Source organism: Oreochromis niloticus, linkage group LG3 (assembly GCF_001858045.2).
Source record: "Oreochromis niloticus isolate F11D_XX linkage group LG3, O_niloticus_UMD_NMBU, whole genome shotgun sequence".
NCBI lineage: Eukaryota > Metazoa > Chordata > Actinopteri > Cichliformes > Cichlidae > Oreochromis > Oreochromis niloticus.
This window is the reverse complement of record NC_031967.2, coordinates 62,491,677-62,563,765: the sequence shown is the minus strand read 5'-3', so window position 1 is coordinate 62,563,765 and position 72,089 is coordinate 62,491,677. Positions and strand designations below refer to the sequence as shown.

The window sequence follows — 72,089 nt, the reverse complement described above, 5'->3', positions numbered from 1 at the left end:
GCTGCGTTCAACAAAAACTACGGCTACCCAGCCCTCCTCTCTGTCAAAATCAAACCAGTGAAAGACAGACTGACAACGCCCTCTTAATGTCCCACGTGACTCTCGTTACACATCACCATAGCCAAACAAATGAAAACCCAGTGATCATTAAAATTCAATACATTTAATTATGGCTCCTACAAGGAGAAATGAGCAAAAGATACAGGTAAGCAGATGTGTCATTGGATAATGGCAGGTCATGTATCCTAAAACATGAAGCATCAGAATACTTTCTTAATCCCTAAGGAAATTATGTGGGTTACAGTTCCTCCAAGAAGAAATGGTAAAAATAGTAACAGTAAGAGACTAAAGTCCAAACAATATATACAATAATAGAATATTAATTAGTCATTGTCAATTGTTGATTTGTCCTGTTCCCATTATATGACGAATTATGATGTCTGTTTGGTAGCCGTTTGCATACTATGTATACTCTCTCTCTCTTCATATATAGGGTCATATACAGTTAAGCCCATAATTATTCATACCCCTGCCGAATTTTGACTTAAAGTTACTTTTGTTCAACAAGCAAGTTCTTTTTTGAGCAGAAATGACACAGGTGTCTCCCCAAAGATAATAAGACGATGTACAAGAGGCATCATTGTGGAAAAAAATATTTCTCAGGTTTTATTTATATTTTAGCAAAAAGTATCATGTTGGACTTCAACAGGAAGTTGTGTCTGCAGCAGAGTCTAATCCTGGCTTTGTAGATACATACAGATATATGAAGCTGAATGATGTCAACTTCTTCATGCTCTGCTTCTCTTCAGGTTTTCTGTGTCAATAAAGGTTTTCATGTAAACCTCCTGAATGTTCTTTCATTTCACTGTTTTTAATGTGCACAAGTGAACGTGTTTCCATCGTCCTCAGTCTCAGATCTCAGATGTAACAATGATTTCAAATCATTTATATATTTACGGGAACTCTGGGCCTCATTTCTGTGTGTAAAACACTGAAAACTAAAGAGACAAATTCAAAGAGCACAGTGTAGAACAGCTGACTGCAGACTGATGTACACCACTGTAACATATGAACATCTGCAGCTGCTTCTAGGATCCATGACATGCTGGTCAGTCACAGGAGCACGTTCAGTGAGAGACTGAGATTACCGAAAAGCACCACTGAACGACACAGGAAATCATTCCTGCCTGTGGTCATCTGCCTGTACAACTCATCCACTTAACACACTGTTTACTGCAACAGCTACACCCTTCTTGCACATGTTCTTTTTCAGCTATTTATTAATAAGTGACTTTTATGTATATATATGCCTGTATATATTGTGCTATTCTTAGTTAGTGTATTGTCTGTCTTTGTTAATGTTTGTTTATAATGGAGCACTGTAAAGAAAAATCATTTCCCCTAAGGATCAATAAAGTATTCTGATTCTGATTGAATGTAGAGAGCCTTCAGCTGTAGTACAACCGTCAGCAGAGATCATTCAAACTGGAGCACAAGTTTAACACAGCCGCTCCACCCAAAGACACCTTCCTAAAATTCAACATGGCTGCTGCGTGTAAACAGGAAGTGTTGGCTCCAACTTTACTGAATAAGAGGAAGTGGAGTGAGGTCATCCATCTTTGATTCCTGGTTCACACTGAAACACGAGGAGTCGGAGGGCTTTTCTTCTTCTCTGATGTGTTTGTGTCTCCTCGTCTGAAGAGGAGATAAAGTGGAGGAAGCACAGGTGTGTCCTGAGCAGGAGAGTTTTACCTTCAGCTTTAATAGAAGGCAACAGCTGGAGGATGAACAAGTCTTCCTTTTTATTACAAGTTTATTAAACAAAGATTTCTTCTTTTCTTTAATGAAACTTTGATATTAGTAAATGACACATGAAACATCAGTCAGTAGTTACAGGCATGTAAACACTCACAATGGTCTTTATTTACTGGTCTTGCCTTTTGCATTTATGTTGCAGCTTTAAGAGGAAGTGTGGACTTTCAAAATGTTTAGAAAAGGACCCTTTGCCTGGTTACATTCATGTTTTTAAATTGTTTTATCTCCTTACACACACACAAAGGTATCTTCCTACCAACATCCATTCCCACCCCCATGCACACATATGCAAATACTCAACACTCACCCAACATGGAGACAGACATAAATAGACACTGTACACACAATCACACTCCCCAAGCGTACTCTATACCCCAGGTCCAGGTACCCTTGCCCCTAGAGGGGCAAACTGCACCCAGACCCAGGAGGTGTCACCCTTACCCCTGGGGTGGAGACAAGCAGACCACCCCTGACTCTGCAGTAGCAGGGAGGCCCCATATTTCCAGAGCCAAGTCGGACGGCCAACTCCTCCTCCTCCCTGAGGACTGTCCTCTGGATGCCGTGTAGCGTGCCCTGCCCAGCCCCAAGGACCTATATGTATGTGTTATGAGGAACACATACAGGAACCTGGCAGCAGCGGAGCAGTCCATGCTCATCGCCCAGGTTACTGTTAAATGTGCGTTTATGCCCATGTGGCGTGTACTGAATTTTTTGTTTTTGTTCTGGTCTACAGTTGCTTTCAGCTTCTGTATTTTACTCTTTAAAACCTTCAAAGTGAGCAGTTAAATTGCATTGCTTCAGAGCTTGATTTGAAGACCCACCAGGTGTGATGTTTCCTTGGCGGCTGCTTATCGGGGCCTGGAGCCTGGGGCTCGCTCGGGCCACTTCGGGGTGGGGTGCCCTCGGCCTCACGGCCCCCGGGCTTGGCCACTCAGGCACAGCTGGCTGCCGGCGGAGCTCACGGGCACGTCACTGCAACCCCCCGGCTTCTGCTGCGTGGCTGCTGAGTGACCCCTCATCTGGGACTCTCCTCAGCTCTTTCTGGGATAGTGGCGCAGCTGCCCCTCTGTTGGTCTTCCTTGGTCTCTTGTGTTCTGGGGGCCTCTGGATGTCTGGAGTCTTGATCTCCTCCATACCTGCTTCATGCCCTGGAGGTCGGGGCAGTGGCCCCCCACACCCTCTAGCAGATCATTACATGAAGGAACCTTTTAAAAACAAGCGCGTTCATGCTCACAGGTGTACACACGGGTGATCACACACACAAACTACACCCTTTTTGGCTCCTACCTCAAAGCACACTGTGCGCTGTCGATCTCACGTGCTGCACCATAATGTTTAATATTTAGTATTTACTGTCATATTCCCATATATCATTGTGATCTTGTTTATTACTCTCGTTTTCTTCTGCTTGCTTTCTTTTTTTTTTCTCAACAGGTGATCCAGGTGATCGATATATGTATTTTTTGTCTGCTTATTCTGTTGGTTTTTGTTTTTTGCCCTTTTTCCCCGTCCCTCTTCTCAGGTTTTTTTCTTTCCCTCTTTCTTTCTCCCCTTTCTTTCCCCCAGTCAAGTCTGTCCCGTATTCAGCAAGTGAAAATAAAATAAACAATAAAAGGTGAATCAAATGGACCATTACGGCAAGGCTGGGATGGTCCATTTGGTAAAGTAAATCCGTTGGGCATCTTTCTTCGCCTTTAGACAATAATTATGATGGCAAAAGAACCAAACGGGACAGGTTAAAAAAAAAAAAAGAAAAAAAAAAGAGAGTGTGAGTCCTGTTTTACTTACTGTCCCTCCCTCTGAAAAATATTCACAGTTTCTTAGCCAGTAGTTTGAGACATAAGCAGAGAGGTGATGAATTACAAACTCATGAACATGTGACTCAGACTGAACTGAACCAGCTCAGAGCTCATCCTGTTCAACCTCTGAGTGAAGCCTGAAGCAGACACAAGTCACATTTATTAAACACATTAATTACATTTATTAAAAATGGTTATATAAAAAACCATTATATGTTGTTATTTTGATTGTTGGAGTTCACGTTATGAGTTGGAGACATTACTACTGGGGCATCAAACCTCAGAGGATTAAAATGGGCTGTCATCTACTGGTGAAACTGGATGTTACATCAGATCAGCAGATAAACATCCAGCAGGTCAGCAGTGAAACACTTCCAGGACTGTTGGAAACAAACGACTCAGAGACTGAAGATGTTACAGTTCAGATCTCTTACAAGCATTTCAATCATACACTTACCTGGATGACTGAGCATCCATCAAGATACATCCCATAATGTTACCTTCAAAAGCAAGTTAAATAGTTGGATGATCTGTTGCCGTGTCTATGAATGAGTTCAGAATGAATAATCAATATAATGACTGAAAGTAGCATTATTTAATTAAGAATGTGGAAAATCACACTGCCACGCAACATACAGAAGAAGTAAACTGGTCAGAGAGCTGCTTTTATATTAAAGGGTTTTTTTTGATACAAACCCTCCCTTTATTAAGCAAACTCAGCTCAGTGTGTCACATTAATATTGCAGCTGCCATCCTGTTTACATCATGTTTAGAGTGATATGAATCATGTCAAACTCTACAATTCATGTCAATAAATATGTTATTTATAAATTCACTAACACTTTTAAATGTGCTAACAGAAAGCACACAAATGAAATGCCTGTCAAATTATTCGTCCATCCTCTTCTGTTTATCCTTATCAAGGTTTGTGGTGGGATACACCCTGGAGAGGTTACCAGACTGTCACAGGACTAACAAGGCTACAGACAGACAACCGTTCACACTCACATTCACACGCATAAGCAACTTAGAATCACCATTTAACTAACCCTCGGTCCTCTTGCTTCTCATCTTTCTCACGCTGTAAGGGATCTCGGAGTGTTTTTAGATGGCTCCTTTAAATTAGACAAGCAAGTGTCCACAGTTGTGAAAACAAGTTTTTATCATTAGGTGAAATTGCTAAAGTGAAGCTTTATCTTCCTCCACGAGACCTACAAACACTTATTCATGCCTTCATCACCTCTAGACTGGACCACTGAAATTCCGTCTATGTGGGTCTCCAACACTCATCTCTTCATCGTTTGCAGTTAGTCCAAAATGCCGCTGCACATCTTTTAACAGGTGTTAGAATGTATGAACACATCACTCCAGTTTTAGCAAATTTACACTGGCTCCCTGTAAAATATTGTATCAATTTTAAGATTCTTTTACTTACTTTTAAAGTTTTAAATAATACGGCACCTAGTTATTTAAACCAACTCCTCAACATGTATGACCCAAAAGAGCACTGAGATCTTCAAGCCAGATGCTCTTAGTACATCCAAGGTCTGGATTGAAGCGTAGAGGAGATCGGGCCTTCACAGTAGCAGCACCCAGACTCTGGAATAATCTGCCAAAGGAGATTCATACTTCAGAGTCTATTCAGTCTTTTAAATCGCGTCTTAAAACTCACTTTTTTACTTTGGCTTTTAATTCGAGTTCAGTATGAGTACCATCAGGCCTGTTTTATGCCTTTATTGTTAATTCACTGTCTTCTTATTTATCTATATTTGTTTCTAATTTATCTTGTTTCTATATTGTTTTCTCTTGTTTTTAACTGTTTGTGAAGCACTTTGGTCAACTCTGCTGTTTTTAAACGTGCTATGCAAAAAACAAATTTGAATTGAAAAAAAAGGAATAACCCCATTAACTGCATGTGTTTAGACTGTATGAGGAAAATGGAGAGCACGTCAGATATTTGGAGAACTCCATACAGAAAGGATGCACCACTGAAATATTTTATAAAAATAGCTCAGGAACATTTTCATATCCTGCAGTTTTAGCAACTGACGGTGGCTCTATTGTACATGCCTGCAGGTCCTATACTGACGCTTATTACGTTTTATTTATTTTTTGTTGGTTGAGTATGTGTTCGTCATTATTACCTGTTTGATTCATGAGGACTGCTTTTATTTCTCTGATTTAACACATACATTTACTCTCACAAGCCTTATCTATGTTTATTGTATGTGTTGTAGTATATAACAATACAGAGATTATTTTTATTAAAAGTGTGAGTTTTTGCTTTTATTTGTTAGATCAGGTTTACATCTAAAGGTACACACAGACTGGACATCTGTCTCTACACGCTTACCTGTGTCAGTGAAACAAGTTCACTTCCTGTTACTTTGCATATGTTCCCTTTGTCATCTTAAAGCTGATAAATAGAGAGCAGGGGAAAAGTGGCTGCTATGGTCACAGCTGTTGTCACACAGGTGTGTCATATACAAGAGCTGACTGGGGAACACAGGTTGTTGTTTGTTCAGTTACTGCTGGGTACAGAGGTCCCTTTTCATTTTTGAGTCATTACATTTTATTTTTAACATCGAACTTTATTTGATTTGATGATGTTTATGTTTTTTGTTTTTTTTTATGTGGAATAACATTTGTTCACCTGCTAACACAGTTCTGCATTTTTTGCTGGATAATTTTCCATCCTGAGGATCAATATAGTGTTTGAGGAGATCCTTCAGAACAACAGTAAGTGTTTAAATGACGTCTTTCAGTCTTTTAGTCAGTCTGACAGGTTGACTGAAGTCTGTGAGCATCAGTGGATTAATGGACTGATAATGTTAATGCATCTGAAGCAGGATTAAAGCTACACCTTGCAGGTTACTGGTAACAGATTTTTATACAATGACATCATTTTGAAGTCTTTTGGCTGATGATGGTCTTTAGTATGTAGCTGATGATTGATGATGAGATCAGTTATGTTTGTAGTGTTCTGTGGAGATCATTCAAGAACTGAAATAAAAGGAGACACAATAAAAACAAAAGTATTTCAGGATTTCATTTATTTGACAGAATTAGCTGATTATGAGGGCGGCAGAGACCTGCTTCTTTGCATTTGTAATATTTGTTTGTCAAATATGTGTGTACAAAGACAACAGGAATGTGGTTGCTAAGGTGTTGCCGTGGGATCTGTTCATGACAGCTGACAAGGAAATACAGACCAGTGTTGTCTGTGGCTGTTTGGTTGATTTTTATTATTTTGCGGCACTTTTTTTTTTCATTTTTGAAATATTTTTTAAAAATAAATGAGAAATTACTTGTGTAAAAAATTTGTTTTTTACTTGTATGTGTAGTTTTTTTCCCCAACCTGGTGATCAGGATGAGTGTTTGAGAGTTTCAGAGATCCCTTCAGAACAACGGTGTTTAAATTGGCTTATTTGACTCTTTTATATAAAGTTCTCCAGAACAGCATGGGTTTTATAGAGGCTACAGCTAAATGCTGCCTCCTCCATAGTACAATATGGGCAGTATGTAGTTGGTGAGATAGGTAATGTTTGTTCTGTGTGAAACACTCAGACCTGCTTTAATCCATCTCTTTTCTTATGACGAACTTTATAATCGTCCTAAAGCTCAACCCACCAAACGTCACTCTCACGTGACTTCAGGAGTTTGATTGGGCAGCTGAAGGACAGATCTGTCGATCAGTGACTTTCAGCATTATTTAAACCTTAAATTTAATCTCATATAGTCCAGTTTTTAACTTGCATGCTCTTTAGTCTGTTCTATTCAGTCTGCTTTAGACAAACTATATAATAATAACTGTAAGTATCAGAACCAAACTCGAGAACACGGAAATGGCTCCCGGAGCACATGTGTCGCTCTGCCTGACTTTGCTGTTTGTTGGTGTCCTCGCGTTTCTCTCTGCAGGTAAGATTTAGAGAACAACACTGCTCTAACAGGGACAAAGATTTTAAATGTGTACCATGCTGTAGTTTAAAGAGTTGGTAAACCGCCACAACGTTTTATACATGACATTATTCTGCTGACTAGTGCCACGTGTACAACATGGCGGCACAGTAAACGCAGCATAGCAGACTCCATGTTTCTTTGAATGAGGATTACTTAATTGTATCTGTTTGGTTATTATCATTATATGCAAGTTCTAATTTATCTTTGTAATTTCAAAATTATTTGAATATTTGAATATTGTTCATTTCCGATTATGTATTGTATTTTGTAATGTACAGACCCGTAGCTGAAAACAATTACATTGCAATAACTTCTTTTTATAAAAGTATTTATCTCTATAAAGAATAGAATAGAATAGAACAGAATGCCTTTATTGTCACTATACAGTTGTACAATGACATACAGAGCATGTCCTACTAAGTGTAAACATGCTGGGGGGTACAGTTTCTGCATATAAATATATATATATATATATATATATATATATATATATATATATATATATATATATATATATATATATATGAAATGTACAATATACAAGCGGTATTTTTAAGGAAAAAAAGTAATAGGTAATAAATAGTGTATATATAATGTGTATATAATGTATATACAGTTGAGTTATTGCACATGGAATTGGTATAAATAGTGGTGGTCCATAGAGGAAGTGGGAAGTGGGGGGCTGTGTTATCGGTGCATGTGTGAGTTCAGGGTGGTTATCGCTTTGGGGAAGAAACTGTTTTTTTGAGTCTGTGGGGTTTTGTGTTGATGCACCTGTAGCGCTTCCCTGAAGGAAGCAGGCTGAACATGTTGAAACCAGGGTGGGAGCTGTCCTTGATAATGTTTGCTGCTCTGCTGAGGCAGCAGGAGGAATAAATGTCCATCAGGGAGGGGAGAGGGCAGCCGATGATCTTTTGTGCTGTCTTGACCACACTCTGAAGCCTCCCTCTATCTGCCTTGGTGCAGCTGCCGTACTATACCGTGATGCAGTAGGTTAGCAGACTCTCAATGGACGAGCGGTAGAAGGTCAGCAGCAGGTTGGAGTTCAGCTTGTACTTCCTGAGGACTCTCAGGAAGTGCAGCCGCTGTTGGGCCTTCTTGACGACCGCTGAGGTGTTTTCTGTCCAGGAGATGTCAGCAGAGATGAGGACACCAAGGAACCGGAAGGTGTGGACCCTCTCCACACACTCCCTGTTGATGTAGAAGGGGGCCAAGTCAGTGCTGTGTCTCCTGAAGTCAACAATGAGCTCTTTGGTTTTCTTAGTGTTCAGTGCCAGGTTGTTTTCTGAACACCATGCTGCCAACTTCAGGACTTCCTCTCTGTAGTCTGCCTCGTTTCCCTTCCAGATGAGTCCGACTACCGTGGTGTCATCAGCAAACTATATGATTCACGTGAAGGCTTTTGGAGTTGCTTACTTTATCAGTATTATCATTATTTTATTATTTACACAAATTCAATATTTAAGATTTTGCACAAACATCAGATTTGGGGGAAATTAACATTATTTCTGAGTTAAAAAAATGATTTTTAAGGTCTGTATTAAATTTATACAAACCAAATCCACAGCCAAGTTTCATGATGTATTAAATACATTTTTAACATCTCTGGTGTTTCCATGGCAGCGTGGCAAATTTCAGTTTGTTACCATGAAACATGAATTTATTGTAGTCATCCAGTCTGCCTCCAGCTTTATGTGGATGATGAGAGCGGGCTTGGCTATGACATCTCATCATGACAGGAAGTTGTTGTAACTCAAATGCACATTGTTCAGTCTTCCTTAAACTTCACATTCTAGAAAGGAGTCCTGGTCTGGAGACATCTGCACACGAATATACACTCATAATCACAGTGCCACTAAGTAGCAACAGGAAACCACTGTAATAGACCTTTTGTGTTATCCATGCCATTGTTATTCAATTACTTTATTTATTTTAGACATGGTATACAAGAACACTGTGTGAAATTACCGGCTTTTCTCTAACATCATAATTTGTAATACATTTATAATAATTATTAATTATTTTGGACTCCTCCTCTCCTAGTACACCAGAAGCTCCTGTCTGTCCTTCAGCATCACAGCACATATGCCAAACTGCAATAATCTGCTGACGTTCATGTATTTTGCAAACACTTAAAACCCGCTGGGCATAATGTCCTATTATCACTCAGAATAAAATACAAAGTTTATCAGCTTATTAACGCTGACTCTCTGAGGACTAAAGCAGCAGTTTTCAGTTGTCCTGCACTAAAAGATATTTTTGTAAAAACACAGTGTAAATAAAACCTGTATGAAGCTTTAGACAGAAAAAAACTGATCAGTGACAAAAACACTTATGCTGATGGAATATTACTGTTATGGTTTGGATGCTGGAGATATAAAACTCTTCTACAATAATCCCCCTTCTTTTTTAAGATTCAGCAGAGTTTCACTCTCCTCACTCTGATTGGCTGCTGTAGAAGTGAACTGTTGTACTTTTACCTTTAACCTCTCTGCTCTATGTTGTTTCCTCTTTCAGACCAGAAAAACATCACAGCTGAGTTTGGACAGGACGTCACTCTGACATGTCGAGCTCTAAACAACAACATTAGAGCTGTAGAGTGGAGCAGAGCTGACCTGGGAGATGAATATGTGCTTTTGTTCAAGGATGGCCGATTTGAACCAGACGACCAGCATCCATCTTTTAAGAACCGGGTGGATCTGCAGGACAGACAGATGAAGGATGGAGACGTGTCTTTGATTCTGAAGGAAGTGACGATTAATGATGCTGGAACATACGAGTGTCGTGTTGTCCAGGGACAAGGTTTAAGGATCATCACCATCTACCTTCATGTTGTTCCTCCAGGTGAGTGAGTAGAGTTGAGTGTGTGTGTGGTCAGAGGTGAAGCTGCTTCCTGGTTGTTGATGTTTGTTTCTAAAGATGTTGTTGATGAGACTTTGTAGAAAGCAGCTGGTCTGAGTGATGTGATCAGAGTGCAGTAGATAATGTCTGACAGCAGTTTGAAGAGGAAATGGATTCTGTTCTGTTCTTCACTCATCACCTACCTGACAGCTGACACCTCACACCTGTTTCTCACCTGCAGGTCAGACAGGAGGACACACAGAGAATGGATCTGTTGGACTGAAAGTTGGTTTATCAGTTATTGCTGTGCTACTTTTTGCTGTTGTTTTTTTTATCTATAGAAAACAGTCTCAAGGTTCAAATGAGTATCCTGCTGATCAACCGAGCTAACAACCTCTTCAGACCTAAAATCATCAATCCTGAACATCCAGCAGATGTCTGTAGACGTCAAACATCCAGAATTTGAAGTGATTTCTCTGATTATCACCCTGTTTAGACTCAGACTATCAGTGTGTGTCTTTACTGTCATTAACTCTGAACTACAGTTTAGTAACAACCTGACGATGAATAAAGTGTTACAAAAATTTTTGAGCTATAATCTCAGAATCAGTGGGGGTTTTTTATCATTTTGAATGAACTTTGCATAATCTGCATTATTAAGTAAATCCAGTTTATCACATCTTCCAGCTACAACACCAATATGAAATATTTAAATATATAAAGTACAGATTCATGCAGCTGCAGCTAGAGTGTCTGTTTGGGTCCCTGTGATGTAAATTTAGACATCAGTGAGAGCGAGGGTTCGTTGATTAAATGTGAACAAGTGAACATATGTTTCCATCGTCCTCAGTCTCAGGCTGAAATCTCTGATGCAACAATGATTTCAGATCATTGTAATATTTACAGGAACTCTGGGCTTCATTTTTATGTGCAAAACACTGAAAACTAAAGAGACAAATTCAAAGAGCACAGTGTAGAACAGCTGACTGCAGACTGATGTACACCACTGTTACATGTGAACATCTGCAGCTGCTGCTTGGATTGAATGTAGAGAGCCTTCAGCTGTAGTACAACCGTCATCACTAATCATTCAAACTGGAGCACAAGTTTAACACTGCTGCTCAACCTGTTGAGACAACGCCAGACTCTGCGATTCTTTTGATCCTGGTAGAGATCATGCTGAGATGTTTCCATGTTTTACACAATCCTTTTCCAACCATCCATCAATCTTCTTCCACTTTATCCGGGGCTGGGTCACGGGGCAGCAGCCTAAGCAGAGAAGCCCAGACCTCCCTCTCCCCAGCCACCTCCTCCAGCTTATCCGGGGGAACACCAAGGCGTTCCCAGGCCAGCCGAGAGATATAATCTCTCCAGCCTGTCCTGGGTCTGCCCTGGGGCGCCTGGGACATGCCTGGAACACCTCACCCAGGAGGCGCCCAGGAGGCTTCCTTGTCAGATGCCCGAACCACCTCAGCTAGCTCTTTTCGATGTGAAAAGGATGGAGAATCCTGAATCCTAGGGAGGCTGAGGAGTGTGATCCCCCTGTAGTTGGAACACACCCTCCGGTCCCCCTTAATAAAGATGGGGACCACCACCCCGGTCTGCCAGGAAGCTCAAAGGTCGACGTATGTATGATATCAATAAAGCTAACTTAAACAGAAGGAGAAAAGTATAAATTTCACAGACAACACCAACGCTGAACAAAGAAAACATGTTCATCACATACATTCATGTCTTTCCGTTATAAAGCTACAAGGGTGCTTTTGTCAGCCCTGCGGTCGGCTTGCCCACCATGTACCCCGACTCTCGCTCTATGGATGCTGTATGCAGAGTTAAATCCCTCAAACGATTTACAAATGTATGCAATATGATCCAGAAACGTAAAGTTGCCTCTACGGATGTGTACAATGGTTGTGTTAAATTTTGAAGATTTGACTGCACCCACTCCCATTTATAAACACGTGAAAGGGTCACCTGAGACCGACTGATCACGTGACATGCCCACATGATTTTCCGTGACTTTAATAATGAATGTTCCCTACCAAGAACTTATCTTGAATATCATGTTTTTGCCCTTCAGGTTGTTTTGTTGCTTTAATTAATTTAAAATAACAATAATATAAAGTTATGCACAAAAGTAATTACTAACGTAAAAAAAGTGGTTTATTTATATATGTTTATATATAAATAAATGCGGCCCCTAGCGACAAAGCACTTACAAACTCCAAAACACATTTCTAGCATGAAGTGAACTTCCAAAACAGAGCTACCTAGATCACTTAAATTACACAATTGAAAGCATGAAAGCATGTATGTATTGTTTGTGTTATTAAACACATCATATTTATATATATTCAAATAATTAAAAGAATGTTCATTTACCTGTTACTACCACACACCAAATACAGTCGTTGGTACTTGCTGGCTTGTGTAGCCACTAGGTAACAAAAGCTCAACACTGCGCCCTAGCATCCTGGAGCATTTCTGTTGTCTTTTGTACTTGTTTTGAGTTTTTATGTGCTTCTGAGTTATTACGTGTTTCGGAGTTTGTACGTGCTTTGTTTGTAGGGGCCACCGTACTTTTATATACTTATACTTATATACTTTTATTTATTCCACATAAAATGTAATAAATAAATCATATAATACAAAAAACAACTATTCACATTTCAACTTTTAACTATTTAAATTTTCAGCTTTTTCCTTTGTGCAACAACACAAAACACTGCAAACCACAAAACAATTAAATATAAATTTAAATATGAAAACAAAAAGAAGATGCATATTCTCGGTCATATGGGCCTGCATGAATAAACTGAATCTTTTATCATCTGCAACTGAAAATAGATGATGTCCCTGGCTCATTCTCCATCTTTCCCTCCCGCTCTGTTCCTGTGCTACTGAGTGTAACTACGGCCCCTCACCCCTCATCCCAGCGTAAAGCACAAGGCTGGCATGCGGAGTAAAGCGGAAAAAATGTGAGTGAGAGAGTGAGAGAAAGAAGAAAAAAAAAAAACCACGGCGCGCGATGAGGAGCCGGCTCGCGTCGTTCACGTCAAAGATCCGGCTCTAAGAGCCATTTCGTTCGCGACTGACCCATCACTGTTTCTCTAACGACGGTATGCTTTGAAACAATGAGCTGCATCATAATTTCATTGTAATCTTAACTTTAAAACACTAATTTATGCTGCTGAATATCCGAGGCAAGTTCTAAAATGTTGTACTTTGACATTTTACATAGGATTTCATTTATATGTAAAAGGCTAAATTGTAAACAGTTTTAACAGATTGAACTACTTAAACCTGAGGGCAAAATGTGAGGCCATCACTTATGGATATCGTTGTTTTTCTCATCACAATGCTTATCAAGTTTATCACAAGCCAGTATTCTTTGTGTTATTGTTCTTTTCAATAGATGCAGCCTTCCAAAAACTTATAATCATGATAACAGGGCTGATCAGAGAAGTCGGGCACCTCCATGAGGAGTTCAGAGCCTTCCGTTAATCCTGCAGCACTGACCCTGTTCATGCTGGGATATTGCCTCTGGATTCGCCATTTAACAACATAGATGAGATTAACTGCAATGACTGGAGGCAAATAAAGCAATGGTAAGTTCTTAAAGGTTGTGCGACTTTAGTAGCCCTGAACTTTAGAAATTGTCAAATTTGGTTAAACTGCTTAAAAATGGCCTTCTCCTGTATGTTCTGCTTGAATAGACAACAGCAGGGTATTGTTGGGAGATCCAACACATAGGAATAGAAATGCATTTCACTGCAAATAGTTTAGCTTATTCAGCTAATGGCTCTTTGAGAATCAAAGTGAGGCAGCAGTTTGCTGATTTCTGCCTTGTGACTTTCACATTAATCAGCCTAGTAGTTTAGATGCTTTCTCCCTGCTGAAGACAATAGACAAGAGGTTATTCATATTTAAGCTCTAATTTGGGATATTTTTTCCCTTCTTTTTGTGTTTGTTTGTGTCCCAGATGGCCTGACTCAGCGGGTGGGGGTAAACCCTGTCTCTGAGTTTGCCTTCGCCCAAGCAGTGCAGAAATCTCTCCGCTACCCTTCAGAAAACATGGGTGGTGCAGGATGCCCGATATCCAGCTTGATCCCCGAGTAAACTAAAAACAATAAGTGACCTGTAACCAATACATGTAACAAAGAAACTTTTTAAAAATATAATAAATTACTTTGTAATTGATACAGAGATGTGTGTCATTTTATTACATAATGCCAGATGCTTCATTTTACAGGGATATTATTACGGACATGACAAATTGTAAGACAATGTCCAGCATATTATGGGTTTCCTATTTGTGGATCATACACAATTGTCATTTTTGCAAGTTTAAGTATTGCTGGTAATTTGCAGCGTTTTTTTATTAATACAAATACCTGTAAGTACTGATTTTTAATCATGACTTTATTGTTTCAATAGTAACCAAGGGTGCAAAAGTGATGGAAAATCAACATCAGAGTTCATCAGTGATTCAATATCAGAATCTGACATTGTTTCAACATTAACAGTGTTTTGACATTGAATCAATGTCAGTGTTTAACATTGATTCAATATCAAAACCTGACGTTTCAATATTAAAAAATGGTGCAAAAGTGATGTTGGGTCAACATTTCAACATTGATTCAACAGAAGCACCTGATATTGAAACTATGTTTAGTCAATGTCTCCTTGCTATCTGGGGACACCCTGACCCCCGTCTCCTTTTAAGGTAGTGTCCATTTGCCCTTTGTCTGCCCCTCACTCTCAGTAACTCTTGCTTCCTGCCCTGGGAGTGGGGGTTCATTGTCCTCCTCCCCTGCACTCCAGTTTTTTGTTCCCATTCCAGGCCTATTTTCTATTTTGTATTCTTACACCCATTAACCACAATATTAAATGTTGCAAGTAATCACAAACTATATTCTCTTTAACTCTGATCTATATTCTATATTAATGAATCTATTCTCACACACCCAAAGACACTTTCCTAAAAATCCAACATGGCTACTGCATGTAAACAGGAAGTGTTGGCTCCACCTTTAAAGAACTAGAAGAAGTGGAGCGAGGTCATCAATCTTTGGAATGAAAAGGATGCCAGGCAGAGGTGTTTAACTTATAATGAGGCTTTATTGTAACCATTAAACCAATAACCATATAAACAGTGACAAAAGAAAGAGCCCGCAACGCTGCTTTAACAATAAATCAGACAGGCCACCCAAAAGAAATGGAGGCCACTTCACCTAAGAGAACAACTGCTCAGTTGAAAGCTACTCACAAAGAGCCATGCATTGTGTGATGGGCTGGTCAAACGCAGACAACGGACCTTTTCCAACATCTAGGCTAGAACAGCACAGACTCACACGCAGAGGAAATCCAAGAAAAGCCTACCCCACACCCGCACTGCTCTCCTCCAGCTTTTATCACCTCTGGAAGGTACCTAAAGTATGTAATGCAAGGATGTAATCACTTCAAGATGGAGAAAGCATAAAGTTCGACTTTAAGTGACAATTCTGGTTCGCTTAATATGATAAGGAGATTCTGCAGTCCGACTAAATGCTGGCAGCACAGGTTCCACATCAGCTTGTGGAAGCGGAACTAACAGCAAACCCCAGCAGGACCAACCATTGTTTTTGCGACGCAAGCTATGAGGGCACAGCAGGTATAATGTGTACCTGGATGCTGGACCTAAAGCCTCTTTTCGATTTCTTCTTAGGATTTTATAAGTAGTAATAAGTAATCCAGTGAGGAAAAAGAGCACACAAATGGTGGGGGGAAAAGTTTTCTTATAACTGTTCTGATCAAGATAAACTATTGGATGTGGATCAGAGAAGAATGGTCATAAATCACAGCAACATAGCTCCCTATAGTAAACATTAGGGCTGATTTAATAGCACTAGATACAATACAACGCAGAGAGGTAGAAGTCAAGCCAAGCACAGGCGCCATCTTTTTTTCACGCGCAAGCAACATGGGTGTGATTTCCATATGGTCCAGAGAGCATGATGATAATGAATACAAATACTGGCTCACTCCTGGTGGCTGTTTGGCAGGGCCTGGTCCCCGCTGGCTCTGTCGGGCCACTTCTGGAGTGTGGGGGGCCCTCGCCATGTCTGGGCCCAGCGCTCAAGCCATGTCCACAGTAATACTCTCTGTTTTGGCCTTCTGTCCACACCGAGACGGCGTTTTTGGTCAAGGAAAACTGAGCGATTAGAAGTGAACAGCGAAAGCGGAGAATTTTGGAAACTATGACGCATGTTAGTCATATGATGCAGTCATGTGACCAATCAACCTAAGTTGGCAGAGGGAATTAAACAGCAGATGTTTTGTTTGCTCTCAATTTTGACAGCCATATTAAAGATAATATCAGTTTGTACATGCTCCAGATAGCTTTCCTTCAAAATCTTTAATTCTAACTCGCTTTTGCAATTTGGTACTTTTGTGTTAATCGCAGGAAGAACTGCACCTCATTGTCAGTTCATTTAAAAAACTTGTTTTTTTCCTCAACATTTTGCCGTGATGTTTTAAGAAGACGAAAAGTAAATAAACAGCAGACAGAAATGACACAGGGCGATTAGTTGTTTCAATGTGAACGAAAATCTCAGAACGACTGAAAACGATAGCGTGGACGCAGAGTGATTTCAGACGAAAACACTTTTCAAATTTATCTGGAAGGTGTAGCTGTAGCCTCAGTCTCTTTTGGCTTAGCTGTCTCCCAGAGGAGCCTGCGGGCATGTTGTTGTGGGTGAATCCCATCCGGGTCTCTCCTCCGCTTTTTTTTTTTCAGGAGCTCTGAGCTGGTTCAGAAGATGTGATCCAGAAGTTAATCCAGTCTGAGTCACATGTTCATGACTTTGTAGTTTATCAGACAATAAATACTTCAGCTTTGTGGTTTTTTTCTTAGCCCAACTCCACCTTAAATACTGAGAGACACCATCAATGCTTCACAGGTTGAGGAACAGTAAATAAAATATTCAATTCAATTTTGTTTATACAGCGTCAAATCACAACAACAGTCGCCTCAAGAGGCTTGAGGCGACTTACATGCTTTGTGAGAACTAAAGTCAACTATTCAAGAACACAGGTCCTCACCACAGATTTAGCTGCTCCATGTTTATGTAGTTTAATAAAACACAATTGCAATATGACACTGTCATTTAAATAAAAATAAATAAATAATGAAAGTGTATTTCCGATACTCACATTGCTTTAATTTACCTAAGAATTAAACAACAGAAAATGGACTTTGAAGTCATATAAAAGAACACACTGAGCAAATATTCAACAACTACTACTAGAGAATGATCTTTATTCTTTACAACAAATTGAACAAATCATTAAAGACACCGAATGTTGTGCCAGATGTTTTTAGGCTCAGGTTGTGGTTTAGTCTTTATTTTCTTATCAATTCAATATCATAAAAATCAATCAACCAAACCACAACAACTTAAATTTTCTGTTTGACACATTTCTCCTGTACATTAATCATATATGTAAAACATCCGGAGCTATTACAGTTTATTTTATTTGTGGATGATACAAATATTTTCTCTGCTCGAGAGACTTTGCAGCAGCTTTTGTGAATTTTCACACAAGAAATGCTTCAACTGAAAACATGGTTTGATAGAAATAAGTTATCACTAAATTTGAATAAAACCACATTTACGTTATTTGGAAATTGCAAAAAAGATGGTGGAGAAACATTGTTGATAAATAATGTTGAAGTGGAGCAGGTTTTTCATGCATATTTCTGGGTGTGATATGATGTTCAACATGTCAGGATGTCACAGAAACTACCAAATGACCAACTTTATAAAAGTCACATTCACAATTTAAATAAAGACACTGATATATCAGTGTCTCTCATTAATATTTTTACTTATCCAAATGATGCCTTCAGGTTCCTTCCAGTGTTTAAAATAAAGAGTCCTGTCCTCAGAAACAGGATGCTGGACTGTAAAGCTGTTAGCTTCAGTTAACCACAGACCACAAACACACAGTCCAGCTCACAGTGAACAACACTCAGTAAGTACAGTTAGACACACAATTACAACTGAACAAGATTTCACGTTTTAGATAAAGAAACAAAAAAAAACCCATGATGCTGCAATTTTGATGTTTACCTTCATACTAAAGTCATAAGAAAAAATGTATCAGAGTTTACATGAACACCATCCTCACACATGTTTTATATATGGCCACTAGAGGGAGATGTTGAACTTTAAAAACTAACATGGATACAAGCAGATCATCAGTGATGCTTCTCTCATGTCGTACGATGTATTAGAAGCACATGTGGAGGACGGAGGAGACAGGAGGCTGCACAGGTGATCCTTCCCAGAAGCTTCTTTTGTTTTTAATGTGTCAAAGAGGTGTGACACACAAGTACAACCATGGAGGAAGGAAGAGTTAAACTTCAAAGTCTTTCACTTTGATCCATGTTGTGAATTTAAAGTCAGCATAAAAATCATACATGTGATGAACACCTGAGCTCATAAACACAGCTGTAGCTGGACTGCACCTGTGGTCCACTTAAATCCTTGTTTCCTTGACTCCTCTCCTCCAGTGAGAAGGAGTAAGATGTGAGTAATTTAGGATGCATTGTAGGAAATAAGAGAAGGGAACATTTAAAACAGTGAGTGAGTGTTTACATACCTGTAACTACTGACTGATGTTTCTGTGTAATTTACTAATATCAAAGTTTCATTAAAGAAAAGAAGAAATCTTTGTTTAATAAACTTGTAATAAAAAGGAAGACTTGTTCATCCTCCAGCTGTTGCCTTCTATTAAAACTGAAGGTTAAACTCTCCTGCTAAGGACACATCTGTGCTTCCTTCACTTTATCTCCTCCTTCAGACGAGGAGGCAGAAACACATCAGAGAAGAAGAAAAGCCCTCCGACTCCTCGTGTTTCAGTGTGAACCAGGAATCAAAGATGGATGATCGCTTCACTTCCTCTTATTCTTTAAAGGTGGAGCCAACAGTTCTTGTTTGCATGGAAGTCCGAAGAGGCCGTTTGGTCTGTTGATCAGTAGGACAATCTTTTAAACCTCAAGACAAAAACATTGAGTAAAAATGAAATATACATACAGGGTTTGTGGGCCTGTTGTCTGTGCTCAGCTCATCTGTTTCTGCAGGATTTTAAACACTGACAACACCCAGAACTCTGAACAGCAGCAGCAGACTCAACGCTGGAAAAAGCTCTGAGACGTTTCTACCTCCTAAGGTTAGAGGTTAGTAGGAGTTAAGATCCCCGTTCTCTCGTTCATATTTTCTATAGATCACAAAAACAATAACAACAGCAACAAGAAACACGGCAAAAACATTCAGACCAATGAGCAGTCCAACAGATCCATCCACTCTGAGTCCTCCTGTCTGACCTGCAGGTGAGAAACAGGTGTGAGGTGTCAGCTGTCAGGTAGGTGATGAGTGAAGAACAGAACAGAATCCATTTCCTCTTCAAACTGCTGTCAGACATTATCTACTGCACTCTGATCACATCACTCAGACCAGCTGCTTTCTACAAAGTCTCATCAACAACATCTTTAGAAACAAACATCAACAACCAGGAAGCAGCTTCACCTCTGATCACACACACACTCAACTCTACTCACTCACCTGGAGGATCAACATGAAGGTAGGTGCTGTTGATATACTTCCATGAGTGTGTTTCTGCCATGAAGACACGACACTTGTATATTCCAGCATCATTAATCTTTACATCCTTCAGAATCAAAGACACGTCTCCATCCTTCATCTGTCTGTCCTGCAGATCAACCCGGTACCTAAAAGATGGATGCTGGTGATCTGGATCCAGCTGCTCATCCCGGTAGAAAAGCACATCATTATCTCCCAGGTCAGCTCTGCTCCACTTCACAGCTCTGATGGGTTTGCCTTGTGGAACTCGACATGTCAGAGTGACGTTCTGTCCAGACTCAGCTGTGATGGTTTTCTGCTCTGAAAGAGGAAACAACACAGAGGAGAGAAGTTAAAGGTCAAAGTACAATCATGATCAGAATGATTGACTTTAAGACCTGAACTCTTTCATGGCATGCATTTTTAATTTGTCTTTGCTATTTGGACTGATTGGGACCCTATGAATGTAAAAACAAAGAATTATCTTTTTAGCAAGCATAAATAAATAGCATTATTTTTTTTCCTGAGTTTCTGAGTAAAATGAGATCCACATATGAGGACATTTGTTTTAAATTTTGATGATTTGACAGCGGCAGTATAATGTCCTCGTAAGCAGTGTTGGGTGTAACACGTTACTGTAATTAAATTACTTTTCCACTGAATATCGATAAATATCATTATTTAATTTCAATAATTTATCTTCTAAAGGTAAAAATAAACTCTGTTACTTTAACATCGCTGTAGTGCAGCTGCACGTCATTTCAAGGCCAGTTTGCTGCATAGTCGTATTCTACAGCGGAAGATGTCGGACTCGGCTGAAGCGAGTGGCTGTTTTATGAAATGGACATATTCCCGTCTCTTCACTTTTCTGAAACAAGCAGCCAAGAACATTACGGTAATATGTAAAAACCATCGGCTGCTGTTAATAGCGCGAGTAATCTACTGAAGCGCCTGACACCAGAGCATAGACGAACACTTCTGAGTGATCCTTGTTCATCATCCATGGATAACACCGCGGCAACTCCTGCTAAGCAGCAAAACCTGATTTTACGTCAGCAGCACAGAAAGCGTCTGAAGGTGAGCTTAAAAAAATAATTGCAGGCTACACTGTGAAAGAGATGCTACCGCTGCGTACTGTAGAGCAGCGGTCCCCAACCCCCGGGCCACGGACCGGTCATTTGGTACTGGGCCAATATCGGTTTTTAGCGTTATTTTGTTGTCGGTTTTTTTCGTTAACTCTGTTTTCCTGGCTCTTTTCACGTGTGTTATGAATAATTCTTCTTTTTTTCGGTACTGCTACTAGTTTTATTTTGTTATATTTATCTGCGACACCTTAAAGGCCGGTCCGTGAAAATATTGTCAGGCACAAACCGGTCCGTGGCGCAAAAAAGGTTGGGGGCCATTGCTGTAGAGACTCCGTCTTTAAAAAAAATGATTTATTATTTAAAGAGTTTAATTTCTATTGTTTGTCCACTCAAGGTTTATATGGATTTTAAGAAGTATTTAGTTAAATTACTTATTGAGTAATTAAGTTGCTTTTCAGACACAGTAATTAGAAATCACCTCTGATCACACACACACTCAACTCTACTCACTCACCTGGAGGAACAACACTCAGTGTGACGATGCTGATGGGCTTCGAACTGCCTCCACCACTGGGGATGACAACACACTCGTATGTTCCAGCATCATTAGTCGTCACATCCTTCAGAATCAAAGACACGTCTCCATCCTTCATCTGTCTGTCCTGCAGATCCACCCGGTTCTTAAATGATGGATGCTGACCCTCTGGTTCAAATCGGCCATCCTTGAACAAAAGCACATATTCATCTCCCAGGTCAGCTCTGCTCCACCTTAGAGCTATGATCTTGTTTAGTGCTCGACATGGCAGAATGACGTCCTCTCCAGGCTCAGCTGTGATGGTTTTCTGCTCTGAAAGAGGAAACAACACAGAGCAGAGAGGTTAAAGGTCAAAGTACAATCATGATCAGAATGATTGACTTTAAATATTTTCTTTATTTCCTTTGACATTTGAGTTTATAGTCATGTTGGATTTAATGAACCTCTGAACATTCACCAGGTCACCAGTGACCCACTGAGGGGGAATTTTAGCCTGACATGTCATGCTAAAAGATAAAGCTGAAAGAGACTCTCTCGCCATGAGAGAGTTCAAAGGTTATTGACCCTCTGAAGCACCATGTACTAAAGCGTACTGTTCAATAAAGAGCTCGACCTCCCCACTTCAGGCGGAATAGCAGGCTCAACCTCAGTGTGGGTCGTTTGTTGTAAGAATTCTCAGCTCGTCACAATATAGTTTGCAAACCCGACTTATGCTGTGGATTCATTTTATTTGAGAGATTAACACAGTTTTGTTTCGAACCTCACCTGCATGGAAAAACATGAACATGTTGTCAAACAGGAAAGTTTAATATATCGACGCACTTACAGACTTCCGCGTTAGCATTACTGATGATGTTAAACTGTTAAATAGGGATTTATCAACAGATTAAACTGAATTTAAAGCTCTACAACTCTAGACTACCAGCCATAAAGACAACAGCTGGAGAAACATCTGTCTCCCTCTGACTTCCACCAGCTCATCCATACAACAAACAAACATCAACAACCAGGAAGCAGCTTCACCTCTGATCACACACACACTCAACTCTACTCACTCACCTGGAGGAAGAACTTTCAGTGTGATGATGCTGATGGGCTTTAATAAGCGTGTTTCTGCCATGTAGACACGACACTCGTATGTTCCAGCATCATTAATCATCACATTCTTCAGAATCAAAGACACGTCTCCATCCTTCATCTGTCTGTCCTGCAGATCCACCCGGTACCTAAAAGATGGATGCTGGTCATCAAGATCAAACCACTCATCCCGGTACAAAAGCACATATTCATCTCCCAGGTCAGCTCTGCTCCACTGCACAACTATGATGTTGTTGTTTGGAGCTCGACATGGCAGAACGACGTTCTGTCCAGGCACAGCTGTGATGGTTTTCTGGACTGAAAGAGGAAACAACACAGAGCAGAGAGGTTAAAGGTCAAAGTGCAATTATGATCAGAATGATTGACTTTAAATATTTTGTTTTTTTTACTTTGACATTTGAGTCAAAAGAAATAAACAACAAATTGTTGTATATGTTCATGGATGTCTGCAACAAAAACCTTTGTAGCTGTATACTGACTCCTGAAGCTACAACACATCACACTGACACACACATTACACTTCTTTGTCTCTGTCACAGCTGCATTACAGATGTTAGGTGCCCACTCAGTCTTGTATGTTCTTCATACACACAGACAAACTGAGTCCATATAAAAAAATAATTATTTCAAACAAATCATTCACATGTGAACCAGACACATAATCTTTATCACAGATATAAACATTATTTAGTTTGTACCAGCTAGATTTCCAGGTGCGCACCAGGTAGTAGTGTACATGTGTCAACAAGCATGCTGCCTTTTCCAGTTGTTCCCGCTTTTTCTCTTTAGTCTAGCTTTTTTATTACTTATTGTTTTCTTTACTTGTACTTGCGTCTGTTTTAAAAACTTTATTTCAATCATGTGGATTGAGAGAGTTTTTGATCTACTTGGGGTTGGGAAATGTTCCTTTTATCGAGCAACAGGACCACAGCACAACTTCTACACACTGCACGGGCTGTTTACTCGAAAGAGCAGCTGATAGTACTCAGACCCACAGACGTGCCAGCTGAAATCTGGAGGAAAACACAACAAGGATGTGAACAACAAATGTTCAGTCATTAGCAAATAAAATTGATGAGCTAACGATGCTAGCACAGAGTCAGAAGGAATATCGGGAATGTAGCCTGATGTGTTTCACAGAATCATGGATGCATCAGGACATTTCCGACGATAACACATCTGTGGAAGGCTTCGAACTGTTCGGACGGACAGGGACAGTGCCGCAAGCGGTAAGCAGAAAGGAGGGGAGCTTACTCTTCTTGTTAACAACTGGTGGTGTAACCTTGCCCACATATCAATCAAAGAATGCTGCCTGGACACTGAACTGTGCACTGTTGGACTCAGGCTGTATTATTTGCCCAGGGAATTTACCCATGTAATCTTGGGGGCTGCTTATGTTCCTCCCTGTGCCAGCATGTACCACTATCCACTCTGCCATAACTACCACCAGAGGGGGACAGACCACATCTTTCCTCAATGACAAGAAGGGTCCAGGTGTTACTAAAGGACAAGATCAGAGAGGCTAAAGACAATAGAGCTCGAAAATGTGACGTCAAAACCGCAAAGGATTGTAGGATTGGTAAGTGGTACAAGTGAACGCAGGCTTTCACAAGAAAACAGTCACAAAGCAATAAAAAAGAAACACAAAGAATGGCAAGAAGCTGTTGTATTATTAACTGCAGTAGCCGGTCACATGACAGTGACAGGAAGCCGCTGGGTAAAGAGATCGGCTTTTAGCGGATTCCATCGTGGAAGAGAAATTGTTCATGTCATGTTTCCGAAGTAACAAAGAGCCAACAGATGGCCTGGATTGCAGCCATTTGAAGACCAAATATAACGTCCCAGAACACTCCAGCTCACATGTTAGTCTGCTCCAAGCATTTCTACAAAGGTAAGTCTTCTGTTGTAGTTATTACGTAATTTATCATAACATAATTGTTGATGTACATTACAAATAAGTCTTATATTGATTTCAATTGAATTCGTTGCGCTATGCTGCTTTGTTAACTTTGGCTTTGGGGCTAATGTTTGTTGTGTTGCCATTAGGGCTGCCACGATTAGTCGACTAGTCACGATTACGTCGACTATCAAAATCGTTGACGACTGATTTAATAGTCGACGCGTCGTTTGAAGCTTTGTAAGATCCCAAAAGACGCAGGAATAAGTAGTAGGATTTAAGAGTGTAATAACGGACTGAAACACAAGATGGCAGCACTGCATTTGCCAGCTGCCGTTAAACCCTGAAGAAGAAGAAGTAGCTCTGTCCCAGAATTCATAGCGCGGCCCAGCTCGGTTTCCAACAATGGCGGCAGCTAGTTAGTGTTAATATTACTCTTATTACTCTTTCTGGGTCACAAAATAACCGTTTAACATATTTTCAGGCGAGAATGTAGCTGTGTAAACCTCAAATATCTGCTCAGTTTATCAAGACACCACATATTTTCAAAAGCGCTCCGACGTTTTCGGAGACGTCTGTTACCCACCAGCTCGATAGCGAGCCGGGGGCAAGGCTCAGTAGAGCCCGTGAGAACACCGGACTCCCGGCAAATCGTTTTCAAACCCACCGCCGTCTTTCGCTACTCAGGTTAAACATACATAAGTCACTTAGATAACTTACAATGTTTTTGTTTGGCTTTTTTCAGTATTTATTTGTTCCTGAGTAAATCGGTTTGCCTGAGATTAAAGTTATAGTTTTTACACAGCAGCTGAATAAACGTCAAGCAGACAACTGATTATCAGAAGTGTGAGATGCTCGAGAATATACTCGGTGTCCTGTTATATTTTAGATAGCAAGGAGTTTATTAAACTTCACCGAAACAATCTGCAAATTTCATTAAAATTTAAGAAACTATCATCTTGTCTTTATTTTTAGTTAGCACATACTTTAAACACATAAAGCTGGAAGCTAATGATAGTTATATAAGAGCAGATGCTGCTGGTGCAATAAGCTGTACGTTTTACGTCTAATGGCTGCATGATCTGATTAGTCGACTAATCGCAAAAATACTCAGATACTAGTCGACTATCAAAATAATCGATTGTGGCAGCCCTAGTTGCCATCTTCAGAAGTTTTCTGGTGACTCTGCAGTGGTTGGATGCATCAGCAGGGATGATGAGACAGAGTACCGGGCTGTGGCCGACTCCTTCATCACATGGTGCATGCAGAATCATCTACAGCTCAATGTGGCAAAGACCAAGGAATTGGTGGTGGATTTTAGGAAGACCAGGAAATACTTGACCCCTGTTTCAATCCGGAGGGTAAAAGTGGACATTGTGGAGGACTATAAATACCTCGGAGTATACATTTACAATAAACCGGACTGGGCTAAAAACACCACAGCACTTTACAGAAAGGGCCAGAGTCGTCTCTATTTTTGAGGCGACTGAGGTCCTTCAACATCTGTTGGACAATGCTCAGGATTTTCTACGACTCTGTTGTGGCCAGTGCAACCATCTACGCTGTTGCATGCTGCACATCCCAACAGACTAAATAAACTCATCCACAAGGCCAGTAATGTTATGGGAATGGAGCTGGACTCTGTTAGGGTGGTATCAGAGAGGCGGATGTTGTCCAAGATAAAGACAATGCTGGATAATTCCTCCCACCCACTCCATAACGTGCTGGCTAACCACAGGAGCACACTCAGTGAGACACTGAGATTACCCACAATGCACCACTAAACGACACAAGAAATCATTCTTGCCCATGGCCATCTGTCTGCAACTGTAAACCCACATAATTTCTTTAGGGATTAATAAAGATTCTGATTCTGATGTGATTTCAAGTTCAAGTAGACCGACACAGTTACAGCAGATGTTTACACACGAGTTAGAGACAACAGCTGGAAAAACATCTGTCTACCTCTGACATCCACCAGCTCATCCATACAACAAACAAACATCAACAACCAGGAAGCAGCTTCACCTCTGATCACACACACACTCAACTCTACTCACTCACCTGGAGGAGGAACAACACTCAGGCTGATGATGCTGATGAGCTGCCATGAGTCTGTTTCTGCGATGAAGACACGACACCCGAATGTTCCAGCGTCATTAATCGTCACATCCTTCAGAATCAAAGACACGTCTCCGTCCTTCATCTGTCTGTCCTGCAGATCCACCCGGTTCTTAAATGATGGATGCTGGTGATCTGGATCAAAGTGACCATTCCAGTATGAAAGGACATATTTTGGCTCCAAGTCAGCTCTGCTCCATCTTAAAACTATGATCTTTTTGTTTGGAGCTCGACATGTCAGAGTGACGTCCTGTCCAGACTCAGCTGTTATCATTTCCTGATCTGAAAGAGGAAACAACACAGAGCAGAGAGGTTAAAGGTCAAAGTTCAATTGTGATCAGAATGATTGACTTTGAATATTTTGTTTATTTCCTTTGACATTTGAGTTTTTAGTCATGTTGGATTTAATGAACCTCTGAACATCCAGCAGGTCACCAGTGACCCACTGAGGGGGAATTTTAGCCTCATGCTAAACATGCAAAGTGTCAGAAACTACAAGATGTTAGCTTCCACAGAACAACAACATGTGCTGATAATAAGTGAACACAAGTGAACTCTAGACTACCAGCCACAAAGACAACAGCTGGAGAAACATCTGTCTCCCTCTGACATCCACCAGCTCATCCATACAACAAACAAACATCAACAACCAGGAAGCAGCTTCACCTCTGATCACACACACACTCAACTCTACTCACTCACCTCTAGGATCAACAACACTCAGGTGGATGATGCTGATGATCTTCCATGATAATATTTGTTCCATGTAGACACGACACTCGTATGTTCCAGCGTCATTCATCGTCACATCCTTCAGAATCAAAGACACGTCTCCATCCTTCTTCTGTCTTTCTTGCAGGTCCACCCGGTTCTTAAAAGATGGATGCTGGTTGGCTGGAAAAAATTGGTTGTCTCCATACAAAAGCACATTTTTGTATTCCAGGTCAGCTCTGCTCCATCTTGCAACTCTGATGTTGTTTGGAGCTCGACATGTCAGAGTGACGTCCTGTCCAGACTCAGCTGTGATATTTTTCTGGTCTGAAAGAGGAAACAACACAGAGGAGAGAGGTTAAAGGTCAAAGTACAATTATCATCAGAATGATTGACTTTAAATATTTTGTTTATTTCCTTTGACATTTGAGTTTTAAGTCATGTTGAATTAGGGGTGGGCGGTATAAACGGTATACCGTAGAAACAATATAAATTTTGCCAACGGTAAAGATTTTGACTATACCACTCTACCGTGATAGCACATGTTGATGATGTCATCAAGCTGCGCCTGTTTTGGTCGAAAGCACGGCAGCGGCTACAACCATTATCAACTACAAATTATGCCGAGCAATAGTAATAGCAAAGAGACAAAGCAGTTTTGAAATATGGGGAAAGCGAAAAACTGCACTTTCTCCACTTCCGTACCGTTGATTCATTAATATTGAGTTCTTTCGCAGCTGCTCTGTTCCCATGTTGTTGCAGTATATTAATAACTAACCTCGTATTGTAGAGGGATTATCTAAGTTGTTCTCCTGACTGAAGTTTGGTCCGTGTATATGTCTACATCCTCTGAACATCCAGCAGGTCACCAGTGACCCACTGAGAGGGAATTTTAGCCTCATGCTAAACATGCAAAGTAGGGCTGGGTATTGTCACTGATTTCTATAATTAATTCGATTCAGAATCACAAGGTCCCGAATCGATTCAATCCACGATTCAATTCAATTCGATTTGACTCGATTTAAATCTGGGAAATTTTCCTCAGACAGTCAGAAATATTATAATTCAGATCAGTACATTTACATATTTTTGTATCTATAAAAAGGAAGCTGACACTTTCCAGACTTTATCAAAGGTGTAAGCGTCACATCAGATGCCTTTGTGTCAAAGTAGCTGAAGATAAAACACAGAAAAACATGAAGGTGAATATTCCTGGCCTGGGATTTTATAAAAATATTCTGCAGTACATCAAAAACGAAAGAAAACCATTAATCAACATATGAACGTTACCTCTGACGTTACAGCGGTTTTATTAGAGACACGGCTAAGCGTTTTGCATTTTGCATAATTTTAAAAAGTTTAAATTTGTTCAGTATTGAACAGCGGAAATTAGGTTTTCTTTTCGGAAGAATGTAAAAGGGGAAAAAAACAGCGGCCGACACCGCTGTAAACAACGGTAGACTTGTGCGTAACAAGCAAGCGAATAATGCAGAAAACAGATTTTTAGACGGGAAACTGTTCTTGAAGTACAGAGAGAGAGAGAGAGAGAGAGAGAGAGAGAGAGAGCTGTGCATGAAGGGTGATTTTTATCGTGGGTGAAGCAAAACAGCAAAAGTCACAGGGAATCCATGACAATGTTTATGTGAAGCATAGTTTGGATCTTCTTTTGCTGCTGGTTCGGTCAATATTGTTTGTAGAGAGATAAAACTAACAGCTTTAGAATCAGCGCAAAAAAGGCGTAAACACGAAGCACGGACCCGCCGAAATATCAGAATCAGCGAGCTGTTGGCCTTCAGACCCGACCGTTTTCGGTGCCGTTGGGTGAGAAAGGCGATATCTCACTGATTCTGATCCATCGGAGGCTCCGCGCTTTGTGTTTACGTCTTTGTGCAGAATCCGTGTACCTGCTCTCATTTACTGTCTTAGCTGTTTGGTGGTTGTTGAAATTTTTTGAGGTTTCACCTGAGATTCTGGCATTTCGGGCAAAATAAATTTATATTAAAAAATCAATTCAGGATTTTAATGAATCGATTTTACCTTATCGAAGCCAGAATCGATTTTAATTGATAAATTGAAAACCCACCCAAATGCAAATTGTGTGAAAAACTACAAGATGTTAGCTTCCACAAAAAACAATGTGCTGATAATAAGTGAACATAATGTGTGAGAGAAAGCAGCCCTCTGGATAAACTACCTCTGACATCCTCCAGCTCATCCATACAACAAACAAGCATCAACAACCAGGAAGCAGCTTCACCTCTGATCACACACACACTCAACTCTACTCACTCACCTGGAGGAACAACTCTCAGGCTGATGATGCTGATGAGCTGCCATGAGTCTGTTTCTGTCATGTAGACACGACACTTGTATGTTCCAGCGTCTTTAATCGCCACATTCTTCAGAATCAAAGACACGTCTCCATCCTTCATCTGTCTGTCCTGCAGATCCACCCGGTTCTTAAAAGATGGATGCTGGTAATATGGGACATACTGTCCATTTCGGTACAAAAGCAAATATTCATCTCCCAGGTCAGCTCTGCTCCACTCTACACCTATGAATTTGTTGTTTGGAGCTCGACATGTCAGAGTGACATCCTGTCCAGACTCAGCTGTGATGTTTTTCTGGTCTGAAAGAGGAAACAATACAGGGCAGAGAGGTTAAAGGTCAAAGTACAATTATGATCAGAATGACTGACTTTAAAAATTTTGGTTATTTCATTGAAGTTTGAGTTTTTAGTCATGTTGGATTTAATGAATCTCTGCTGGTGACCTGGCGGATGTTCAGTGTTCCCACTATCCCATAGTCCAGCCTATCACGCGATTCACATTCGTATATACGCAGCTAATCAACGTCGTTGACAGGCTATGACAGCGTCCTTATGTGCCGACACCGGTGTTTTAGCTAGCAAAGCGGTGTGGCTGATGTGGAGTGAAGCCACGTTAATGACAACGTGTACAACCATTGGAGAGGTGAGCAGGACAGACGGAACAACTGACGGAAAAAGTGTGGACTTTATATCAGTTTTTAAATTGTGTTGAGAGGCCACGTAAAACCAGAGTTATGATTAAAAAAAATGCAATGTTTGGTTTTCTTCCTGAATACTATCGTTGTTTATATTTACTGCGGGAAGAAACGGTAAAAACGGCGTTTTTTAAGGAAAATGTTTGAAAGCCTGTGAGCAAAAACAAAACAACCCCCCACCCACTCACCCTTTCCTATTGGTCGAAAAATGTACCATGTCGACCAAAACACGGCATTTAGTTGTTAAGAAACGGGGGGAAGTTTTAGGAGTGACGGCGGTGTTTTGAGATGTAAGCGAATTGTGACGTTTAGCGCAAATCTTGTGTAGTTAGTGTGTAGTGTAGTCAATAGTTTTGTTGTGTGTGTCAGAACAATGAGACGACTGCTGAATGTTACAGGTGTTACAGCAGTGATACATCTCATACATTTAAACACACAAACCCCGTGAGCTGACATCCAGGAGGTGCTAAATAGTCCTCTATGGCCTTATTGCCTTATCCTCCATCTTCTTTTAATTATTTCTTTTTCAATTATTTCCACTCTTTAAACGATATTTTCTCCATGTGTGGAGCTAACCGTGAGCTGCAGCATGCAGACACCATGTGCGCTAGCAAAGGAAAAAGTGGCTGGGTGGAGACCCAAACAGCAAAGCTGTACCCTACACAGTTCACCACCGGAGGGCGCAAAGGAACAAAATCCAGCTTAACAAACATCAAATGCAACAAACGTCAAATGCAAAAGACCATTACAATGCCAAAACCAGTAACTAGTCGTTACTGGGATTTAGATAGGCTCGTTATTCGTTACTTCGTGTGGTGACTTTATTTTGTTCATATGGTTAATTATTAGAGTTGCCAACCGTCCTGTAAAAAACAGAATCGTCTCAATTTCAGAGAAAATATTACGCGTTTCGTATTGAGGTGAAAAGGAGCACAGTTTGTCCCGGACTTCAGCTACAATGAAAAAGACACAAAGCTGAAGCTGCACAGCTGCCTCTTCTTCTCTCATTCTCTCCTGTTTCTACTTCAATCATGAAACTGATCAATGATCAGCTGATCGGCTTTTCTCTCTTGTTTATTTATCGCTCACTTTGCGCCAGAAAGAGGAAACCAGCGGATGTCGCGCTAAACAACAGCAGCACGTTTAAGCTTGATCAGTTATTGTTAGAATTTATTTAATATTACTTTCTAGTATCAGCTGATGTTTGCTGGAGTCACAGCTGTAAAAGCTGCTGGTCATGATATCGGTTTGGTTATCTGGTGAGAGGGAAACATGCAGATGAAACCAGGAGATGTCCTTACTGAATCATCAGAGCTGAACAGGTGATGGAGAAACACGCTTACCCTTTAGGTGACATGAATGAGTTGAAGGGAAGTTATGAGCTGTTTCTGAGAGACAAATAACACCAGGATCCTTTTCTATGTAGCTGACAGCTGGTAACTGTGCAGGGGCGGGTCTAGCAAAGTGTTGCCAGGGGTCCATGTAGGGCATTAACAGGGAAAGGGGGGCACAAAGAAATACTTTTCTTTCTTATTCTCATTTAAAATAGCTTTTAACAAATAATTATCTGAGTCTTACAACAAACGATTGATAGATTGATACGTATATACCAACAAGACAGCGTACATCACTGTCACAACAGTGTTTGTTTTCATTGAAAGGCTTTATGATTTTTCCTATAATGGTGGGCCGGTCTCTAGTCAAAATGCCCGGGACGATTTTTTTGTCCCAGTCCAGCTCTGTATGCAGCTCATCTGCAGTCTGGTGTTACCTACATCTTCTTATTCAGAAGGCAGAATTTCCGAGTTCTGAGTACAATCGAAAGCACCACGACTGCAGTTTTTGTGTTGGATGTAAAAAGCACACATGACGCTGTGACATAGGCTAGAATCATGGCGGCAGTCAACGACGGTCCAGGCGTGGGATTTCTCTCGTGGAAATGTGCACATTATTTTTTCCTTTCTATTGGTAGGTGGCACAGTGCACTTGTAAGTAAGCAAGCTAGAATACTGGCACTCTTGCTGGGTATCCAGTTACGGAAGCAACACATTAACAAGAGAATTCTGAGTAAAACCAAAGTTACTTTCCCTAGTAACTAGCTACTCTGAAAGTAACGAGTAACTTGAAGTAACTGAGTTACTTTTGATAGAACTAACTAGTAATGTAACTAAGTTACTAATTTAAAGTAACTTACCAAACACTGCTAGTGACCCACTGAGGGGGAATTTTAACCTCATGCTAAACATGAGTGTCAGAAACTACAAGATGTTAGCTTCCACAGAACAACAACATGTGCTGATAATAAGTGAACACAAGTGAACTCTAGACTACCAGCCACAAAGACAACAGCTGGAGAAACATCTGTATCCCTCTGACATCCACCAGCTCATCCATACAACAAACAAACATCAACAACCAGGAAGCAGCTTCACCTCTGATCACACACACACTCAACTCTACTCACTCACCTGGAGGAACAACATGAAGGTAGATGGTTCTGATGAGCCACCATGAGAATATTTCTTGCATGACGGCACGACACTCGTATGTTCCAGCATCATTAATCGTCACATCCTTCAGAATCAAAGACACGTCTCCATCCTTCATCTGTCTGTCCTGCAGATCCACCCGGTTCTTAAAAGATGGATGCTGGTCATCTGGAACAAAGCGACCATTTCGATACAAAAGCACATATTCATCTCCCAGGTCAGCTCTGCTCCACCTTAGAGCTATGATCTTGTTTAGTGCTCGACATGGCAGAATGACGTCCTCTCCAGGCACAGCTGTGATGGTTTTCTGGTCTGAAAGAGGAAACAACACAGAGCAGAGAGGTTAAAGGTCAAAGTACAATTATGATCAGAATGATTGACTTTAAATATTTTGTTTATTTCCTTTCACATTTGAGTTTTTAGTCATGTTGGATTTAATGAACCTCTGAACATTCAGCAGGTCACCAGTGACCCACTGAGGGGGAATTTTAGCCTCATGCTAAACATGCAAAGTGTCAGAAACCACAAGATGTTAGCTTCCACAGAACAACAACATGTGCTGATAATAAGTGAACATAATGTGTGAGAGAAAGCAGCCTCTCATTATAAGACACTGTGAGTCTCTGCATGCTGCCTTTATGGAGCTACAGCTGTTTGTATACACTGAACAAAAAGCTTTGTAGCTGTATACTGACTCCTGACACTACAACACATCACACTGACACACACATTACACTTCTTTGTCTCTGTCACAGCTGGATTACAGATGTTAAGTGTCCACCCAGCCTCGTGTCTCCTTCACACACACTGAAACAATATGAAAATAAGGGTTTTGTTAGTAACATGTAAACCAGCTAATGTTCATTAATCTTTATCTCAGAGACAGTTTAGTTTGTAACAGTTAATAAACACGAAAATATGACAAACATCAAAGTGGAGTGACGCAGTTAGAGCAGAGATACGGGTTCTGTAGTTCTGCTGATCGGACTCTTATTTTGTCATAAACTCTTGTTATTGTTTTGTGTCGATGGGATTTAAATAAAGTCTTCAGTAAAGCTGAAAATCACAGCTGAAAGTAACAGATCTGGCCGATCGCTCCGATTTATCATTTTGTGCCTTAAAGAGCAAAAAAAAAAAAAAAAAAAAAAATGCGCAGCTGTTCTTTAACCAGCTCCACGGCATAAAACCAAGTCTGCCAAATGAATTTATTATTCAGAATATACAAGAGAAAGACTTTATTAGTCTCTGAGTGACTCCATCCAGTCTCCGCACACACGGACAAACTGAACCAGCACGAAAGTAACTCTACTGCCAACTGTTTGTCTCACAGGAAAATGTTTACTTTTATAAAAGTAAAACATATATTAATATTTTTACTATGCAGCCGATCGTTCCATTTTTTTCTCAAATTAACTCCGTTTGTTTTTAATACAGTTAAATTATGAAATCTGACCTGCAGAGACAAACAGGACAAACATCAGCGTGGAGCAGAGTGACGCAGTTACAGCAGACATGTCCGTGTTCTCTGTTTCTGCTGATCTGACTCTTAGTTTGTCCTAAACGTCTGAGTCTGTTGGTGTTTTCACTCAATAACTGAACCTGAGTTTAAACCTGAACACATCAGATTAAATTTACATTTAATAATGTTTTGCCTTTCAGCTGTTGTTGTGCTAGTTTTTCTTGTCGGTGTTGTTTTTCTTCTTCTAGTTGTTCTAGTTCTTCTTGTTCCTCCTCCCAGTATTTCATACTGATGCAGCTTCTTCTCCTTCTTGTTCATCCGTTTTAGTAGCAGCTTGCATCCAAAGATGTTGCACTACTGCCATCTGCTGGGTTTATTGTTACATCACTTCCAAATCCTTAGATCCTCTGGATGAGTCCAGTATTTCTCAAAAACTGATAAACCCCTCCTTTCCCTTTATCATGACTTAAGCACTCAGTCACCTTTTCAAACTTGAGTTCTGTAGTACTACCCATTACTACCCTCAACATTCTCCTTTGACTGACATACTTCCTGCAACTAATAAGCAAACGCTCAGTGTTTTCGATAGCATTACACCATGCACAGATACCATTGTCTAAATCTGAAGGAAAAAGTATGGTTTGGAAAGTAAGAATTTATGGAAAATGGCATGGGATAATGAAATAAAAGGGAGACATTTATATAGAGTACAAAACACAATAGAAGTTAAGAGGAGTAGAGGATTAAATAGGTAGGAGGAGATAATTATAAGTAGAATACGAACAGGTCATTGCTTTCTCAATGGCACTATTTTTAAGATGGAGAAACATCTGACTGGGTTATGCCATCAACATGTATTCTTTTAATAGCTTCCTTAGCCAACCTATCTGCTCTTTCATTACCTACAACTCTTATATGAGCCGGAGTCCACATTATTTGTCACGATCCTGGGTCTTATGACCCAGTGTTTTGAGTTTAGTTTATTTGGATGTTTATGATTAGGCAAATTAGTTTTTTCTAGTTCTTTGTTATTAGATTCCCCTTGTGTCTTCCAACCCCTGTTAAGTCTCCCTTCCCCCTTCATGTGTTTCATGTCTGTGTCTTATGTTATCAAGTTCAGGTTGTCATGTCTGCGTCTTATATTTCCTGTTTTATCTTGAAGGGGTCCTGTGTTCCTATGTTCACTGGCTGTGTCCGAATTCAGGGGACGGATGCTTAAAATGCCATATTTGGAGGCAATGACGTCACGGCGACGCGACGAGGACTGTCCGAATTCAAAGAGCACTCAAAATGTGGCGACAAATGTGTCCTACTTTTCCGCGAATTTGAGGGTTAGTCGTGTCCGAATTCAGGGAAAGGATGCGCCAATGCCATATTTGGAGGCAATGACGTCAAATGCGTCCTACTTTGCCCTGAATTCTAAGGATGGTCTGATGTATCCTTCATGTCCTACTATATCCCAGGATTCATTGCGGGTCATAGAGGAGATTTGTTTCTGATAACGATGGTGGTCGAAGCAGGAGAAGAAAACACTTTCAAATGTAAGTATATGAAAATCTGGTTGTACAAAAGTTAAATTGTTATAGCGGTCGTTTTGTTAAGCTTTGGGCATCTGCATAGACATGTTTCTTTTCTTTAAAATAACCGTAAACCAGCTTGTATCGGGGGTCCCGCGATTTATCATGTATTGCCGCTTACATACAGCTAATTTTGGTTTTTTCGAATTGGTGATATGTTGTGGGGAACAAAGACCAAACGGCTTAATTTATTAAAACGATCACCTCTTCACTGGGGTGAAGAATTGGGCCGCTACGGCATGGATGTACAAGAATAAATCAATTTACACATCATATTCATATGAGTACGGTCCTATTAACCCTCATGCTGTACAGCAGCGGTCCCCAACCTTTTTGCGCCACAGACCGGTTTATGTCAGACACGGAGCCTTTAAGGTATCGCGGATAAATACAACCACATAAAATGATCCGACCAAGACAAAAACTGTGGTATTTTGTAAATATAATAATAAACGTGAATGTACTGTGTAATTGTGTAACTTTATTAGCAGCGTCCTCCTGAAAATGCGCCAACATTGACAGTAACATCCTCCTCTCTGCCACTTAATGCTCTCTGGTCGCTATGGTAACGTGTAAATATTTCTTTCAAAATAAGACGCACAACTACAACAAGGGAAAGACTCAGGGAAACCGAGTTAACGATAAAACCCCTGAAAACCATAAATTTCACACCGGAGCCTTAACTCTGTGGCCCGGTACCAAACGACTCACGGACCGCTGCTGTACAGAACCTGTGATGTCCAGACGGTGTTCCTCTGGTGTTCTGCTGTGAAAACCTTTGGGCTTAGGGATTAACATAGTTGCCATGTTAGGTGCATTTAAACGGGTGGATTCAGTGGCAGAAACACACACAGGCACAGAACTGCGGTGAAGCAGATTTATTAACAGTGGTCAGGAAATATTTACAGGGGGACGGGGCTATATACAATGACCGGGTAAATGTGCAAATAAACAGAGCCGAGGGGGATGAAACGGAGCCGAGGTATGCAGACAGATAGATGGGCAAACCAGAGCTACCTAAGAACGAGGGACAAAACAGAATTAGCGGATAACCGGCGAAAATCGAGAATGAAACTGAAACGAACGGAGAGAGTTGGAGAGCTTACTTGAAACACCAAAATACAGGAATAACAACGATTGCAGGCCAGCGCCAGGTAAGTCTCTGTCATAGATCCAAAAATGGGCCAGCGCACAAAGGAACAGGCAGGCGAGCAGGCGGCGAGACAGGCACTTATGGGAACGACAATAATCCGACATCAGACGTCCATCACTCAGCTCCCTAAATGCTCCCACTGATGACGTCCGATGCGCCGCAGGTGTGCCGGCATGCCGTCAAACACCGCCCCCCGCCTACCTGTGCCGAAAAAGGAAAACAAACCCCAGAAACACCAACACACATACCACCAACTCCTAATATGCCATGGTGTCCTTTCTTCTCTTATTTGTTGTGTGTGATCAGGACAATTCTGGAGAAGATGGGCCTGCAGGGGAAAGTCACCCCCTTGCAGGCCAGAAGACATGAGATAACTTTAAAGAATACAAAGTACGTATGTGTGTTATCAAGAAGATAATTCTTAAGAACACAAGTTAATAAATGTGCAATTACTAAGAGTTGTTGTGGTGTTTTTATTTGCCTGCTGTCATTTTTGATTTCCTCTGCCTTTAGGATTGCAAGTATCCAGGCTCAGGAGAGGGGGTCAGTGGGAAGCCCACTGCTGCTACTTGGCCCTGGTTTGCCCTCATGGATGAGGTGATAGGACAGATGCCTTCCATTAAGCCTCCTGTCCTAATTTCCTCTCTCCCTGAGGACACTCCAGGGCCAAGCGCAGCAGTGGGTGACCAAAACGACAGCGATGACGAAGCGGCTCAGCCACCTACGACAGGGAGAAAGAGGAAAAGAGATGATGAGCTGCTAGACCTCATCAGAGAGGACATGAGGCAGCAAGGAGAGGCTGAGGAGAGGACGGACAGACTGTTTTCACTTCTAGAAAGATTAGTTCCCAAATGAGTTATGTATTGAGAAATTTATTTATTTGAATATATTTGTTACATTGTTATATGTGTTATGGTAAATGGTCTGTATTTATATAGCGCTTTCTAGTCCCTAAGGACCCCAAAGCGCTTTACATATCCAGTCATTCACCCATTCACACACACATTCACACACTGGTGATGGCAAGCTACGTTGTAGCCACAGCCACCCTGGGGCGCACTGACAGAGGCGAGGCTGCCGGACACTGGCGCCACCGGGCCCTCTGACCACCACCAGTAGGCAACGGGTGAAGTGTCTTGCCCAAGGACACAACGACCGAGACTGTCCGAGCCGGGGCTCGAACCGGTAACCTTCCGATTACAAGGCGAACTCCCAACTCTTGAGCCACGATCGCCCGTGTTGCATTAGTTTAAAGGTTTTATGTTATTAATAAATTGATTCAAACAAACAGTAATTGTCACTGAACTCAATTTGATTTACAGGCATTTGTAGCATGTATGAACACAACGCTAACTTTGAACAATATTACTTGGATATTTATTTGATGACAATAAAGTCAATAATATTTAAACAAGAATATTTCTAATACACCAACAATATTTAAAGAAGGAAAAACAATATTTACAGTTGTTCACACAGGATTAACCTGAGTGACCTGTTCCTGGACCGTTTCTTTAACACCTGTAATAGATTACAGGAAGTCTCTGGCAGTGCTGCTGAATCTGCCCGAGCAAGATCAGACATGGATGGGCTGCTGCAACTGAGACCTGCGGTTTGTCTTTTCTGGTGGGCGAGTGGAGAATCACACAGGGTGGTCTGCAAAGAGCTTTAGGATGCTTCCTCCCACTGTCCACTGCATCGTCCATCCACAGGGTTTGCAGGGATCACTCGAGGCTGCCACACCACTAAGATGTTTACAGAGATATACAAGCAGGAGATGGTGGATGCTATATTATTAGTATAATACTTGTAACTCTGTAGCAGACAACAGTTTGATAAAGTGCTACGAAAAAAAAGAAACCAGAAGTTTCAAAGAGATTTAGTTTATATATTTTATATGATACAGAAAATGTGTACGAATGACCGGCAATAATTCAGTCACTGAAATTATCCATGAAACTAGCAAAGTAATTCCTAAATGCATGTAGATTAAAGAAAATTATTTTACCTGGATATGATTGTCTCTGATGAGCCTAAGGTACCAAACATTCCAGCGACAATGATATCGGTTTTGTAGCTCCTCGAAATTAAAACAATACACAACCACACAGAGCGACATTTCTTGGTCCATTTTTCAGTTTTCATGCTGTGGTCTTAGCGAGCAGAAAAAATGGAAGTAAGGGCAGACTTGAACAAAGGTTAGAAGGCCAATTTTACAGCCGGTCACTTCCATCCTACCCTGTCATAGGATCCTTCGGAGCGTCCTTCCCCTGAATTGGGACACAGCCAGTGTGTGTTCATTTATTTCTTGTCCAAGCGTCTGTTACTTTACCTTGTTTCCATGTCGTGCTTCCAAGTTTCTGAACTCATTCCAGGTTTCGACACCTGTATCTATGTCCATTTCCATGTTCCAGGGTTTTGTTATGTTTAGCTCACCCAGCTTAGATTATGATTTAGTTCTGCCCTTTGCTTTGTATTTCTAAGTCCAGCCTTTAATAAACGGTCGTTCAGTTAATATGAAGTTTTGTTATTTTGCGTGTCTGCACTTGGGTCCACCTTCATCACTCCTTACAGTCTGCCTCAGCCAGACTGTGAACGACAGTACTGGTTGTCAGGATCCAATATTATCATGCATTTGAATAAAGGCCTCATCATACTGTATGTGGAATTGTATGACATAGGCAGGATCAGCTGGGTGTGTAAGTCCAATTAGGTTTGACAATGTCCTCTCTATGGCTTCATTGTCCTGCTCTGACTCTCTCACTCCAGCCTCTTTCTCCTGACTTGCCCTTTGCTCTACATCCTCTCTAGGCTCTGCCTGTGACTCACTCTTCGCCTCTCTTCCTCCTTCCATCGCCTCATCTCATCCATCACTCTCCACTTTCTCTCCATCCGAGAAGCACAATTTCCTATTGCATTAATCTATCACTTACTCACACTTAACAACATTTTCACCTAATGTGTTAATGCTGCTCAATCATCCAGGTAAGTAAATCCAAAAAAGCTGATTCTCTTCATCTGGACTCAGAGTTTTCAGAGGGAGAAATATTTCGTCACTTCTTCAGCCCAGCTGACTCCAGGTTTCCCCAACCTTATAAACAGTACATTTGTGCAAATCGATGTGGAGATGCTGTGGTTTAGACTCAGCGTTCCCTGATTTGTTGTCCTCGTAGTTCTTCCACACACAGCGGTCACTAACCTCCAGTCAGGGATCTTGTCCTGTGTGAGAAAACTCCTCCCTACCTTACAGTTGTTACCAGGGATGTTTCATATTCATGCTGATGGCATCTTTAACAGACACCCTGTTATCATACATGTGAGGCCAAGCAGCCTCTCCTGACTGAAACTGTGTTTTGTAAACGTGCAGTAATTTACCTTCAACACTCACTTCAACTCTTTGTATCCCTCTTAGTTATCCCTTCACACATGATACTTGTACCCTGTTAATGAGTGTATCAACTCTATTAGAAGCATACATTGCAATTAATGTTAAAAAACGTAATTTAAAACATATTTCTAACACAGCTTCATCACAGCTGTCAGATATTTTATTCACAGTCAGTCGGCTCCATTTCTGTTCTATTTCTGTTCATTGTTGTGTTTCTGGTTTTCTCCTGAAGTCCAGACTCAGTATTTTCAGCATTCAGCAGTCTGCTCACAATAAAAATGTTTAGTTGTGTTAAGCTGCAGCACTTAGATAAATCATCATGATGCATGTGCTTTCAGTGTTTATCAATGAAGGACAAGTTTTCTGTAAGCAGTCCAGACAGCAGCTGATAATCACTGATGTCACACCTACTGTTGGAGCTATTTGTTCTTTATTTTTATTATTTTGAAATTAAAGTTTGTTGTTAGTTTACTTATATTTTGGGGTTTATTTACAAGTTTATTTGTTGGTTAATATTTTGTTTCAATGTTTTGTTTGTTTGTTGTTATTTTGTTAAATTAGTCAGTAAGAGCTGTAGGGCCATTTTGTTTCTATAAATAAAGAGACTGGCATAGGACCAGCATGCATTGGGGTGGGCCTATGGTTTTTTACCAGAGCAGGAGAAGCAGCAGGAAGGATCTTGTTATTGCTTGCCAAACTGGATAAATAAACCGTAAAAACGCAACTTTCAAGTTTGGACAATGGACTTCTTTTGCCTGCGTACGAAATATTACCTCAGTGCAGCAGTGGCTTGTGGACTTTAAATTGTGGGACGTTAGTTTTGTCAAAGGTAAAGGAATTGCCACTACATAAAGTAAAAAACCTGCCCTGTGGACAAAGGAATAATCCTTCATTAATGGATATGTTGGATATAAGGATTTCAAGGACCACCGTCGAACTTGAGTAAAAGTTATTGGATCGTCTGGTGAGTAATCCAGACGGATTTGATGTTGAGGCCTGGATCAACATGTCACTCGTTCATCAAAATTGTTGAGTGATAATATTGTTTAAGCCGTAAAGGAAAACGGTGAAGCTATTGGAGTTTAAAGACATTATTTCACTACAAAGACTGATGAACTGAGTTTTGATGTACTAAATTGGTGCATAATTGGATCGCTAATTGAAACATGCCAACGCCCTCTGTGGAAATGTTTGTTCACTGCAATCAGCCGGTAAATAGATGTCATGTTTGTGCTCTATGCTCTGGATTCTCAGTGTGCTGTGCATCTTTATAATGTTTGAAATAATCCAAGAGGACAATAAAAATGTCGGATATTAAGAGTAAACAAGAGGATGACACTAAGATGCAAGCAGAGAAAAGAAGCATCAAATTTACGCCAAAGGGTTTGTATTTGTATATAAAGACGTGCCAAGAAAAGCGGCGTTCAATGTGTAAGCAAGCATCTAAGTACATGGGGAAAATTTCTGCTTTAATGACGTCACATGAGAACGTTAAGGAAGTGTCTTCTGAATTTGGGAAGTTTATTAAATGCTATCAAGATGCAAACGCTTTGCAAGAATCCTTTTTAAGTTTGCCACTGCCAGAAGATGAAGTGACAAGGCAAACCGCACATTTTCAGTCTAAGGTGACAGCATTCTCTGGTTTTATGGACAAAGTAAAGGTTTGGTTGCAGGAAGCAGGCGAGCCGTATACTGAACAAAGCAATACTGCTCTTAATGATCAAGCTGTTGAAAGTTTGGATGAAATAAATCCTGAAGACAGTGTCTCTAACATCTTAAGTGTAAAGCCACCTTCAAAAACATTGTCACAGCGAAGTCGAATTTCATCAACATCTTCCGCACGCATTAAAGCTGCGGCTGACAAGGCAGCGCTCATGGAGCGACTCGCTGCATTAAAGAAAAAAACATTCTATCGAAGCGCAAGAGGAAAAACTGAGAAAAGAAAAGGAAAAACTGAGAAAAGAAAAGGAGACATTATCCTTGGAAACAGAGCTGGCAGCCACTAATGCAAAGCTTCGTGTCTTAAAAATAAACTCAGTTTGTAGCTCTGAGCGTTCTGATGGAATGAACTCTTATTTTGAAAGAGGGCACGTACAAGAGGCGCCTAGTTTAAATCCTTGTGCCGATACATTTGTTCCAGCATCAAGAGATTACTCTGGTATAAATTCTGCATCTGAATCACAAGTAATCATACCAAGACAAAGTCAAACCCAACATGAGGTGGATGATTGAGCTCAAGTGACGCAGCAAACACAGCCTCAGTCTCCTACTTTGACTGAGAATTGCACGAAGGAGATTGTAAATATTATGCAAAAACAAAATGATATCACTACTTTGCTTGTAAAACAAAACTTATCTTCTGTCCTCCCCGCCAGAAACATCCCTGTGTTTGATGGAGACCCTTTACAGTACAGGTCATTTATGAATGCCTTTGAAAATGGAGTGGAAGCTAAAACTGATAACTGGAGCGACTGTTTGCATTTTTTAGAGCAGTTCACTAGGGGGCAGCCTAGAGACTTGGTGCATAGTTGTCAGCATTTATCTCCTGAGCAGGGCTATTCCACAGCCAAAGATCTTCTTGAAGAACATTTTGGGAACGAAAATAAAATTGCCTCTGCATATATGGAGAGGATTGTGAGTTGGGCACCTATTAAAAGTGAGGATGTGAAAGGTCTACAGTCATTCTCTCTTTTTCTTCAAGGATGTTCGAATCTAACACAGCAAGTTGTTTATATGAAGGAGTTGGATTTGCCCTCAAACATGAGAATGGTCGTTATGAAACTTCCATATAAATTGAGGGAAAAATGGAGAGTTGTTGCATATGAACTGCAGGAACAAAATGGTTATAGAGCAGTGTTCACTGATCTGGTTGCCTTTATAATAAAACAGGTAAAAGTAGCATCAGATCCAGTGTTTGGCAACATCCAAGACTCACAATCTGGAAGCAGCTTTAAAGCTTCAAGTTCCACCAAGCAAAGAAAAAAGGGAAGTAGTTTTGCCACTAATGTCAGTACAGTGCCAGGAATCAAAACTCAGTTAACTGGAAGCAGAACAAATTCCACTGTTCTGCATAGTTGTTTGTTTTGGTCACACAGCAATCATTCACTAGAGAATTGTAAGCAGTTTAAAGCTAAAACGCATCGGGATAAGTTGACTTTTATCAAGGAAAGGGGAATTTGTTTTGGTTGTTTAAAAGTTGGTCACACAAGCAAAGACTGTAGGAGTCGTTTGGATTGCAACGTGTGTCACCAAAAGCACCCAGGGGTTCTTCACATAGAGCGAAAAGATCCAGGTGCGTCCTCAGAACAAACTCAACAGATGACAAGCTCTAATGTCAACTTTTCAACTGCAACCACTCAGACATGTGGGCATATTGGGGCCGGTCATGAAGTTGATGCAGTTTTTTCTATAGTTCCAGTGCAAGTTAAGAGCCAAAAGAGCAATAAAATTGTGCAAACCTATGCGTTTTTGGATCCTGGAAGTTCAGGTACATTCTGTACAGAAACTCTGGCAAAAAGACTGAATCTAAAAGGTAAAAAGACCAATATCCTTTTGAGAACAATGAGTCAAGATAGGATTGTTAGTGCACAAGTTCTGTCTGGTTTGGAAGTGTCTGGGTTGGAAACGAATTATTTCATGCCGTTGCCAGATGTTTTGACTCAAAAGACTATGCCAGTTTCTACAGTCAATATTCCCCAGCAAGGCGACATCGATCAGTGGTCTCATCTTAAACCTGTTAAACTTCACAACATTAATGCTACTGATGGGCACTGATGCTTCCAATGTTTTAGAGCCATGGAAGGTGATAAACAGCGTGGATGGTGGACCTTATGCTGTAAAAACAAAGGTTGGCTGGGTCATAAATGGTCCCCTGCGCACTGGAAGTAACAGTGGAAATAAAACCAACTGCACTGCTGTAACAGCCAATAGGATTTCTGTTGAGCGTCTTGAAGAAATGTTGATTAAACAGTACAATCATGATTTTAATGAAAGATCATCAGAGGAGCAGAATGAAATGTCCAGAGAGGATCTGTGTTTCATGGATATTGTTAGTAGTTCAATAAAGCTTATTGGAAATCATTATCACATTGATTTGCCTTTCAGGAGAGAAGGTCCCAGCTTGCCAAATAACCTCTGTGTCGCGGAGCAGCGTCTCCAGAGTCTCAGACGGAGATTTGAAAAGTATGCTCATTATAAGGATGAATACACCAAATGTGTAAACAACATGCTTGCACAAGGATATGCCGAGTTTGTGCCTGCAGATGAGTTGCACAAAGATGATGGAAAGGTGTGGTACATCCCTCATCATGGAGTGTATCATCCCACAAAGGGCAAGTTAAGAGTTGTATTTGACTGTGGAACAACTTATAAAGGAGCATCATTGAACAGTCAGCTTCTACAGGGACCTGATCTCACAAACTCGCTGGTTGGAGTTCTGATCAGATTTAGACAAGAGCCTGTTGCATTAATGGCGGACATTGATTCCATGTTTCACCAGGTGCACGTCTCAGAAAAACACGTCAACTTTCTCCGTTTCCTGTGGTGGCAACATGGCGACACTACAAGGTCAGCCCAGGAATACAGGATGAAAGTGCATTTGTTTGGAGCAGTATCTTCACCAAGCTGTGCAAATTATGCTCTACAGAGAACTGCAGATGATAATGCACAACAGTTTCCAGCTGAAGTGGTTGATACAGTCAAAAGAAACTTTTATGTGGATGATTGTTTGAAATCTGTTGCTTCAGAAGAGGAGGCAGTGCACATGGTGAAGAGGCTGACAGATATCTGCGCTAAAGGAGGATTTAAGCTTTCAAAATGGATCAGCAACAGTCGCACAGTGCTCATGTCAATCCCAGAGGAAAGAAGAGCAAAAGAAATTAAGGATCTGGATTTGGACACAAATCAACTTCCAGTTGAGAGAGCACTGGGTTTGCAGTGGTGCATAGAAACAGACAAGTTCCAGTTCAAAACCTCCTTGCAGGACCGTCCAACAACCAGAAGGGGCATTTTGTCTGTGGTCAGCTCGCTGTATGATCCTTTGGGAATCTTGTCTCCCTTCAGTATGCCAGCTAAACTGTTGCTACAAGAGCTTTGCCGACAAAATTTGAAGTGGGATGAAGTTATTCCCCACTCTCTTTCCCAGCGGTGGCGTGATTGGCTGGAGGATCTCCAGCTGATTTCAAAGTTCAAAGTGGAACGTTGCATTAAACCAACTTGCTTTGGAAGACTAGATAAGGCACAACTGCATCATTTTTCTGATGCAAGTCAAGATGGGTATGGAACGGTGTCATATTTAAAGTTGGAGAAGAATAACATCACGCATGTTGCTTTTATCCTGGGAAAGGCAAGAGTTGCTCCTCTCAAGCAAACTACAATTCCCAGGCTGGAATTGACGGCTGCAGTTCGAGTGAATATGCTTCTGCAAAAAGAGCTGCAGGTAAGGTTGGAAAAATCAGTTTTTTGGACTGATAGTACAACAGTACTGAAATACATCTCCAATGAAACCAGAAGATTTAATACTTTTGTTGCAAACAGAATCGCTGTCATCCGAGAAGCAACAGATGTGAATCAGTGGAGAGATGTTTCTTCCAAGGAGAATCCTGCAGATGATGCATCCAGAGGCATGAGAGCTGGAGATTTCCTCAAATGTAGAAGATGGATAAAAGGGCCAGAATTTCTTTATAGGTCAGAAAAGGAATGGCCTAAACTGGATGTGGAGTACCGTGTAATTTCTGCAGATGATCCAGAGGTCAAAAAGGACCTGACGATGAATGTCATTGTGAAGGAATTACAAAATCCTACCAGCCATCTAATCCACTACTTCTCGTCTTGGGCAAAACTTAAAATCTCTGTAGCCTGGTTTTTAAAGATGAAAGAGGCCTTGGCGTTGCTGGCGCAGAAGAGGAAAGAGTTGCTTGCTGCAGGTTTGAATAAGAATGATCTGGAAAGTCAGAAAGAAGTGGAGATAAGAATGGAGAGATTTAAGACCACTTTGAAAAAAGGAAATCTGACTCCAAAAGACTTAGTAAAGGCAGAACAAGCTATTATTCAATATGCACAACAACAGAGATTTACAACTGAAATGGCTTTAATCAGCAATGGCCTCAAAGGAGTCTCTAAGGGAAGTTGTCTCTACAAACTTGATCCAGTGTTGGATGCAGGAATCCTCAGAGTGGGTGGCCGATTGAATAAAGCAGCCATGCCTATGGAAGTAAAGCATCCTGCAATTTTGACAAAAGATATGCATGTGTCAACACTGATTTTACGCCATATCCATTAAAGGTTGGGACATGCAGGAAGAGCACACATGTTGTCCAAACTAAGACAAAAATACTGGATACTAAATGCAAATTCTGCTGCCAGGAAAATTATCTCTCGTTGTATCACGTGTAGACGCAACAGAGGAAGGTTTGTTGAACAAAAAATGGCGGATCTCCCTGAAGAGAGAGTCCTGCCAGACACAGCTCCATTCACAAATGTTGGAGTGGACTATTTTGGACCTATAAGTGTTAAAAGAGGACGAAGTCTCCTTAAAAGGTATGGAGTTCTTTTTACTTGTTTGACCAGTCGTGCAGTACATCTGGAGATTGCCTGTACACTTGATACAGACTCCTGTATAAATGCTGTGCGGAGGTTCATCTGTTGACGAGGCCCAGTGTCGACCATTAGATCTGATAATGCTACAAATTTTGTTGGGGCGAACCGAGAGTTGAAAGAAAGTTTGACTGGGCTGGACCATGCTAAAATTCAAAAGGCTTTTGTTCAGGATGGCATGAGATGGAACTTTAACATCCCAGCAGCTTCTCACCAAGGCGGTGTGTGGGAGCGCCTTATTCGTTCAATAAAGAGTATTTTAGCCTCAGTTCTCAAAGAGCAAGTTCTGGATGATGAAGGACTCCAAACAGTCTTCTGTGAGGTTGAAGCTATATTGAATGACAGACCCATTACTAAAGTTTCGGATGACTCAAATGATCTTGAAGCACTACACCCAATCACTTGTTGTTGCTGAAAAATAAACCAATTTTACCACCAGGACTGTTTCATCCAAGTGATCTGCATGTCAGGAAAAGGTGGAAACAGGTACAGTACATGGCAGAGTTGTTCTGGAAGAGATGGCTTTCGGAGTACCTACCTCTGATGCAAGAAAGGCAAAAATGGATGAAGACTAAAAGATGCCTTATACCTGGAGATGTTGTTTTAATTGCAGACGCTACAGCTCCAAGAGGATCGTGGATGATGGCGAAAGTCTTAAATGTAAACCAGGATGCAAAAGGCTTGGTGCGTTCTGTGAGACTACAGACAAAGACTAGTGTTTTGGAAAGGCCAGTGACAAAACTTATTTTGCTACTGGAAGCCTCATCGTGAAGAAAACCCTCAACAGAGATTAAGGACCTGTTTAAGGGAATAGCTCCTCCTTTTGGGACTTTAAAGTAATTGTGATTGTATGCACAATTAGGGGCCGGAGTGTTGGAGCTATTTGTTCTTTATTTTTATTATTTTGAAATTAAAGTTTGTTGTTAGTTTACTTATATTTTGGGGTTTATTTACAAGTTTATTTGTTGGTTAATATTTTGTTTCAATGTTTTGTTTGTTTGTTGTTATTTTGTTAAATTAGTCAGTAAGAGCTGTAGGGCCATTTTGTTTCTATAAATAAAAAGACTGGCATAGGACCAGCATGCATTGGGGTGGGCCTATGGTTTTTTTACCAGAGCAGGAGAAGCAGCAGGAAGGATTCTTGTTATTGCTTGCCAAACTGGATAAATAAACCGTAAAAACGCAACTTTCAAGTTTGGACAATGGACTTCTTTTGCCTGCGTACGAAATATTACCTCAGTGCAGCAGTGGCTTGTGGACTTTAAATTGTGGGACGTTAGTTTTGTCAAAGGTAAAGGAATTGCCACTACACCTACTGTTATAAATATTACTGTGTGTCAAACATCAGCCTGATAAATGTTAATGTAACAGTGTTTATGTTGTATGACTCCACTTGCCACGTTAACCACAATGTGTTTGTGTATTGTGACGTTTATTGGCTCAGTGGCGCCCCCTTTTAGGCAGTGGAGAAATGCCACAGGCATTGTTAAAACATGGATGAGCCTGAGGTGGGTTGTAGCCCAATGTTCCCTCTAAGCTGCGCACGTGCCAATTGCGCACTAAAAAAAAATCTTACCTGAATTGAAATTAAAATTAATACTTTAACAATTCTGTTTTGCAGTGTTAGTCAGTGAGTGACTGGCTGCTCCTGTATGGGATTAGAACGATGCCACCTTATCCCATAGTCCAGCCAATCACGCGATTCACATTCGTATATACGCAGCCAATCAACGTCGTTAACAGGCTATGACAGCGTCCTTATGTACCGACACCGGTGTTTTAGCTAGCAAAGCGGCGTGGCTGATGTGGAGTGAAGCCACGTTAATGACAACGTGTACAACCATTGGAGATGTGAGCAGGACAGACGGAACAATTGACGCAAAAAGTGTGGACTTTATACCAGTTTTAAATTGTGTTGATAGGCCACGTAAAACCAGGGTTATGATAAAAATATCTGCAATGTTTGGTTTTCTTCCTGAATACTATCGTTGTTTATATTTACTGCGGGAAGAAACGGTAAAAACGGCGTTTTATAAGGAAAACGAACGAAAGCACTCTCCACCTGTGAGCAAAAACAAACCCCACCCTCCTCTCTCTTTCCTATTCGTCCAAAAAAGTACCATGTCGACCAATCAAAAAAAAAAATAAAAAAAAATGATATGGCAACGTGGCATCTAGTTGTTAAGAAACAGGGGGAAGTTTTAGGAGTGACAGCGGTGTTTTGAGATGTGAGAGATTTGAGACGTTTAGCGCAAAAATACTCATAATACAAGTCAGAGCTTTATTTAAAAAAAAAAAAAAAAGTTGTTTTCAAAATTGGAGTTCAAGTTATTTTTACTTCCAATAGTGTTAACATACTACACAGGCCAATGGCTAGATGTTTTTTTTTTAATTTTCATTGTAAGTGGGCTAAAGCAGTTTAAAAGTAGTCTAACATAAATGTAAATGCTGTAATTTGATTATTTTAATAAACCATGTAACTTGGATGGATTCGATGCTGGCGTGACCACAGTGCACACGTCTGATGTCGCCCACAGTGGTCCAAGGGATCGCTCAGGGAGTTTGTGTGTTCGCTCAGACACATGAAAAATTAGAGGGAACATTGTTGACCTGGTATTTTCAGTTTATGTTCACTGTCTTTTTTCCGTATGTTCCACTTCCTGTTTTATTGTGTTAGCCCTAGTCTGTGTGCATTATGTTCTAGTCATCTTCCCAGCTGGATTAAGTCCAGCTGTTTACTGCCCCTAATCGCTCATTATTCAGCCTGAGTATTTAGTCAGTTTCATCAGTTCATGTCTTGTCATTAATATAATGTCATTACGTGTGTTCAGTTCAGTCAGCCAGCCATCTCCTATTCTCGTCATTTGTCCCGTACAATAAACACCCTGAATCTTCACCGTGAGGCCTGCGTTTGAGTCCTCTTCTCCACTTCTACACAGCAACCCCTGACAGTTACAGTTACCTTTTAAATAGGTGGTATTCAGAATAGAGTTACTTTGTTGAATGAATGGATTACACGGCATGTTATGTGTGTACGAGTTGTCATCGAGCAGAAACGGGAGCTGGAATCATGTAAATATAATAATAATAATAATAATAATAACCACTGCAGCCAAGAAGAGTGCCTGACGAGCCCAGTTGTAAGTAAGCTATTAAGACTCAACTGTACACTGTGTTCCTGTTCTCCTCCGAAACAATAAGTTCTGTTGCAGCAGCCTTTCAACGCGTTTCTCTGACTGTCGCTAGCAAAGCTGACCCAGACAACAAAGTAAAGCTAGTTTTCAGCTATGAGCCCGACACGAACCTGACGTATTAGCCAGAGGTCCCTTTACTACGGTTCAGAGCTGCGGACCTGTTTTATATATGCGCTGAATAATTTTCTATATGAGATCGCTGCAAAAAGTGCAGCCTTACCTAATGTCCACCTGCTGTTACTCATTTTATATTAAGATTTAAAAATCTAGTTGGTATTGGTATGGCGAGTAACCTTCAGTAATAGTAATAAATCACACAGAAATAGCATTCATGTAGTTGTAAAAAGCATGATGATATCTATAGTAATCCAAAGTATTCAGAATACGTTACAAATACATTTTGGAACATGTATTCTGTAATCTGTAGTGGAATACATTTTAAAAGTAACCTTCCCAACACTGTTTAAGGTGAACATAAAGAACAACTCCACACAAACAGCTGACAAACGCACAAACTCGTCTCTCTCTGATGAATCTGCTTATTTTCTATTTAACACCAGCAACATGTTTAAAATATATACAAGTAACAGATAAATAATTAAATCAAAGAAATGTTCCCGCTGTTCACTGCCTACTAGAAAAAAACAAAAAAAGTTCATCAATCGACAAAAATCTTAAATCAATACAGAACAGTGTGGGCAGTGAGCTGAATCGGACTTCTATAATTTTACACATTTGTCATGTAGAAACTGAGATTTGCTCATTTTCAGTTGGAAAGAAAACAACTGGTCTTATATCAGTACAGAACACTGTGGGCAGTGATTTATCTGAACTTCTATAATTTTACACATTTTTCATGTAGAAAACTGAGAGCTCAGCTCTGATAAAGAGTCAGTTCAGACCTGCAGTTGGTCCTCGTGGTGTTTTGAACTTGAATTCAGCCTGATTTGTTTTTCATGTCTTCTCCTCCATCATCAGTTATCAGGAGAGCAGACAGTCAAAGTACAAGAATTCAAACAAACACAGAGATTCTACTTACAGAGCAGACACAGCACAGATGTTTCCTTCATCGTCCTTCTCACTCATTTGAGCTTTTTTCATTTCTGTCACTGACACCAAGTAAAGCCCGCCCTCTTCCTCTGAAGACGTCCTCTTCCTTTGTTAGAACAGAGACAGTTGGTACAACTACGCTACCAGCAGTGTTGGGAAGGTTACTTTTAAAATGTATTCCACTACAGAATACTGAATACATGCCCCAAAATCTATTCTGTAACGTATTCCGTTACGTTACTCAATGACAGTAACGTATTCTGAATACTTTGGAATACTTAATATATTATCATGCTGTTTACAACTACGTGAATGTACTATTGCTGTGATTTATTACTGTTACTGAAGGTCCGAAACGGGACCTCGGGCTAATACGTCGGGTTCGTGTCGAGCTGGTAGCCGAAAACTAGCTTTACTTTGTTGTCTGGGTCAACTTTGCTTGCGGGAGACAGAGAGAGGCGTTGAAAGGCTGCTCCAACGGAACTTATTTTTCCCGGAGGAAAACACGAACACAGTGTACAGTTGAGTCTTAATAGCTTACTTACAAATGGGCTCGTCAGGCACTCTTCTTGGCTGCGGTGGTTATTATTATATTTACATGCTTCCAGCTCCCGTTTTTGCTCCGTGACAGCTCGGACTTTTCCTTTCTCTCCCTCCCTCGCTCACAGACACATAACGGGTATGGTAGTCCATTCTCCCTGCAGCACGGACTACACTGCCCATGATGCTACATTCTTTAGAGCTATGCCTGTAGCAGTCTGCCTATTAGCTTAGCACAACAACAACAACACAAAGGCGCTCTCTCACCCAGGAAACACGCAGAGAGAGAGCGTCACCCTGTAACCATGGCAACCGTAACGCTGCCGCCTGGAACAACAGAACGTAGCTGTCAAACAAACCCAAACAATCCTGACCCGCGACAATATGAAACAGGGAAGTACCGCCGTGTATTCCATTTATTTCACCAAAGTAACTGTATTCTGAATACCACCTTTTTAAACGGTAACTGTAACGGAATACAGTTACTCATATTTTGTATTCTGAATACGTAACGGCGGTACATGTATTCCGTTACTCCCCAACACTGGCTACCAGAGATGGTGATGCATGAACTTCATTAACAAAACTATTCTGAAATATACAGACAGTCACATCGCTCGTGTATTTAAAATCATTAAATGTTTTATGTGAGGATAAATAAATCACATCATACTCAGTGAAACTTCTGAGGTTATTCACAAACTTTAAAGAGAATAAAGTCTCCTCTGCTCTCAGTGATCTGTAGTTTGTGTGACTAACAAATCCATGTCCATGTAGTGGACGTCCCCCTCAGTGAGAGAGGCAGATATGAGCTGAAACACAGGAATCAAACCAGGGACGCTGCTGTTATGGAGCTGAACTGGAACCATTCAGACACTGAGGCCCTCTGAACACATTTTAATTACAGCTGTGCAGAGACACACTGATGACTGACTGGAACACTATGATTCACATTTTACATTAACACCATCCTCACACATGGTTTATATATGGCCACTAGAGGGAGATGTTTGACTTTAAACACTAACATGGAAACAAGCAGATCATCAGTGAAGCTTCATCAGTGTGATGACTCCTCATTCTGCTTCTTTCTTCCTTTCCTCTTTCTCATTTCCCATCTTGCATCCTTGATTCTGCCCCGCCAGCCACCCTGGCACTGCAGTGGAGCCAGAGACCGCACCCCTGCCACTGCCCCCTTGTCTCCTCTGTTTCCTGCCTTTGACCTGATTGCCTTTAATTAAAAAAAGTATAACATCTTGACATCCTCATATTTTAAACCTTGTTTTAAAGTTGACTGATCTCCATGATGAACAGTTGTGTTAAAGTCCACAAACAGCAGCATCTTATGATGTCAGGTGTAACAGAGATAATGACATGTTTCATATTTACGGACACTGAAATAAATTCACAGCATAAATCAGTGTGACAGATATCAGAGCTCACTCAGTCCTCCCTCCATGGTCTGGATATTCCAGCTGTGGCCACGCCCCTTTTCTACCTGAAGGTCAAAGGACTCCTAAATGATCCACCTTTGCATGATTCCAGCTCCTCCTGCAGCCTCCTCTCTCCTTCTGCCAGGAAGTCTGAGCTCCAGTTTTGGTGTGATTGTATTTGATTACTGATTAGCAGGTATCTGTGTCTGTGTGAAGATGATGATGATGATGATCAAAGACATCAATACAATACAACACAAACTCTTGTAGAGGACATAAAGTCAGAGAGATATATGTTTGAAAACAACAAGGAGCAGCAGGCACGTCTAGTACACGTAGTGTGGCAGCACAACACAACTGTTGGATCCTTCGCTCTAGTTAGCAATGAGCGCATCATGGTGCATCCAATGTGAAAGGGCCTTGACTCACACTGCACTGAAGCAGTACTGTCGCCATCCTCCATCTTTAAAATGTATCACCCTTCCAGGACCTGAAGCTTGGTAAAGCAAAACCGCAAAACCACGGCATAAGCCAAACCCATCTGTTCTCTGATTGGCATGACACTGACCAATCAGTTGAAAGGAAGGAAAATCAGGTCAAAATTCGTACTTGTGAGTTGAAACTCACACACAAGCAGGGAACTTGGTAGAGTTTACATGTAGTTTTTTTATTTTTACTTTATATCTGTAACCAAACTTTAACAATAACATTTAACACACACACACACACACACACACACACACACACACACACACACACACACAAATTCTCATCTATAGATGCACAAACATAAAATTTTCAGACATTTTGGTTTCCAAGGTTACACAACTTCACAACTACACAGTCTGATTTACAAATACAAAATATTTATGAGCACAACTGGAGCCCATAGAGCTGCTCTGGATGTTTTACATGTACTTAGTCAGTTTATCATGTTTAATAGTTTAATAACTAAATGTCACAAATATTTGATTTATTTTTCACTTTCTGTAAAATTAACAGTGTGATAGCTGTTAGCTTGATTCTCGACACATGCAGACAAAATCCATCAGTATTATCCAACATTTAATCCACACTATCAGGTTAACGTCTCTGACACAGACAGAAACACTTCACTAAGTCCAGAAATGTTTCAAACCTCAGTATATGAGAAAAATCCACAGTGTTAATAACAAACACACAGAGACATCAAACCTACATTTAAATCTGTGGTGACATGTGACATGATGAACGTCACATGATTTATCTTCTCTGCCAATGACACAAATTAAAAAGGAATAATTTAAAGTGAAGAATCGAGCACAGCATCCCAGGATGAAAAGATGGTCTCCAAACTGATGGTTCACAATCCTTTTACTGAACAGCTTTGAATGTGATCACACTGTAAAAGCTACAAAATATACAGAATAAAATTACCATTGGTAACTGAAACATTGTGTTACCTTCAACCTTTTTCCTTATTAATCATAAATGAATTACTTTAAATGAATTCATTACTTCAAATAATTACACCTTTAAGGCCCTTGAATCTCTACATCGAGTGCTTTGCCGTGTATATTTATTCAACCCTTCTAACATTTAGCCTCTTACCTTTTCTATACCATGAGATAAAATACACCATATTACGATTGTCTTTGACCTTAAAAAGCTTATAACAGTGAATCTTGTAAATCTTTGCATCGCTGACTAAACATGACAAATTTACTGAGGTGCGTGAGCGCCCTCTAGTGGGTGAAAACTTAACTGTTACACTCAGTAGCCGTCAGTAGCTTTATGCTCCGTGAAATAACAAAGTCCACATTTACACAAACTTTGATACCAAGCTTGTTCCCTCATCAACCAGGTGCCAGGGAACTATTTGCATTTCTTAACCGTTGAGCAAACCTCTCTGTACGTTGGCGCTCGTGCTGCTGTATAGTTTACACCGACTGATGTTTGACACCTGGTCGTTCTACTTTCCAAATAAAAACATTAGCTGAGTCCAAGCTACAACAGAATAATATGCACGTATGAACCAGTTTATGAAGGAACATATTAATGAGGACATTTACAATGAGTGACTGAGACTCATTGATGAAATAACAGAGGATGATAACAGGATCAGACTAATCCAGTAGTTTATTATTTCAAACACAGAGACACTCACACACTGACCTTTGTTCTCTGTCCTACATGCAAACATTTGGAGCTCACAGACTCTGTGAACTCTGAGTTTTCAGGCTTTTCTAATGCTGTGTGTGAGCAGCAGGAAACACAAACACACATACAAGACCAAACATACAAACAAGCAGCTACACTTTTTAAACACAAATAATAATGTTAAAAATACCAGAATGAAGGAAAACAATCACCATTTGAAACGATGTAACGATGTTATTAATGGCAGGGCAAGTTTGTTTATATGGCACAATTCAACAACAAGGTGATTCACAGTGCTTTACAGAGACATTAAAAAACAAAAAACAAATAAAAAGCATGATTTAAAATGGAAAAAAGGAACAGTAGATAAAATAAGTAGTTAAAATGTAAATTTTGAAATTTAAGCTTAAAAGTAAAACAGTGCGGATTTGGTGCTTTACTCAAATGCAGCTGAGAACAGGTGAGTCTTCAACCTGGATTTAAATAAACTGAGTGTTTCAGCAAATCTAAGGCTTTCTGTGAGTTTTTTCCAGATATATGGAGCATAAAAGCTGAATGCAGCTTCTCCGTGTCTGGTTCTGACTCTGCAAACTGATAAAAAAAACAGGATCCAGATGACCTGAAGGATCTGGAAGGTTCATACTGGGTCAGGAGGTCACTGATGTATTTTGGTCCTAAACCATTCAGAGCTTTATAGACCACACTGTTAGCCTTTGCAGTAATTTCCATAGCTTAGTACTGCAAAATAAACAGTAAAAAACTCTAAAGGATGTTTGCAGTTTAGTACTGTAATTTGCAAGTAATTGTGGGAAAATTCCATGAGATTACATTATTTTTACGGTAACTCACCGTACTCATGGAAACAGCTGTAAAATACAGCAAATGTAAAAAATTGGTGATGTTACTGAGATTATTCTATTACACCATCTGGATTTCTGTTGTTTTCTACTGTAGATCTAAGAGTAATTACCTAAATCCTCATTCAGAGTGTATTACCATAAAATGCAATTCATTGTGAGAGTAGTATCACATGTAAACTACAATATGCAGCATCATTTTTAACTTAAGGAGTAAGTTGCAGCTACACTATTTGAAGTATTTGAAGTATAAATGAAGTATACTAAGAAGTACAACGAAATTGAATTGCAGTGCTTTAACTGTAAAATTAAAACAACTATGAAAATAATAATTGATGTTTTAAACAAGAATGTGTCACAAATTCTTGTGTAATGTCTTTTACCTTCTGAACAGAGTAAGTGGGATAAAAAAATGTTTAAACTGTGAGTCAAAAGGGTTAATAGTTAATAAACCTCAACTCTCAAATCATTTTCTCACCTGTTTGCAATATAATTCTGGTACGTTAACTTTGAGTGTAGTTCTCTGCAAAGGAAGCCTTCTGATAGTTGGAACTATTATCTGACTGTCTGGGGAATGGAGTGATTAGTTACATGTGAAAAATATGTTTCAACTGGATTTTAATTACTATGTTTCAATCAGAAGTAACTCAAATATAAACTAAAAAGTAAATCAATAGTATACTTGTAAGTTTAGTATTGTGTTAGAGTATATTTTAAGTATACTCTTATAGACTGGAAAGGACATTATGCTAGTACAGAGTATACTTCTATATACTAAAACGGGGGCCAATGTAGGTAACGTATACTTAGACTGATTTCCTTTCTATATGTTACATTTAAAGTAATGTTTAAAAGTTACTTCATTTAGCAGGGTGTAGCTTTTTACTCTTCTTATTATGTTTTATACTGGAACTTCATTGTTTCTGTATAAGGTGGTACTTTTAAGACACCTCTGCCTAACTACAGTGAACTAACCAGAAGTCTCGGAATATGCTCTGGTGGTCATTTTACACAAGTTCAGGTGTCATGTCACACAGTGGAAATTTGTATTTATCTTGTATATCGTTTTATTCTGATTTTTAGTGTTTATTTATGAGTGTCGTGTTATTTGCATGGTTTTTAGTGTTTTACATGACATGGTTTTAATCCACTGTGGACTGGCTACACATGGGACAAATTAGCTGATGGGGACCACCTGCTGAGGCATGGGTGTGTCCAGAGGTGGCCTATCAGCTGTGTAAAGACCTTTTAAAAGCAGGGCTAGCAGAGCACTGAAGAAAGGAGGCCCAGAGTGGAAGAGGAATGCTAGATGGCCAGCGTGACACGACGTCCCAGTTGGACAGTGTGAAGGGCGACAGTGGGAGACGCTGCCTGTTATCGACCGCCGGGCAGAGGTGTACCTCTGCCGGCATATGTGAGTAACGCTTTTCCCACTGTCGTATGCTGGGTGCAGCTGAGCTGGGAAAGGGTTGCCATGGCTATGAGCCAGGGTCTCTTCCGGGACGTGTTTTCTGGCCCCTATTTGTGTATTTGCAGGTTGCTGACACGAGGGATCCATGGTGGCATTGCGTGAAGGATTCCAGTGTGAAATGGAAGCCGGGCTGGGATGTGGGCGGCCCAGTGAGAGGACAAGAGGGGAATAGGAGGCTCCTCCCCGTCGGCCTAATACAGGGCTAGCATGGAACCAACTCATGCAAAGGAGTTTCTGGCCCGCTGGTGGACCCATAATGCATCCATGGTTGTGGGACATGACATCAGGGAATTTTAGTAAATGTAGAAAATTGTGTTTTTACTAGTTTTAGCGGTCAATAACATTTTTCCCATGTACGTTTTTTAAGGGTGTTTTTATTTGTGATCCCTGGCCTAGAAATAAACTGTTTCTGATGAGACCTGCTTCATCTCTGTGCCCTGGATATCTGACTTGCTTGCTCCCCCTTGTATTTTAAAGAATCTTTCATTTTAGCGTGGCATTTTGGCACGACTGCTTTAGTGTCGTCCGTGTTACAGTCACACCTATGAAACCTACACCACTAACCAGCATCAGTCCTACAACTTCACTCTCAAATTTAAAAAATTCTGGGACAAGCAGAAACTGTATTTTTAGCGGTGCGTTTTGTGGCAGGCCAGACTGCTATAAAATGCACTCTCCTTGTAGCACCACTTCATCTTGGTTCAGAAGAGATGTCCTGGATATACGTGATAATGTAACACGGGTGTTTTTGTTTGTTCATGTTTAGCGCGTTGGGTTGTGTTTTTAAAGCGTGTTATGCGACAGGTGTGTGTAGCACTGGTTACACATCTCAATGGGAGAGCATTAGTCGAGACCACACCTTTACCTGACGTACAACGTGACGTATGGCGCACACTTTCAAAACAACAATGGCGGATAGAAGATATTGATCGAGGCGGCTAATGCTCCTTTCACTGGTTGCCAACCACCATTAAATAACAAGAAGAAGAAAATATTGATCTGCTTTTTTTTTTGGTTTTGCACGTTTAACAGTAGAAGTCCCAGAGAGCAGCCATTTGGCTTTTCTACCTTTAAAACCCGCCTTCGAGCCAAATGGCTGGTAGGCTTTTAGCTAATATCCTTAATCACCTGTGAACAGCTGCTTTTGTTATGTAAATAAGGCGGGGCCATGCTGAACCACTTGGAGTGGTTAGTTTCCTGAGCCACAAGGAAACTTGTGTTTCAGTTTGCCTTAGGGAGAAATCAACACACATGGGTGTATTTCCTTTGTTGCTGAGATTTATTGATAAAACAGTACAAAAAAACCAAAACAAAAAAACAACCATTTATACACATATTTACAAATAACAATAAAAAGTGAGTGAGTACATTTCAACATTTTCAGCAATCACTCACAATCCTGGCACTGCCATGGTATCTGTAGCAGTGAACACATCGCACAGTGGCATGATTGTTCCTGCATTTGTGTTTGACCTGACACGTGGCTCTTTTTCCAGGGCTAGGTGTGGAGGGTTGTGTCCGAAGCAACTGTTCTTTTCTTGCCTTCTTCCCAGCTATACGACAGTAAGCCAACTCTTTTGCAAGCTCCACCAGGAAGTCCACCCGTCTTTCCTGCGGTCTTTGAGTACGCGGCCCTTGTGGACCATTAAGGCTGCGTACTTTAAGGCTGCAGACCCCGAATTGGGATACAGCCACTGGGTGAACACCCAGGAACCCTGACATCTTTAAATAATGACGCCAAAATATTTGCACCCTAAGAGGTTAAAATTAGGACTCTTATTTTGTTAAATTAATGAGGAACAATCTGGATTTGTGGCAGAAAGATATTTAATAACAATCTTTATTTTATATTATGTTTAAAAGTCATCAGAGCTTTATATAAAGCTGAGATTAGAAGGCACATGGAGAGTAGACAAAGCTTTCCTTTCAGCCTCTTTTTTTCCCTTCATGTCACAAATTATGTCAGTGAATATTTAAAAAAGGATCATTTCAGGGCATCCCTGCCTTAGGTAAATCATTTAAATGATCACAACTGACACATGTGTTTGTTTCATCCAACTTAAATTATTGTTATGCCTTTTTAACATTTTCTTTAATCTGGCTTAGATAAATTCTCTGTTTCTCACCTCTGAGTGGAACAGAAACCTGCGATCAGACTGTGAACATGGTCCAGTGAGTGAGTCCTGAGGGATCAGTGATGTCCTGCTGTGATGACAGACGTTTGGAGCCTTTTAAGGACACTTTCTGTAAGTCTGCATTTCAGGCCTGGAACAAAATAGAGGCAGCAGCATCTTGCAGTGTTGTTCCTGGTCGTATATATATTATATACATATATTATATATAATCTAAGGAAGGCAGCCAGCCTCCACCCCTCACACTGGAAATTTAACAAATATAATATTTTCTTTTACCTCCTGTGATGTCAAAGGTCAGACAAAAACCATCAGGCGCTCTTGGACAAACTGAAGCTCCTCTGCTTCCCCCTGCTGGACCTTTAACACAGTACCTCTCAGACAGGAAACTATTCTTAAACACACACACTTTTTAAGAGAGAATACGAAAAAAAAACAAAAAAAAAAACATTGTTGACGGAGGAGAAATTATTTGAATATTTCTGTGAATTTTCTCCAAAAGATCAATAATGTCTGAGAACTCATCTCAACCTCCAATAATACATCTTCATAGATATTTAAATCCATTGTTGATCATGATCAGCTTGACTCATTCTTTGGTCATAAGGCGAGCTGGAAAAATACACCTGTCCGTGACTTTCAGTCACTAAAGTGATGCTGTGCCTCGTCAATAAATACTGCAGTTGTTTTAACTCCTGTAACTAAAAAAAAATATTTCTTGACACAGTTAAATTATACATGCAAGTAAAAAGTTACCCTTCAAGATGAACCCTTTTCTGGCTGAGGATCATGACCTCAGACGCCTCTGTGTATCGCTACCTTATTGTGGTGGAGGGGTTTGTGTGTCCAAGGAGCTATGTTGTCAGTAGGGTCTCCCATGGCAAATTGGTTGTGGGTGAGGGACAGACAAAGAGTGATTCAAAAACCTCTATGAGTGAAAGAACTAGGGAACAGTTCACCCTGTCCAGGATAGGGTGACCGAGGCCTGAGGGTGAGTACCTGAAATGGTCCCACCCTCCTGTAGGCCCACCACCGGGAGGGGGCACCGTAGATGTCAGGTGCAATGTGTGCTGGGCGTTAGCCAGGGCAGGAGACCGGCTCTATCCACTGTGGCAACACCTGGTGAAATAGGGAGATGCAGATAGAAGCTATTTATTTTGTAAAATAAGTCTCAGGATTGAAGGAAAATAAAAGAACAAACATTTCTACTTTTTCATTAACCAAATGCAAGAAAAACATCATCGATTATTATGAGGGTGACTTTGTTTCCAAGCATCAACATTCACTGCATAGACTGTAGAAAAAGTAGTGAATATCATCTACCAGTAAAGCCACTCGGAAACAGCATCATGGAAATCAGCAGGAAGCAGAACAGCTAAAACCTAATACTATAGTTGTTAGGTAGGAACACCTGGTCTCCTGTGTGTCACCTATATTTATTGGGCAGCTATGGTTTAGGTGGTACAGTGGATTGTCTGCCAAAGTAAATGTTAGTGGATTGATCCATGATCGATCCCTCCTCTCTATGTGTCAAAGTATCTTTGGGCAGATACTGAATCCTGAGTTGCTTCGTACGTGTGAGTGTGAATGTTAGATAAAAGCACCAAAGTGTGTGACTGGGTGAATAAGACGTAGAATAAAAAGTGCTCCGATTACTGACTCACTTCTCATACTCTGAAGTAGACTGAAAAGGAACACTGTTCATTTAACATCATTTTAATAACTGTTAGAGTCATTTTAAAGCATTTTGATGACATTTTTAGTAGAAAAATACTGATGAACGTCGTATAATTGCCAAATTATAATTTGTTTCTTTTGTTTTATGTTATTTGACACATGTATGAAGTTCCTATGTGAGCACACAGGAGTCTGAAAGTATGCAGCAGTAACCTTTGTATGAAGGACCTCATATATGCCTTCTGTGTTGTGCTTCATTTTACCTCCAAATAGTCCAAAAACATTTCTCCTATCTTTTTCTGACCACTTTTAATGACTTTGCTGTAAAAACATCATGAGTTGAAGGTAAGGCATGAAGGAGTCACTACAAGGGCCTATAGGAAAAAAGAAGCAGGACGTGGAGAAAACCGACCACACTCGACCCCTTAAAAATGTAATGCTGGATATCTGCCAAGTTGAATATAAAATGTTTATAAGATGGACTAGTCTAAGGAGCTTGGAAAGAAAAGCGTCTGGACTCCTCAAGTTGCTTGAAGACGTTTCACCTCTCATCCGAGAAGCTTCTTCAGTTCTAAGGTCAAATGGCCGAGAGTCCCAGATTTAAACCCAGTGGGAGTATCCCCCCAAAGAGGGACAAAGGACCCCCTGGTGATCCTCTAATCACATGAGCCAAGGTGTGAAAGCGGGTGTGGGACCTAATCAGCCAGGGTTTCGGGTGAGCCCATTGTGAAACCTGGCCCCACCTTGTCATGTGAATTCCTGAGGTCAGATGGCCCAGGATGTGAGTGGGCGTTAAGGCGTCTGGGGAGGGAACTCAAAACTGGATTATAGATGGCAGACAGTTGGTGTCGTAAACCACCGCCTCTGTTCAAAGATGGTCGCTCACAGTGGACATAGCTGGCTTCTTTCACTCCTCTTTCAAACCATCTGTCCTCTCTGTCCAAAATGTGAACACTGGCATCCTGGAAAGAGTGACCTTTGACCTTTAGATGCAGATGGACCTGATGGCAGAGAGGTTAACTGCAGTCACGTGACTATCTGCCTGCTGCTGTGCAGCAGCTCTGAGGGAGCTCAACAACAATGAAGGACAATCAAGCATCTGTGGATATTTCCCTCTGTGTGTTTATGAAGCAGCTGTGAGTAGTGCAGCTTTATTCACGTCTTTTATTTAACATTCATTTATAATGACACAATCTGTCAGATACGTCTGCACGTCATGCTTTCTGTGAGCTGTTGAAGCAGCTCACAACCTGTCTTTGTATTTCACATGGAGGCTAGCATCCACATGCTAGCTGGAGCTAGTCTGGATATTTCACTGTGTTCTGCTTTTATTACTTACTGGTTCAATTTGTCATGTTTACTGTTTAATAACTAAATGACACAAATTTTTTATTTATATTTGACTTTCTGTAAGGATTAACAGTGTGTTAGCTGTTAGCATGATTATCTACAGATGCACACACTCCCCTCTGCTCAATTTCTATAAAACAAGAAGAACATTTTAAATGCGATCCTTTCTCTGGAGCCTGACTCAAGAACAGAGAGCTACACTCACCGCTTGTTACTCCAAATTTATTCCACATATATAAGTTCACATCTCAAACATACAGACACATTTCAGCAGGTCTTTGCAAACACATGTTATTGTCTGTAATTAGAGACAAACAGGTTTTGGTTAGTTTGTGATTAAAAAAAACATCAGTGTTAAGTCTGCTTGCAGTCACATTCTAAATAAACTCAAATAAAATAAACAGATAATATAAGTCAAAGAGACGCTTACAGACACTGTGTGTGAACTCTGAGTCTTCAAGTTGTGTTGTTGCTGTGGGAGCACCAGTGATGTTTGACCAGGAGCCAACCAATCAGAGCACACGCATATTTACAAGGTCAGACACACAAAACAAATGAATTAAAGCCTGTAATACTGATACATGTGCAACTATTTTAGCAAACAATAAAATAAACTACTAATACTTTGCAGTTAGAGGCCGTTCAGTCATCCCTGATCACTGGATCCTGAGTCACACTTGTGATTATCTGTAATCTACAGAACTTCACAGAAACTCAGATTTTCAGTTCCAGTGAAAAGTGTTCACACAGGAAGAGACCAGCAGGGGTCAGAGGTCATGAAAGGTCAACGAAACTCAGACAGTAAAGAGTAAATCGTACTGCTGAGAGACGAATGTACCGGCAGTAAATACATTAGAGGGTTACCTAGGCAACCAGGAATGTGCATATCCATCTGTCAGCTACAAAGTGATGCATGAACGATGGGATCAGTTTATACTTGGATGTAATTTTAGTGAAACAGCTGATTGAGGATTAGTGTTGTTGAGGTTTTGTGGTCCAAAGCTCGCACTCACATAATGAGGTCATATTTGATCTTATAAACAAAAACACTGATTCCAGGTCTGTAACTCTGTTCATGGATACTGAGGGTAAACAAAACATACAGCTCACAAAGATAAAGAGAAACTGAAATCAGATCTTGATTGAAACATTCAGGTGTGAAAATATTTCATAAATATGTAATCTGAGCTCAAAAATGATGTAACAACAGTCAGTGGAAACAAAACCATCAAAGTGAAAAATGTTCAATTGTTGCCTTCATTTGTTTGAAGATGTAAAAGGTTTTTTTTGCTGACAGCAGTTGTAGAGAGCTGTCTCTGACTGCAGTTTCAGGTTTAGTTGAGCCAGCTAACACAAAGAAAGCCTGACTGTGTTGAAGCTGATTTGTAGTCACAGCCCTCTGGATGTTCCAGTGAACTAAAGAGCTGAAATGTAAAGACTGTTTTTAAAGATGAAACTCGTCCACTGAGATGAGCTGTCAGCAAAAACAGAAGCAGCCGTTAAAGATAAAGATAAATAATAAGATAAATGAAATAAACATACAGTACTGTGGGCCTGCTGTCTGTGCTCAGTTCATCTGTTTCTGCAGATTTTAAACACCCAGAGCTCTGAACGGCAGCGGCAAACTCAGAGCTGGAAAAAACTCTGAAACATTTCAAAGCTGCTGCAGGTCAACAGGAGGCTGGTTTGTTTACTCTCTCTGTTGTTGTCTATGATTTCTGTAGATCAAAAAACCAACAGCAGCAGCAACAAGAAGCACATCAGCCAAACAGATCCACTCTCCTTCTTCCCTCCATCCTTTTTCCCTCCTTCTGTCTGCCCTGCAGGTGAGAAACAGGTGTGAGGTGTCAGCTGTCAGGTAGGTGATGAGTGAAGAACAGAACAGAATCCATTTCCTCTTCAAACTGCTGTCAGACATTATCTACTGCACTCTGATCACATCACTCAGACCAGCTGCTTTCTACAAAGTCTCATCAACAACATCTTTAGAAACAAACATCAACAACCAGGAAGCAGCTTCACCTCTGATCACACACACACTCAACTCTACTCACTCACCTGGAGGATCAACTGTCAGGTTGATAATACTGGTGATATTCAAATGCTCTGTTCCTGTCTGGACGACACCACACTCGTATGTTCCAGTGTCATTAATCGTCACATCCTTCAGAATCAAAGACACGTCTCCATCCTTCATCTGTCTGTCCTGCAGATCCACCCGGTTCTTAAAAGATGGATGCTGGTCATCAAGAGGTTGACCATTCCGGTAAACAAACATATATTTATCTGTCAGGTCAGCTCTGTTCCACTCTACAACTCTGATGTTGTTGTTTGGAGCTCGACATGTCAGAGTGACGTCCTGTCCAGACTCAGCTGTGATGTTTTTCTGGTCTGAAAGAGGAAACAACACAGAGCAGAGAGGTTAAAGGTCAAAGTGCAACTGTTCACTTCTTCAGCAGCCAATTAGAAACATACGGTAAAAGATTGTCTTCTGTTATTAGATGATGATCTTTGATTGTGTGTCTCTTCTTGTGTCAGCTGCTCCCTTCAGGCGTCACCACAGCGAGTCTTCTCCTCCTCCTCACCTGATCCCGAGCATCTTCATCAGGGCTGATTTGTGACAGAAGGACAGCAGCAAGAGTGAAAGGGAAGGTTTAAAGATGGCAGTGAGCTGCTGTGATGTTTGCTTTGGAGACTCTGACACAAAGACAGGAGGCCGAGCTGAACATGTTCAGATTTTCATTGAGAGCAGAAAGGACGAGATTATGAACGAGTTGATCAGAGGGAAGCTCAGGCTGAGAGGTTTGGAGACAAAGTTCATGAGAAAGACTGAGATGGATGAAAAACATCATCTGAAACCATTTTGTGAACAAATAAAAACAAATCTTTAGTTTTAGAATCTGTTAGTTTGATCAAATGTTGTTGATGGACGAGTTCATTGAGACTCTGGATGTCTGTCAGACTGAGTCACTGCTTTTATTGTAACAGCTGTACTGATGCTCCTAAATCTGGCCTCTGACACAAACCTCCAAACAGTAAGAATGAAAAAAGAATAAAACTATTAAAAACTCTTCAAGCAATAAATAATCAAACCTGAAAAAGAAGAAAATCATCTGGAAACTAAACTGAACTAAACACAAAAAGTCCAAATGGAATAAAAACTAATGAGAAAATCCAAAACTACAATAACTCTGTTGCACAAACAACAACATGTGCTGATAATAAGTGAACATAATGTGTGAGAGAAAGCAGCCTCTCATTATAAGACACTGTGAGTCTCTGCATGCTGCCTTTATGGAGCTACAGCTGTTTGTATACACTGAACAAAAAGCTTTGTAGCTGTATACTGACTCCTGACACTACAACACATCACACTGACACACACATTACACTTCTTTGTGTCTGTGCTGGAAACTGCACCAACACACACAGACTCCACCCAGCTTTGTGTCGATCGCAACACTGAATGAATCAGAAACTAATTGTTAGAGAAATATTATCAGCATGTAAACCAGACTGAGACTCTTTATCTCAGAAATAAACTCAGTTTAGTTTCTAACAGTTAAATCTGACCTGCAGAGACGAACAGGACAAACATCAGCGTGGAGCAGAGTGACGCAGTTACAGCAGACATGTCCGTGTTCTCTGTTTCTGCTGATCTGACTCTTAGTTTGTTCTAAATATCTGAGTCTGTTGGTGTTTTCACTGAATAACTGAACCTTTAGTAGGTTTGTTATTGTCCATATTTTAAGGGAGTTTTCTTTACGATGGGAAAAGGCTTTTTTCTGTTTCTTTAAGTTCCCCAGGAAGAATGATAAATGTTTTTTATAATAAATTTGTTAATACTCTTAGCTAAATTTGTTATCCATAAATGTAAGCTTATTTATAAACCCCATATTTCTGTCATTTTCTTAAGGATGTGGAATTTTACATACAATCAATATCAGACTCAACCAACAAAAAGGCTCTAAAAACAATAAATATCTGTGAATTTTTGCGTGTATTCATATAATTATTTTTTTTACCCCTGGTTTTGTATGTTCATGTTCCGTTCTTTTGTATACTTCATCTGTTTGTATGTTGTATACTCACTGTCTGTTCGACAAAGTTAATAAAAAAATGAATTAAAAAAAAACTCAACCTGAGTTTAAGATCTGTGTGCATGAGATAAATTTTAAGGTTTCAACACACAAAATATCAGCCTGCAAAAACAAAATCCAACTTCCATCCCATTAGAGTGATGATTGGTACATCACACGGTGGTATGATCATAAGTGCTTCATAGAGAAAGGTGTCTTGTCCACCAGTCATCAGCTACGTGCTAAAGGCCATTGATTTATTTGAAACATTTAAATAAAATAAAAATAAGGAAAAAAAGTGCCATGTAAATAGATAAAGAGGAAAAAGGACACTGAACTGCCAACAGCACTAAACCACTCTGATTTCACTGTATACTGTATTAGCCTGCTAATCAGACCGGTGCCTCGCGCCTTATGATAGCTGGGATGGGCTCCAGCACCCCCTTCTGTAAATGGACTGGTTCTTCTCTGTGCTCTTTTATCATTGCTAACAGATGTGCTGATACGTCTGGAATTTTCTTCATCATCAAACCACAAGTTTCGGCTTATCTCTCTGTATGTTGTGTGTTTGCCACACGCACAGGTCTAATATCTAATGTTAACACATTTATCAGGAACTCTCTGACTAACATTAATAATCTAAAGCAGAAGGTTTCAGATCACTGACCTGCATCAAGACTTCATGAGGATCCTCAGTGTCTGCTGCTCATCACGATGGAACAATAAAATAAAAATGTTCTTTTCTCTTGAATCAGTCCCAAAGCAGAAAGCAGCAGAACAGGACCCGACTGATCCAACTGAGACTCTGTTACTGAGAAGAGAAAAACCTTCTTCAGACTGTTGATGCAGTCAGAGGGGAAGAGCTCTGTAATTGTACTCAGATTTCTAAACAGGAGGAGCCTTTGGTTTGTGGAGACGTGGTTTTGAAATCATAATAACAAGTTTCATCTGTGGCTTGAATTCCAGAGCACAAACAGAGTTCAGGGAGTGTTTGTTGGAAGCTTTCCTATTATGAAATCATGTGTATGAGCTCTCTGTGGGAGTCTGTAATGATGGTCTTCTTCATTCCTTAAGCATATAACATACATGATTGATATTATTATTTAAATTAAAAGAAAGGGCACTCATACAAAATGTTTTTTATGTTTTTATTTTGATTATTTGGCGGTAGGCGTCATGGCCCTGAGTCTGATGGCTCAGTGTTTTGTGTTTCTTATATTCTTTCTTTATATTCTATGTTCTTGTTTATTCTGTCATGTCTTTTTGTAGGTTTACTGTGTGTTAGACTTTTGTTTTATGCCTGCCTGTGTTCCCTCTGTGTGTCCATGGTGTCACTGTGTCTGCTCGTGAGTCTGTCTGTTAAGTTCAGTGTCCTGTCAGGTCCTCCTGGCACTTAACAGCGTACACTATATTACTCTGTGTTGGGGGACCCGATCCTTGGGGTCAATTTTTGGATGACACAACACAGAAGAGCCACCTCTTCAGGTCGGGACTCCACAGTCTATTTACTCCTAGAGGCTAGTGGTGTGTGATCCTGCATATTTTGGTATCAATCTGATACCAAGTAAATATCGGATCAGTATACGTATAGTATATATATAGCATATATATCGCTGACACCGATGCTTTTCAATAAATATGGATGCATCATTGAATTGCTAAATCTCAATTAATTCTCATGACCTTAAGCGTTTTTTGTGATGTCATCATCAACATCGGAGTCTGTTGCTGGAACCATGTCCCATCACTGGGCTACACTGTTTTATTTCGTGTTATGTTTTTGATATTTTCATGTTGGTGAATAAACACATGGTTGGTCTGCACCTCATCACTGCCTCAAGCCTCCTGTTTGAACCCAGGCACTGTGGGCCGCTCTAACACTCTCAGACGTTTCCTACAAATCTGAATTTCTGAAGTCAGTTAATGCTGTGATGTTCAGCTTGGTGCAGGTGGTGATCCTGAAATACAAGCTTTGGAAAAAAACAGTAAACAACCAAACATGAGAAGAACAACTGACTCAAAAGGCCAGAGGAAGGCACAATGTGGATGAAAACTGTTGCTGAATTGATCAGTTCATAGTTTCCTTCTCGTCTCTCCTGTGATGTCAGAAGCTGCAAGATTTTCCAGTCAGACTCTCTGAGGTCCCTGGAGTTCTGGGAACGAAAGAAAAGTGATGAAAGTGACCCAACATCACAATAAGAGGGAAATAAAACAGCTTTGTCAACTTTGTGACACAAACTGTTGTCCCTCTCCTGTTTTTACCAGAGCACAGATCAGAGTTTTTTCTCTTTAACTAAAACCTTTTACAGGACATCGCTCAGCTGCTCTTTGATTCTACAGCCTTTCCTACTTTAGAAACATGAGCTCTCTCTGGGACACATTTTGAGATTTTTCCCTCTGTCCTGTCCAACAGTGTAGCAGTCAGAATTGTCTGAACAGATTTACTTTCACACGTGGAGCATTACAGCTTTCACTGTAACGCTCCACGTGATGGTCATTTTATTAGAACTTTATCAGGACATTTATATCAGGATGGAAGAGAAAAAGAAAGTTGTGGGTAAAGTTAACAGAAGAAGCAGGATAGAGAGAAAATGCAGAGAATCAACTTCAACACAGCAGAGAAACGACAGCAACAACTGCAACAACCAACATGTGCATAACTAAGAGTAAAGAAGAAATGATGACTGTACTAATAATACATAATAATAATAATAATAACCATCAACGCACCGGCAGGAGCCACTGGCACAGAGTGTGATGGGAACAGAAAGGCCCACACACCTGTGGGGCTGCCTGAAATGTTCTAAGAGAGGTGGAGTCTAAGACTCCACCTGACACATAAACACAGACACACAGACTCAAACACACATTCCCTCTGTCATGCTCACATATACAAATACTCAGCACTCGCCCAACATGGAGACAAACAGAACTGAATACTGTAAACACACTCACACTCCCCAAACATAATCTACCAGGCACCAGCTCCCCCAGAGGGGTAAAATGCTCCCAGACCCAGGAGATGGTCCCCTTTACTGTGGGCTGGAGACAAGAAGTCTGCTCCAGACCAGCAGAGGAAGAGAATCCCAGACCCCGACTGTCGACCAGCTCTTCCTCCCAGTCTCCTGCTCCAGATGGTGAGCAGAGAAGTTTCAAGACATTTTCTACAAAGGGGGCTCACAAAGCAGCACCTGAACACAGGGAGTGTTTGCACCACGAAGAATAGGGTTATGATCATAATTATAAAATGGCTTAAAATGGATAAAACCACCACATTTTATCTTAAGGCCAAAACCTGAAGATCAAGTGTAACCCACTACTGATGTTGAATAATGATGTGTGTGTGTGTGTGTGTGTGTGTGTGTGTGTGTGTGTGTGTGTGTGTGTGTGTGTTCTTGTGCATAGTTAGAAGCATGAGCAGTCATTTTGGAGATGGCAAGCCTTACGGCACACAGGAGGCTGTGGAAATGACCGAGTGCACTCTGACTGTGAAGATGGCTCCTCGTCCTCCTCTGAGGAAGGATCAGAGGTGGAAACACACCAGCTGGAGTCCAACTCTGAGTCATCTGAAGGCGAGAGAGGAGATGGTTGAAGCAGTGACAGGATGGACTTCTCCAGCTCCATATTTAGGTCTCTCACAAAGACTGCAACACTCTGCTACGTCCCAGCAGTCTCAGGTTCCTGTGTGACAAACCTGCACTGGGAATGTTTAGAGGAACAGAGGAACTGCAGGCCTATGTAGGGATGCTCATGCTGTGCAGTGTTTACAGGCCAAAGAATGAATCATTTAAAACCTGCAGAGTGACGCTGCAAACCCCTCCCATCATCAACTGTAAGGGCAGTGTGACGTTTGCATGGACAGAACAAGAAGAGCTGCAGCACCATGTGTGAAGCTGACATGTAAAGACCACATTTGTAGCCTCTGCTCCACCTCCGCTGGAGTCCCTCTTCTTTAAAGGGTTAAAATCCAGAATCTACTATATATATATACTGGATATTTATATTTCAGGCTGAAGTGGTTTGAAAAGACTGAGTCATTTAAAGGAAAATAAATATTACTAAATAATTTAAGTATTTTTACAGCCATTTGTGGGGAGGTGGCATTTTTTTGTTAGTATGAGTTTTTGTAACAAATCTGACACTGTAGAAACAATGACGACAGCCTTTAAGGTAAAAGAGGATTTTCATCTAAGTTTTAATATGTTGATTATTTCCTTTGACATCTGAGATATTGAGCTGTTAACTTTGGTCACCAGTGAACAAATAGAATTTCATCCATGACATTTTTCCTTCAAGCAGCAGATTTTCCTTTGTGATTAAATCTCTCACATTTGTGTTCGTCAAACAGGTGAAAATCCTACATGAAGGTTTCCTGGTGAAACTAACTCTAAGAAGATGTTCAGACCTAAACTGTGTCAGGATGATCAACACTGAGCTTCCATCCACCCACAGAGACAAACAGCACACACAGGAAATTCCAGCAGAGTGATCCACATGTTTCCACATCTGCATCTACAGCTCTGACTCTTAGGCTACGTCCACACGTACCCGGGTATTTTTGAAAACGCAGATTTTTCTATGCGTTTGCACCTTTCGTCCACACGTAAACGGCGTTTTCGGTCACTGAAAACGGAGATTTCTAAAAACGCCTGCCAGGGTGGATATTTTCGAAAACTCCGTTTTTGCATTTACGTGTGGACGAGGAAAACGGAGAAAACGCAGCGTCATAGGTGTGCGCCTTTTTTGACGTCACACTGTGCGCCACGTTATTGTTTCGGTGAAATTAATTTCTACAATACTGTTACTGTTAATTGTACTCTCTGCAGTGTTTAAATGCTTACATATACACACACAGTTACTGTCCCTCCACACATACAACTCGGTTCTGCTCTATGCCCCATCTTTGTTTACTATTTCCCACCGAGACTTCTAGACTTCTGATTGGCCAACATTTCTACACGGTTAGGAATATATCGCCACCTGTTGCTTTGGCAT

General features: G+C 40.5%; 2 protein-coding genes and 1 long non-coding RNA gene across 11 annotated transcripts; 2 read left to right on the top strand and 1 right to left on the bottom strand.

Moving 5' to 3' along the window:
• Window positions 1-17,695: 17,695 nt before the first annotated feature.
• Window positions 17,696-66,735, bottom strand: LOC102077300 (hemicentin-2). 9 transcript variants are annotated; one of them, XM_019356945.2, is made up of 10 exons: window positions 66,589-66,669; window positions 33,731-33,808; window positions 32,981-33,313; window positions 29,782-30,117; window positions 27,480-27,815; window positions 26,721-27,059; window positions 22,721-23,056; window positions 21,641-21,973; window positions 20,024-20,362; window positions 17,696-19,785 (listed from the first exon to the last, which is right to left on the bottom strand). In XM_019356945.2, the coding sequence occupies exons 3-10, from the start codon at window positions 33,117-33,119 to the stop codon at window positions 19,640-19,642; spliced, it is 2,304 nt and encodes a 767-aa protein (XP_019212490.1). In that variant the 5' UTR covers window positions 33,120-33,313; window positions 33,731-33,808; window positions 66,589-66,669; the 3' UTR covers window positions 17,696-19,639. The 9 variants fall into 9 exon arrangements, with proteins under 9 accessions (XP_019212490.1, XP_025761538.1, XP_019212489.1 ...); XM_025905753.1 differs by having other exon boundaries at window positions 33,736-33,808; XM_019356944.2 differs by lacking the exon at window positions 66,589-66,669 and adding an exon at window positions 34,455-34,764.
• LOC112846298 (uncharacterized) lies at window positions 39,093-46,320 on the top strand. Its single transcript, XM_025905755.1, has 2 exons — window positions 39,093-46,015; window positions 46,114-46,320. The coding sequence occupies exons 1-2, from the start codon at window positions 44,333-44,335 to the stop codon at window positions 46,186-46,188; spliced, it is 1,758 nt and encodes a 585-aa protein (XP_025761540.1). The 5' UTR covers window positions 39,093-44,332; the 3' UTR covers window positions 46,189-46,320.
• Window positions 65,405-66,251, top strand: LOC112846370 (uncharacterized). The gene is made up of 2 exons (XR_003219308.1): window positions 65,405-65,443; window positions 65,554-66,251. It is a non-coding gene; the product is annotated as an uncharacterized LOC112846370 (long non-coding RNA).
• Window positions 66,736-72,089: the final 5,354 nt, after the last annotated feature.

Bases quoted from the DNA above. Each gene is read 5' to 3' on its own strand.
- LOC102077300 (XM_025905751.1), bottom strand. From the start codon at position 34,747: ATGAAATACTGGGAGGAGGAACAAGAAGAACTAGAACAACTAGAAGAA. The intron at 23,057-26,720 runs GTGAGTGAGTAG...TTCCTCTTTCAG, and splicing joins GAGTGTTGTTCCTCCTCCAG to TCCAGAAAACCATCACAGCT. The intron at 19,786-20,023 runs GTGAGTGAGTAG...TCTCACCTGCAG, and splicing joins CCTTCATGTTGATCCTCCAG to GTCAGACAGGAGGACTCAGA.
- LOC112846298 (XM_025905755.1), top strand. From the start codon at position 44,333: ATGCTACTGATGGGCACTGATGCTTCCAATGTTTTAGAGCCATGGAAG. The intron at 46,016-46,113 runs GTAAGGTTGGAA...TGTTGCAAACAG, and splicing joins TTCTGCAAAAAGAGCTGCAG to AATCGCTGTCATCCGAGAAG.